The sequence below is a fragment of the Humulus lupulus genome, chromosome 4, assembly GCF_963169125.1.
Source record: "Humulus lupulus chromosome 4, drHumLupu1.1, whole genome shotgun sequence".
NCBI lineage: Eukaryota > Viridiplantae > Streptophyta > Magnoliopsida > Rosales > Cannabaceae > Humulus > Humulus lupulus.
This window is the reverse complement of record NC_084796.1, coordinates 41,115,766-41,187,854: the sequence shown is the minus strand read 5'-3', so window position 1 is coordinate 41,187,854 and position 72,089 is coordinate 41,115,766. Positions and strand designations below refer to the sequence as shown.

General features: G+C 38.2%; 1 pseudogene; it reads right to left on the bottom strand.

The window, feature by feature from the left end:
* Positions 1-38,472: 38,472 nt before the first annotated feature.
* Positions 38,473-62,305, bottom strand: LOC133832108 (synaptotagmin-1-like; annotated as a pseudogene).
* Positions 62,306-72,089: the final 9,784 nt, after the last annotated feature.

Sequence of the window (72,089 nt, the reverse complement as noted above, 5' to 3'; positions counted from 1 at the left end):
TTAGCTGTGGAATAAAAGAGACATTGGTAACTATGCTCTCTCTGATATATTTTACTTGGAATTTCTGAAATAAGAATAATGTTGTTGCAGGTATTGAGACATAAAAAGGGAAAGTACGGGGTTGGTGTCATATGCAACGGTGGCGGGGGAGCTTCTTCACTTGTTCTTGAGCTCATGTAAGACCTGTAATTGTTTTTGAGCTTATCTTGATTGAATTCTCCTGATCGGCTAGCCAGCTTACAAATAAAGCTAATTGGCTAACCCAATTGTACTCATCACTTGGTTCATTTTCAATAATTAGAATCAATTTCTCATCATGATTCATATCAATAGAATAGCAAAACTTGTTGCTTATTCTTGCATTGTTGAGAGGAAATGATATTATATTATCATGGGTTTAGCTTAGACTACATATATTCAATAGGACTCAGCTTTACCAAACTAGCAAATGCTAATCTATTTTGTGCGACTTCAGTTAATTGTTTCTTTTGCTCACCTGTCATAACTTGATGAAACCAAAAAAGAAAAAACTGCTAGTATTTCCTTTATATCTTATGTGGAGACTTGGAAATTATGGTTTTTGACACTCTTAAGTAAAATACTCATTTCCGAGTAGTTTCGAAGTAGAATGGTTTTTGTTTTCTTTGGTGTAGTTGTGAATCCATTATTTTGTATGTGGTGTCCTTTCTTGGATATAATTTCCATAGCATTTTTCTTGAAGTAATTTGTGATGCTAGATAATAACAATAAAATATTTTTTTGTTTATTTTGCAGATGTGACAAGCGAAGTATAAAAGGATACTTAAGACTCCTTGAAAGTAGTAACTTTGTTTATTTATTTGTGTTGAAAGTAGTAACTTTTAGACTCCGTGAATACTTAAAAAATATTTTGTTGTTGATGACAGTGTTGAATGTTTTAAACTAAATTGTGGATTGTTAATTCAATGTAGAATGTTCTTACTTTTTGTTATTTGAAAGTCAAGTTAATTTGATGATGCTAGTATATATTAGAAAGTTAATTTTAATTATATAAAAAAAATTAAAATATAATAGAATAAATTAGTGTAATATAAATAAATATATAATGAGAATTTAAATATATCTAAATATAACAATAATACGAAAATTGAGATATAATATATATTACAATAACACTTTTTATGCAAAGAATTATGTTATGGAAACTTCATTATATAACACAAATAATGTGTTATACTAAAGTGTAGTATAACACAAAAAAAGTGTTATACTAAAGTGTAGTATAACACAAAAAAAGTGTTATACTAAAGTGTAGTATAACACAAAAAAAGTGTTATAGTATCGACTATAAATAACATAATTCAACACTTATCTATATATTAAAATAACACAGAAATTGTGTTATCGTTGACAGTACAATAACACATTTGTATAACACTGATAAAGTGTTATGGTAAGTACCCTGACCTACGATAACACAGTCTATCTTAACACATCAGAAAGTGTTATCGTAGGTTTTGATAACACATTTTTGGTGTTATTAAAAGCATTTTTTCTTGTAGTGAAAGACCGTGTAAAAACTGTGCAATCCCATATCACCTGGGGAAGGTCAAGTGTGATGATTCTAAGACTGTGTCGGTATGAGACTACACAGTTGAAGAGGGCTTAAATGGATTGATGGGTACTACCTATGCCAACGAGATGCATCTTCTTTTCGGTAGCCCATCACTTGAGAACTCCAAAGTTAAGTGTGCTTGACCTGTAGTAGCCTCATGATGGGTGACCTCCTGGGAAGTTTTCCCAAGAAGTGTGTCAGTGAGGACAAAGCATGCTGGAAAGACTCGTGTTGGTTTGCAGGGACAATCGTCATTCTAGGAAGCAACCATAGTGACGTGGGGCGTTACAACATGAATGGTGGCACAAGTGTCATACCACAACAAACTCACCTTTCCATGAATGGCATTAACTTAACTTACTATTGCCACTAGATCATCTTGGATTGAATTGACTTTTGCCTCATTGTTTTGGTGCCTCTTTAACCTACAATCTCTAGCAAAGTGGCCATTCTTGCCACACACAAAGCAAGGTCCCTTGGAACTTTTTAATTGTCTCTCATTCTTCTTGGGCCCTAATGGATTTTGACCCTTGCCCTTGTTCTTACCAATTCCTTTGCTTTTGTTAGGAGGGTTAGCCACCACATTTGCCTTGGTAATCTCTCCATTAGACTCATCCTCATTCTTATCTCTAGAATGAGAGTCCTCCTCAATTCTCAAGTGTTTGAGAATTTCCTCAAATGAAATCTCCTCATTCCTATGGAGAATTTTCGTCCTATAGCCTCTCCAAGAAGGAGGTAACTTGGCTATAATGGCGCCAATAAGAAATTTTTCTGGCAATACAATATTGAGTGTAGAAAATTTATTCACAATAATTTGCAACTCATGAATTTTAGGGAGAAGGGGTTTATTATCATGAAACTTAAATTCCATATTTTGAGTAATAAGGAATTTCTTCGTACCTTCTTCTTCTTCTTCTTCTTCCACTTTTTACTTCTGCTCCAAGGCTTCCCAAATTTCCTTGGCGGTCTTGGTGTTGGTGTAGAGATCATAGAGCCTATCTGAAAGAGCATTGAGGATGTAACCCCTACATATCAATTTATCTTCTTCGCGCTTCTTCCTTTCTTGGACAACTTCTTGAGTATCATCTTCCTTGGTGTCTTCCAATGGTTTTAGGTCTTTATCAAAGACATAGAAGACCTTAAGAGTGGTTAGTGAGAATCTAATCTTGTCTGTCCAATGAACAAAGTTAGTCTCATCAAACCTATTGAATCTTACAAAGTCTTGAGTCATGAACTTCAAAGCCAAAAAAGAGTTAGATTCTTCCATGATGTTCTATCTCAGATTATAAAGTATTTGAATATTGGAGGAGAGTGAGATAACACTACCTTTAAGTTTATAATCTACACAAAAATGGATTGACAGAGACTAATAAAGATTGAGAAAGATTATGCAAACCCAAGTTGGTGAATGATCTTCTTCAATCTTTAAAACCCTTGTAGAACCACCACTTTGAGCAAATCCTTGGAAAAAATTCAAAACACAATTCCAAGGCTTGTACACATTTCTTAACGCTGTCATAATACTCTATTTCCCAACCACCATTGATGCTTGAGGCCTTTTATAAGAGGAAGTGAGGATTGAGATTGAACAAGCCTTAAGCTTACAAAATCAAGCACATTTTTTATGAGTTCTTGGAGAAAACTTGAGATTCTTGGAGCAAGAGATAGACTGGAGAGAATGATCAAGTCTTCCAAAACTAAATTTTGACCCTTATATAGAATAGGCACCGTCATTAGGTCTAACAAATAGGATTAGACTTTTAAAACACATCATTAGAGAAATTTATGTAACTTGTACGAACTTCTGTAGGTGACGCGTTGCTTGCTAGGGTTTTTGAAACCCTAAGCATCAGGCGATGCTATGCCACTTGGGTGGCAACACATCTCCACCCTCTCTGTTTTTTGGACCCCTCCAAAGGTCCTAAAATGCTCCAAATGCTACCAAACTTTTTGGGCATCCTTAGATATCTCCATGCATCACTTTGGACCCCAAAATACATTTTAAAGTGCTTACTATTGAAATTCAAATTTCACATCTTCACTATGCGAAATTCACTAAGTGTTTATACCTTGCTTGTATTTTAACACTTATCAATTTGTATTTAATCAATCATAATATGTAGGTCACCCATTTCGAGTTCCCTCAAAGGCCCAACCTTTGTTATATTACCTTCTTCCCATTTGACTTAACTATGGTATTCTATTGCTTATATTATTGTCAAATTTTATATCACCAAATTTAATTTATAGGAGGATTAATATACACCTTGTTCCATTGTGTTGCAGGCCTCATCCTACCATGATGGATGACTTAGAAGGGAAGATCAAAAAGGAAATGGCAATAGAAATTGTGGATAGTGTTACAAAAGAAATTTTGCACTTATGACCCGATAAAAGATAAAATCCCAACACACATTCTTAAATACATTTCACTTACAAAAAAGGGAGCGTGTCATTTTCTATTCCCTAGTGGAAGATATTCATAATTTACAGATGTCGAAGGAGATCATGCAATCTTGTTATTGGATGAGGGACAATGTTGCCAATACCGAATTCAATCAAATTGTGTAAGAATAAAGCTTCGCAAACAATCACTAAAGTCTCCAATATTTTTCATTTCAAGGTACTTCTATATTATCATGTACATCATATCATGGTTGACAAAAGTATTATCCATCGATAAATCTTCCTTCTAGCATTTGGAATAAAGTGAAGTTGACAAACCATGGTTTTGAAGGGGCTGATGACCATGCAATTCTCACAATGTACACAAATGGTTATAATGTTGTTGGTGGATTTTCAAGTTGGGACTATAAATATTTTTCATGCCTATCATCATTTTTGCACATTGGTACATTGAATAAGAGAGTAGAAAATGAACAAATATATCATTATCACGTCCCGAGTGGATCGCTAATAATTTATGGAAACAACAATGATAGTCTCACTGATAGGCGATAGGTGCTCTCTGGTTTCTCCATGGCGAGACGCAAGAAGAACAACCCAAAGCCTGCTACAAGAGCTAAGGTGACTGAATCTCCATTTCTCCATGCGACGTATGAGGGTCAGAGGTCTGAGGTCGATGAAGCTATTCTGGAGGAGATGGAAGAAGTGTTAACAGATTCGATGGTGGATTTTCCAGAAATTGGAATTCAAGGAACAACTGAATTTGATGGAGCATTGTCTGGAGGTAGGAAGATAGGCGAGTTAGAGGAGGAGCTGGCTGCGGATGTAGGTGATTTTCAGAGCCAGGCGATGGATAAATGGTCTCAGTTCCGAGCCATGCTTCCAAATCAAGGAGGGGCAAAACTCAGCTTTGAGGAACCAATTGTTTCTAGAAGGCCAACGAATAGCTTAAGTCGACTTGGAGGAGATCCAAGTTGAAATCTCCTTCTGGAATTCAGCGGTGGTATGTCAGGTTCTTGGGGCTAACCCTCCATTTGCTGTTTTTGAAGGATTTATTAAGAGGATATGGGGTAAACTTGGCATTGAGAGAATTGCTAGGTTGAATAATGGTTTTACACTTGTGAAATTTCGTGATGCAGTCACTAAAGATCTGGTTTTGGAAGCTGGGGTGCTACATTTTGATAGAAAACCAGTGATAGTGAAGCCTTGGTCTGCTGACTTAGACACACTTAAGGCAGTGAAATCTGTTCCTGTTTAGGTTAGATTACCAGGACTTGGGCTGCAATAGTGGGGCACTAAGTGTTTGAGTGCTCTTATGAGCACGATTGGGGTACCGATTTTGGTAGATAAAGTTACTAAGGACAGGTCTATGATGCAATTTGCTAGAGTTTTAGTGGAGATAGAACTCTCGGAGGATCTCCCTAAATTTGTTCAGTTTCTCAATGAGAAAGGGCAACTAATGGAACATCTTCTTGAATTTGAGTGGCTTCCCACTCAATGTAGAGGGTGTAAAGTGTATGGCCATACTGAAAGTATGTGTAATAAGAAGCAAACTGAGATTTGGAGGCAGAAAAGCCGGAATGGAGAGGAAGAGGCTAGACAAGGTCCAGTGGATCAGACGCTATTATCAGAGGATAAAGATGCTTTGAATGGGAGTATAGATGCTGGTTCTCAGAAATTGGTTACTAAGAAGTTGGCTAAGCCCCAGGAGATGTCAAAGCATCTAGAGCCTGTGTCATCTGTAGTAAAGCATGATGTTACACCAGATACAAATTCCAGTGACAAAGGTACTTCGGATTAGGTTACCCCAAAACGGGTTGGAGGAAATAAGAAGGCTACTCATAGGGCAAAGAACACTTTGACGAATTCCTATAGTGCTTTGCAAGATAAGGTATTGGAGGTTACAAACTTGGGACTAACAACAACAAGTTTATTTCATGGAGAGTTACAACATTCTTAGCTGGAATGTTAGAAGTATTAATAAAAGAGAGAAACAGAAATCTCTGAGTTCTTTTTGTTTTGTGAATAAAATTGGTTTAGGTGCCTTGTTGGAGACTAAACTTCGTGGTGCTAAAATTGAGAAAATGATGCAATCCTTTTTCATTGGCTGGAACTATTTCACTGGTGTAGCTTCAGAAGGTCGCTTGCTTCTTATTTGGCAGCAAAATTTGGTGTCTGTTGAAGTTCTTAAGTAGACTGATCAGTTACTTCATGTTTGTGTTAAAGTTCTAAGGACTAATAAGTTGTTTTGTGTTATATTTTTGTATGGTAGAAATTCGATTGAGGAAAGAGTGCCTCTTTGGAGTGATCTGTCCGGTCTTTGTTTCGCAGCCACACCTTGGCTGTTGGCTGGGGACTTTAATGCAGTCTTTGAGGGTACTGACAGAATTGGTGGATGTGCTATTTCTTCCCTTGAGTTAACTGATGCTCAAAATTGGAGGGCCTTGGGTTTAGTTGATGAGTTGCGAGCTAGAGGGTCTCATTTTACTTGGACTAATAAACAGGCCAATGAAGATAGAATTTACTCAAAATTGGACAGAGTTTTTAAAAATGAAGATTGGTTGGACCTTTATCCTCAAGCTGAGGCTGTTTTCAACTGGGAGTTGATATCTGACCACTGTTACTGCATTATCAAACCAGAAGCTTCTGTGAACTGTGGTATTAAGCTGTTTAGGTTCTTCAATATGTGGACCGAACATGAAAATTTTAATCTTACTGTCTTGCAAAGCTGGTGCAAGCCTATCAAAGGGTTTGGGCTGGATCGAATTTGTAGAAAGTTGAGCAGACTTCAGATAGTTCTTCACAAATTCAATAAGCATGTTATGGGAGATGTTGCTCAGAATTATGTTTTGGCTAAGGAGAAGTTTCAGGCTGCCCAATTGTCTCTTCAGAGTAATCCTCACTCAGTAGAACTTCAAAGAGTAGAAGCTGCAGCTGGTCATAATTTTGAGTATCATGCTAGAACTTATGAGAGCTTCCTGAGACAGAAAAGCAAAGTGGACAGGCTTCGTTATGGTGATGACAACACGACATATTTTCATGCTTGTTTAAAACAAAGAAGAGCCACTAACTGTATCACTTCAGTAATGACAGAATCTGGTCAGATAATTGAAAATTTTGATGATGTTGTAGATCACTTTGTGACTCATTTCCAGAAAATTATGGGAAGCAAAAGCAATGCCTCGAGGCCCATTCAGAGGTCCTGTTTTAATCTTGGTCATAAACTGACTTTGGCCCAGCAGATCAGCTTAGTGAGGCCTTTCACTACTAAGGAAGTTAAAGACGCTTTGTTTAGCATTAATTCTATTAAAAGTCCGGGGCCGGATGGGTACGACTCAGGTTTTTTCAAAGTATTGTGGAGTGATTTAGAAGCTGAAATCTCAAAAGCCATAATTGAGTTCTTTGAGAGCAGTAATCTGCCAGAGGAAGTAAATAAGGCTACTATTTCCTTGATTCCTAAGATTGATACTCCTACTCGGGTAGCGTATTATAGGCCTATTGCGTGTTGCAATTCTATCTACAAGTGCATATCTAAAATGCTTTGTGGTAGATTGGTGATGGTGCTTCCTAGTCTTGTTCATCAAAATCAAGGAGCTTTTGTTAAAAATAGATTATTGGCACATAATATTCTTATTCTTCAGGATATTATTAAAGGGTATAAGAGGAAAAACATTTCCCCTAGATGTGTGATGAAAATTGACCTGAGCAAAGCCTACGATATGCTTGATTGGAATTTTTTGGAGGACATTCTCACTGAATTCTATTTTTCAGATAAATTCATCAAATGGGTTATGGCCTGCTTGAAGGATCCTACTTATTTAATACTAATGAATGGGAGGGTTCAAGGGGATTTTAGAGGTCGGAAGGGTCTTAGGCAAGGGGACCCGATTTCTCATTTGTTGTTTGTACTAGCAATGGAGTATTGTACCCGACTGTTATGTCAAGCTTCCTTGGATAAGGGGTTCCGCTTTCATCCTAAGTGTAAGCATCTTAAGATTGTCAATCTCTGTTTTGCAGACGACTTGGTCATATTTTGCAAGGGTGTCAATAGCTCTGTTCAGATAATGAGGGACAGTTTTAATGAGTTCTGCTTGGCTTCTGGTATGTCTGCAAATATGGACAAATCTCAGGTCTATTTTGGAGGTGTGGCTGAAAAAGAAACTCATCAAACGCTAGAGAGGCTCCGATTCTCAGTAGGAAACTTTCCTCTAAAGTATTTGGGAGTTCCTCTTCGAACAACAAGATGGAGGGTTGGAGATTGTGCTATGATTATCAAAAAGATCCAGCTGAAATTACATACTTGGGCGAGTCGTCACCTATCTTTTGCTGGGAGGGCGAAATTAATTAACTCTGTGCTTCTGAGTATAAGAACTTTTTGGATGAGCATTTTCTTTCTCCCTAAGAGTGTCACCAAGGAAGTGGATCGGTTATGCAGGAACTTCCTTTGGGGAGTTAAGGACAACAATAATCAGCGTAGTAAGTTGCATCTTACTGCCTGGGATCAGGTTTGCCTGCCTAAATGCATGGGTGGTCTTGGTTTCAAGGAAAGTTGTATCTGGAATAGAGTGCTTCTTGCTAAGTTTGTTTGGGCTGTTTCAACTAAGCAAGATATTCTTTGGGAGAAGTGGGTGGATTCTATCTATCTGAAGGGCCAAGACTTCTGGAATTATAGAGTTCCCCAGGATGTGAGTTGGTATTGGAGGAGATTGGTAAAGCTGAGAGCTATTTTCCCTGCGCATAGTCTTGATGAGGCAGTCAAGCATAACAAACTATGTTTGAAAGTGTTGTATCACAGGTTGCTTAACAAGGACAGAGTTGATTTTGCTAATGTGGTCTGGAACTCTTTGGCTGTGCCTAAGCACAGATTCATTCTTTGGCAAGCTACTCTGGGCCATCTGCTCACGCGTGATAATATAAGTTTATGTCATATGGATCTGCCCACAATGCTTTGCCCGGTTTGTGAAGAGGAGCAAGAGTCTCACTCTCATCTTTTTTTTTTTTATTGTTCTTTCTCTTGGTAGGTTAGATCTCAGTTGGAGAATTGGCTGGGTAGAAGTATTTGGCCGAGTCTGTATGTTGAGTGGTGTTCTTGGATGGCTGGTAAGCCGAAGGGGCTGAAGCAGCTTGTTATTGCTGCTGCTTTAGCAGCAACTGTCTACATGATATGGAGGAATAGGAACAATTGTATCCTTGAGTTTAGTTCATTTTCTGTTGGCTTTGTTTTTCAATTGATCAAGTACTTTGTGAGGGGTAGGCTGACTAGACTTCCTAAGAAGAAAATTAGGAAAAATGAATTAGTCTTTTTTGAGAAAGTTGTTCAGTTATAAGGCTGTGTAATTGGGTGTGGACTTGTGTGGTTGTACTTGTTTTGTTTGTTCTCAATATAATTTCCATTTCATCAAAAAAAAACAAAAACAATGATAGTCTCATAAATTTTTTTGACCTTAGAGATGGTGTACTTAAGAATCTCTTTGATGTGGGAATGCCCATTTAACCACTTCCATTTACCACCCCAGTAAGTTAGACTTCCAATAATGAAGTAATTATACACACTACGAACCAATTATCACATTGAAGTGTAGGAAGGAGAGACATTATTCAGATGAATACCCTCTCATCCATGGGTGGTATGGTTAAAGCCTTCACCACAATCAAAGATTTCAATGAGAGTCGGTTTTCAAGTGAAAACAGGTATCAAAATGACTTATACTATTAATATTTTTATTAGTCCAATCTTTAATTGGAGCAAAGCCAATATTGTGACTAATTATGATTACCTTGCACAAATATTTTCTTTATTTTGACATAGGGTTAGCATAATGGTGTTGGAGTGGTGTACTGCACCAAAGAGAAATTGTACTTGTGTCGATTGTCAAACTGCATCTACCAAAGCTATTTCTCTACCATTACAAATTGAAGATGTCTTCACCATAAGCCTAAACATAAATTCAATCTTGCTAGGAGTTCGAGCATCATCGAAATCAAATATTTCAATTATCAAGACAATGTGGTTGATATAGACTTGAGGGGAGGTGGTTATATGACAACTTACATACTACTAGGCCTCTCTGGAGAGTTAAAATTTGATACCATAATCAAATAAGTATTGCGTCATGGTCATACAATATTAACATTGACCCAGAGGGGTGTCTATGTTTTTTATAATGCCATGGAAGAATACACTACATAATTGGGGATTATTTACTACCGCCAATAAGACACATATTTAGAGTTGATACGAGCATGTTAGTTGAACTAGTATTTCATGCTACCAAAAATCAAATCTTGGTTTCTTCCTCAAGTAACCCCAAGTGTGGTGTAAATTTTAGATTACTATGAGTTCCACCTTTTAAGGATATTTTAATCAAATTTGTCAATTTGCTCACTAACTCGAAAAAGTCGAATATTAAAGAGTGTTACCTAAGACCAAATCTTCAAAAATGGGGAATAAAATGTAATAATTGCACATTTAAATGAAAACTAAATAAATTTAAAAAATCAAAAACATTAAATACTTAATAATATAACAAGCTTAAGGTTAAAACTTGGCCAATCAAATTTAAACATGTGGTGCTCAATCAAAGTGAAGAAACAAGATGTTCAATCAATGCTGGTAAAACAATCCACCTATAATGGTGACCGCCCACTCTTGGGAATTTCGTGAACATAAGTGAACTTAACCAGATCAGGAGGTCTTTTGCCAATAATAGCATAAGTTCATCGAGTATACTCCATATATATTACAATGACAGACGTAATTGATTAAAAAAATTGAACCAATACCATAATAAACAGACTAGTGCAACAAAATTAGGTTTGCATGAACATAGTTGTGAAGCTCATCAGTCTGACAGGAATTGGTTTCTATCAAAACCATACTAAAAAAATCAAGGTGACAAAAGTTGGTTTCTATCAAAACCATACTAAAAAAAATAAAGGTGACAGAATTTAGTTTTCATCAAAACCATACTCAAAAGATCATTCTGACCAAAGTAGGTTTGTATGAAAACCATACCCAAATGTTCAGTCTAACAAAAGTAGCTTTATAAGAAAACCATACTCAAATGATCAATCTAACAAAAGTAGGACATACCTAAACGAACCCAGGAAAGTATCATTCCGTCCAGTACAACCATGACGAACCTTTGACCTTATGTAGCTTGATGCGACAACCTTGAAAAAATCTCTAAACTTGTTTCATGTTGAGATAAATATATTAACTGCTATACGCCCTCTCTCATTCTCCAAGTGAAACTAGAAGAAGTAGGTACAACCAGAATGCAAGTATTATATTGAGAATGAAGGATTAAAAAAACTTACTTCTGAATCATCATAACAAGAAATATCATGATGCTCTAACCAATTTATGAAAAATATACCAAAGTCATATGAATTCGATTGTTGACGGGTAGAAGTAACTTTCTTATATTTGAAGCTCGAAAATGACCAATCAGGCTTCATGGTTGCTGAAATCTCATTCGCCAACAAAGAACCCAACTACTTCTGCTAAAAAAGAATACAACAATTAAAGCATTCAAAACACCATAATCATAGTTTAACTATCACCAAATATCATATAAAAAAATTTAAACAAAGAAGCAATCAGAAACTAATACTTTTTGGGCAATTGAAAAAATCTATGTTTTGGAGACATAAGAGATAAAGACTATGTTGTAAAAAAAAAAAGGGATTTCAAACTCTATCTAGCATCAAACATGTACAAATTTTCTAAAATAGTGATTTAAAATTTTCAAAATTAAATCAAAAGAACTTACCACTGGCATAACTAACATCTCCCCACTAGATTTACCATTATAAAAAAGAGAATCCCAATTTCAACAACTTTAATGTCTACTTGAAGAATAAACAATATAAAGTGACGATTATTTTCCATGTGGAAGGGAATATGTTTCTACAAGGTGCTGGAAATATTAATATACATTGTGTACAAGCACTGATCTTGAACAGTAACTAGTTGTCAAAATAAAACCTTTTTACAGATAACAAGATTACCAATGAATTTTTTCGTCCAGACACTCTTTCACCAACATCCTTCCCATGAACACTATCCACAAATAATCTTCTGAATAGTATTCCAGAGGACTATACGAAACAAAAACAAAATAGGTTAATCAATTCAAAATGATAGCTAAGTACATCAACAAATCATTAAAAACAAAATGAAAGCCAAACTTACAGTCAGCCGGGTATTTAAATACCACGTAGTTTGGGCGCCCCTTAGTTACCAAGGATTTTGTACGTGTAAGCATTTTACAAACCACATTCAAAACCAATAATTTCAAATTTTAATAAAAAAACATTTAACACCACTTCAACTCAAATTTTAAAAAATTATTAAAAGTACACGCATAATTTATCAAAATAACGCATTCCATTCACCTCATCATATACCATAGCCCCTGGAGACAAGGATGTAATTTTTTTTTATTTAGTTGATAGAACTCACTCTCCGCAATCGGCATGTTGCATACAAAATGAAAACACCACGAATTTGTAAAGAAAATAGCCATAATAAATTAATTTAGTAAATCTAATGATTGGTGGTGTGGAAAAGTAGTATCAATTAACTGTCATTGAAAATTTATTAACAAACCACATCAGCCACTAAAGAAAAATTACTTACTTTGCATCCAATTTTTCATCATAAATGTATTCCATAAGTGGCCCATAATTCCCATCAAGAAGCGGCACAAACTTGCGGAATGGACCTAACTTATGGACCTTGACAACAACCCTCTTTGAACCTCTAACACCAATCTCAAACATTGAATGAAATTTCCTCTGAATCCAATAAAACAAAATAAAAATTTACATTCGTAAAACCTTTTAACAAAATATTTCCATTGTCACATATGTTGGTAACTGGTTTACCACGTGCACAACGGAATGCACGGGGTGGCGGGCCCAAGGATTTCAAAATAATTTATTTAAACAATCTTTAAATAACCGGATCTATTTGTCAAAAAAATAAAAATAACCAGATCCATTAACATGCGTAGATTAATCAATGACACAGAAAATATAATGAATTTTACCAATTGTATCTCTTCACCTCAAGACATGAGTGGACATGTAGAATAATGGTAGGAATTAGTGAGTCTCAATATATTCTTAACATATGAGATCTTGGAATTTTCAAGTCTGATATGATTTTCAAGTTTAGAGAAAAATGATACGATATCTTTTTCTCTCTCCGGGAAAATGTAAAAAATTAGGAAATCTCTAGAAACTCTTTTCTACCCGATAGTTTTATAAATGAATAATAAACTCAAAATTTAAAATTTCAATTATAAAACAATTATTTAATATTAACTAAATAAAAGAAAGGGGACTTTACAATAATATACCACTATAACAAAATAACTACAAGTTTGTTATAAGAAAAATAATATACCCAAATGGACTATAATATTATTAAATATAACAAATTTTATATTCACGACAAATATCTCCCATAACTAATTCATTATTAATAACATATTCCAAAACATTTAACACTCATTAAAACTGTAATGCCCCGAATTCTCCGTTGTGTTTAACGGTGTGAATAGTAGGCCGGGAGGGCCATACCTGCTTAATTATGATATTAATTGATAAATGCACGTATATGTTGATTATATTATGATATGATGTGAAATGCATGCATGTGAGTCCATATCTTTAATTACAGGGGTGTGATGGTAATTTTGCCCGACGAGGGTAAACTGTTTATTTGGATGCATGTTGGTGATATATTTTGAGACCACATTATGATGTGGGTTTGTTCGAGCCATTTGGCATGAGACGATCAAGGAATGTTAATTATCGGTTTGGTCATAACAGGCTTAAGCTCGGGGTGAGTCTCGGGGTGAGTCTCGGGGTGTTTTAATGATTAGAGTGTTACCGGGCATTAAAGGGTAACGGGATGTGAAATATTGGTGTTTGAGGATATTGAGATTAGCGGGAATTGGGAAGCGTTAATTATGATTAACGGTGTAGGTGAAAAGTGCCAAAATTACCCTTGAGTTGGTTTTAGAAGCCTTAAATGACCTAGGGGCATTTAGGTCATTTGGCTAGGATATATGTGAGGTTTGGATGGCTATAGAAACAGAACCAAAAACAGAGTAAGAGCTTCTCCTTCCCGTACGTTCTTATCCCTCACTTTCTTCTTTGGAGTTTTGAGCTCAAAGGGTGGAATTAAGCTAGGAGATCAAGGGGCTAAGGTTGTAGACTTAGTTCAACCATTGAAGAGGGTTTGGTTTCGAATTTGAGGTGAGTTTTATCCATCAATTTTCTGGTTATACTCTGTTTTCGTTTTAAGTTTTCAGCTCTAGATTTTGGTGTGGAAATTTGGAATCAAGGGGAGTTTTTGTAGTGTTTTACTTGGGTTATGATGAGGGAGAGTTATGGGTGATGTATAGGGGTTTAAATGGGTGTTTGGAGGAGGTTTTGAATTGATTTGAAGGGCTGAGTTGAGAGGAAAAATGCAGGAGGAGGTTGCTGGTGCGTGCTGATTTCTGGGCTGTTAGGCATAATGCGCCGCGGCCTGGCATAGGTGAGTCGCGGCCCATGGTGCCTGTCAGGAGGGTGGCCGCCTCTGTTTGGAGGCGCGCCGCGGCGCGGCTAGGGCAGGCCGCGGCCCAACATGGCATTTTGGCCAGAAAAGTGTTTTTAACATGGGGATTCAAACCTAAGGCCTCGGGGTTGAACCTACTACCCGGTTGAGTAGTGTTTGATGTCCCGGAGGTTAGGTTTTGGTTTGGGAACCTTTTATTGTTCATTTTATTGATGGAATCCCATACTTGGTTATGACCAAGTAACCGCTAAAGGACCAAAAGGTCGATCGTTCTCAGGGTTGTTCTTTTATTCATTCTTGCTCGAACTAGAGGTAAGAAAACTGCACCCCCAAGTGTGACATGCATGGATATTCGTGAGGCATGTTGGTTGTGTAATATGGACATGGATTGAATATAGAATGCTTAGCATATGTTGCTCACTTGTGCATGGTACTGACTAATTAGTCAGGTTTGGCAAAGGTGCTAGTATCAACTATGAAGTTGTGACTCATTAGTTAGGTTCGGCAGTGGTACTGGGCACTGGTCACGTTGCACTGACTCATCAGTCAGAATTGGCAAAGGTGTTAGTATCAACTGTGAAGCTGTGACTTATTAGTCAGGTTCGGCAGTGGTACTGGGCACTGGTCACATAGCGCTGACTCATTAGTCCGAATGGCCTTAGCATGTATCACGCAAGCCAACAAAGATTAGATCTAATCGACTATTAGCATTGAATGACTCAAAGAGCATTAATGCCAGACCGACTCCGAGGGTCGATGAAAGAAATAAGCGCTTGGAGGCTAGTGGCTTACCTAGCAGCCACTCTCCCACTTGAATCATGTGATGTTCACTCATTTGTTTGAAAGCTTTATACTCAGTGTGATTATAATGATAATCATTTGATAATGTTTATATAAAGTGTTATGTTTTCTTGCTGGGCTTTGGCTCATGGGTGCTATGTGGTGCAGGTAAAGGGAAAGAAAAGCTCACCTAGCCTTGAGTGGAGAGCTGATGTGGTGATGTGTATATATGCGGCCACTTGACCACCACGGCCAAGGAGTTCTCAGAGGAACTTGGGTGGGGGGGGGGGGGGGGGGGGGGGCTTACCCTATTTTTGCCGCTTAGGTCGGCGAGGTTGTAAATTTAAAACTGTAATGACCATTTTGAACTGAGAACCACTTGTAAATATTTTGTTTAGCTCTGCAGAGCAGTTTGTAATGAAAATCTCCATTTCCTTTTTATTAGTTTTATACCTTAACCTGTTAATTACACTTAGAGCACGTTTTTGACCAAAGGACTCAAGTAGTGAATCAAATTTCCAGTCCATCGTTCATCGTAACTGTTCTGGGGTAGCCAGGGCGTTACAACTTAGTATCAGAGCAATGCCAAGGTTAAGGTTACTGTAGACTAGCTGGGCATGTACACACATCACTAAAGTCAAGCTCTACTCATGGTTTGGTAACTCTTTATGTAGTTATGTGCATAACTGCCTAAATGTGGTGCAAATGCTTTACCTGTGTGCATGAGACACTGTGTTGGCCTTGTGCCCCTGAAATACTATGAACTGTTATGTGATACATGTTGAGTGCTGAGTGCCATAAACATGTATCTGTTTGTGAATATTGAATGACTGTGGAATATGATAACTGTCTGCTTGTTCTTGGACCGTGAGGCGGCAAGAGGTTTAGTTATTACTACCTGACTGGCCGTATTGATTGTTGAACCCAAAACAGACAGACACTACAGCTGGCCAGAGTGGTCAGGGTCAGAATAATGACAACAGCCAGGGTCAAGAGAATGACCAATCCCAGATTCCACAGCCAGCACCTGCAAACTGGCAGCATTTTTTTAATGATTTGCAGGCTATAGTATTGAAACAGGGAGAGGAGCTTCGTCTCCTGAGGCAGCAACAAGTGCATGCAGTGGTTAATGTGTCAGAGGCACCTTCTGTGTCAGTGCCAGTTATTGGGCAGCTGCCTGGGGTTGAAAACAGATTGGAACCTCTTTATGAGCGGTTCAGGAAGCAACAACCTCCAGTTTTTGAAGGCAGCGCTGATCTTGTCAACGCTGAACAATGGATGAGCATGATTACCACTATTCTTGACTTTATGAGGGTAGTTGGTAGTGAGAGGGTGGCCTGTGTTGCCTATATGTTTCGGGATGATGCCCGGATTTGGTGGGAGGTGGTTGGCCAGACCAAGGATGTTAAACTCCTGAGCTGGGAGGAGTTTCAGAACTTGTTTAATGAGAAGTACTATAATGATGCTATTAGTGCGGTGAAGGCCGATGAATTTATGAGGCTATTTCAGGGAAGCTTATCAGTAACTGAATATGCCTTAAAGTTTGACCGTTTGGCAAAGTTTGCCAAAGAGTTGGTGCCCACTGATGGGACTAGGAGAGAGAGATTCCTCCAGGGGCTACAACCCAGGTTAGCCCGTAACGTTCGCATCACCACTGTGGCAGGAGTCACTACTTATGCACAGGTGGTGGAGAAGGCACTCACAGCTGAGAGTGCAGAGACTAAGATCTGGCGTGACAGTGCAACCAGAAGAGATTTCAGGAGGAAAGTTCCTCCATTTGTTGGTTCTGGTAGGGGTGTTGGTCCCAGTGATCAGAAGAGGAAGGTTCCTGATACCTTCCCAGTTCCAGGTTCTGACAAGAGACCTCGTGGTGTTACAATAGGTTGTCCTGGGAACAGTGAAGCCTGGAAGGCTCGTCCTGAGTGCCCTAGTTGCAAGAGGTGCCATTTAGGGGAGTGTAGGGCAAAGGCCTGCTATTTGTGTGGACTAGTGGGTCACCTTAAGAAAGATTTCCCTCAGATAGGGAAAGAAGAACCCAGAAAGGTGGACAGCTCGGCCCCAGCTCGAGTGTTCACATTGACTCAAGCAGAAGCTGAGGCTTCCCCCTCAGTCGTTACAGGTCAGCTTCTTAGTGCAGGAACCCCTTATCATGTGTTAATTGATTCTGGTGCTACATGTTCCTTTGTTGCTAGTAGCATTATTGATAGGTTGTGTAAACCTTGTGATTTCTATGCTGTGGGGTTTGGTACTTTGTTACCCACTGGAGAGATAGTGGTGTCCAGAAGATGGGTCAGATCTTTGCCAGTGACAGTAGAGGGCAGAGAGTTGTCAGTGGACCTGATAGAGTTAGTTATGACTGACTTCGATATGATACTGGGTATGGATTGGTTGGCAAATTATGGGGTAACCATTGACTGCAGAAGGAAGATGGTCACCTTTGAGCCTGAAGGTGAGAATCCTTTTGTGTTTGTTGGTACTGTGCATGGACCCCGTGTTCCCATGATTTCTGTGTTGAGGGCCAGGGATCTACTGCAAAGAGGTTGCATTGGATTCTTAGCCAGTGTGGTTGACACCACTCAGGTCATGCCAATGAGACTAGAGGATACTAGACTTGTATGTGAGTTTCTGGATGTGTTTCCAGAAGATTTGCCAGGGTTGCCACCACACAGGGAGATTGAGTTCGTTATAGAACTGGCACCAGGGACAGAGCTAGTGTCTAGAGCACCATACAGAATGGCCCCAGCTGAGTTGAAAGAATTGAAAGTGTAGTTGCAAGAGCTGCTGGATATGGGTTTCATTAGACCTAGTTTCTCACCCTGGGGTGCGCCAGTTCTGTTTGTAAAGAAGAAAGATGGTTCTCTGAGAATGTGTATAGATTACAGGGAACTGAATAAGTTGACAATTAAGAACCGATATCCTTTGCCAAGGATAGATGATCTGTTCGATCAGCTACAAGGTAAGAAGGTATTCTCTAAGATCGACCTTCGTTCTGGTTATCATCAGTTGAGGGTCAAGGAGGGAGACATACCCAAGACTGCCTTTCGTTCCAGGTATGGGCATTATGAGTTTCTAGTTATGTCATTTGGATTGACTAATGCTCCTGCTGCATTCATGGATATGATGAACAGAGTGTTCAAGGATTACTTAGACCAGTTTGTGATCGTCTTCATTGATGATATTTTGGTATATTCTCAGACTGAGTTAGAACATGAGCAGCATTTGATGTTGGTTCTACAGAGACTGAGAGAACACAAATTGTTTGCTAAGTTCAAGAAGTGTGAGTTCTGGTTGTCTCATGTATCCTTTCTTGGACACATTGTTAGTAAGGAGGGGATTAAGGTAGATCCAGCAAAGATCGAAGCGGTCAGAGCTTGGCCAAGGCCAAAGAATGCTTCTGAGGTTAGAAGTTTCCTTGGATTGGCAGGTTATTACAGGCGGTTCGTGGAAGGGTTCTCGAAGATTGCTGGTGCTTTGACTGAGCTGACACGCAAGAGCCAGAAATTTGTGTGGTCAGATAAGTGTGAGAACAGCTTCCAGGACTGAAGCAGAGATTGATTACAGCTCCGATTCTGAGTCTTCCGACAGATCAGGAGAAGTTTGTGATTTACTGTGATGCTTCTCATCAGGGTTTGGGCTGTGTTTTGATGCAATCGGAGAAGGTTATTGCCTATGCTTCTCGTCAGTTGAAGGAGTATGAGAAGAGGTATCCTACTCATGATCTGGAGTTGGCGGCGATGGTTTTTGCTCTGAAAATATGGAGGCATTATCTTTATGGAGAGAAGTGTGAGATCTATACAGACCACAAGAGCCTGAAGTACTTCTTCACCCAGAACGACCTGAATATGAGGCAAAGGCGTTGGCTGGAGTTAGTGAAAGACTATGATTGTGAGATTTTGTATCACCCAGGAAAAGCCAACGTGGTAGCTGATGCTTTGAGCCAGAAGGGTCCGGGGCAGATTCATGGTATGAGGCTGATAGCCAGAGAGTTAGCAGATGATATGACCAGAGCTGGTATAGAGTTGCTGGTGGGCCAGTTAGCTAACATTACTCTACAGTCTACACTGTTAGAGAGAATCAAGGAGGGTTAGTTGAGTGATCCATAGCTGATCAAGATTAGAGAGGATGTTCTGGCTGGAGCATCCAGAGATTATACAGTGTCTGAGGTAGGCTGGTTGAGATACAAGGGGCGGATATGTGTTCCGTTAGACACTGCATTAAGGCGAGAGATTCTGGATGAATCTCATACTACACCTTACTCTTTGCATCCAGGCACCACGAAGATGTACCAGGATGTGAGATCGCTTTATTGGTGGCCGGGGATGAAGAGAGATGTAGTAGAGTATGTGGCTAAGTGCTTGACATGTCAACAGGTCAAGGCTGAGCATCAGAGGCCGGCAGGGTCACTGCAGCCTCTGGATATTCCAGAGTGGAAGTGGGAAGACATCACGATGAACTTTGTGGTGGGCTTACCCAGGACTACTGGTCAGCATGACTCCATTTGGGTGATAGTGGATCGCTATACCAAGTTAGCTCACTTTCTGCCGGTGAGGACTACATATACAGTTGATCAGTATGCAGATCTCTATGTGAGAGAGATCGTGCGGCTCCATGGTGCACCTAGGTCGATCGTGTCAGATCGGGACCCCACTTTTACTTCCAAGTTCTGGGGGAGTTTGCAGAAAGCCATGGGGACAAAGTTGAAGTTCAGTACAACTTATCATCCTCAGAAAAATGGGCAATCTGAGAGGACGATCCAGATTTTGGAGGACATGATGAGAGCATGTGTACTGGATTTCGGTGGGTCTTGGAGTAAGCATCTACCTTTGATAGAATTCTCCTACAACAACAGTTACCAATCTACCATTGGAGTAGCACCTTATGAGATGCTATATGGTAGGAAGTGCAGATCTCCCATCCATTTGGATGAGACAGGAGAAAGGAGATACTTAGGTCCTGATGCAGTTCAGAGGACCAGTGAAGCTATTGAGAAGATTAGAGCTAGAATGCTTGCTTCTCAGAGTAGACAGAAGAGCTATGCAGATCCCAAGCGCAGGAACATGGAGTTCCAGGTAGGGGACTATGTTTTCCTCAGAGTTTCGCCATGGAAAGGGGTGAGAAGGTTTGGGAAGAAAGGCAAACTGAGTCCTAGATTTGTAGGTCCATTTGAGATCCTGGAGAGGATTGGTCAGGTGGCTTACAGATTGGCTTTGCTCCGGCGTTGTCTGCCGTGCATAATGTGTTCCATGTATCAGCTCTTCGGAGGTATGTGTCTGATGTGGGCCATATCTTGAGTTATGAAGATCTGGAGCTTGAGCCAGATCTCTCTTTTGAGGAGCAGCCAGTTCAGATACTTGATAGAAAGGATAAGGTCCTCAAGAATAAGAAAATACCTTTGGTTAAGGTATTGTGGAGGAACAACAAGGTCGAGGAGGCGACCTGGGAGCTGGAGTCAGTTATGCAGAGTCAGCATCCCGAGCTATTCAGGTAATTTCGAGGATGAAATTTCAGTAAGGAGGGGATAGTTGTAATGCCCCGAATTCTCCGTTGTGTTTAACGATGTGAATAGTAGGTCGGGAGGGCCATACCTGCTTAATTATGATATTAATTGATAAATGCATGTATATGTTGATTATATTATGATATTATGTGAAATGCATGCATGTGAGTCCATATCTTTAATTATAGGGGTGTGATGGTAATTTGGCCCGATGAGGGTAAATTGTTTATTTGGATGCATGTTGGTGATATATTTTGAGACCACATTATGATGTGGGTTTGTTCGAGCCATTCGGCATAAGACGATCAAGGAATGTTAATTATCGGTTTGGTCATAACAGGCTTAAGCTCGGGGTGAGTCTCGGGGTGTTTTAATGATTAGAGTGTCACCGGGCATTAAAGGGTAACGAGATGTGAAATATTGGTGTTTGAGGATATTGAGATTAGCAGGAATTGGGAAGCGTTAATTATGATTAACGGTGTAGGTGTAAAGTGCCAAAATTACCCTTGAGTTGGTTTTAGAAGCCTGAAATGACCTAGGGGCATTTAGGTCATTTGGCTAGGATATATGTGAGGTTTGGATGGCTGTAGAAACAGAACCAAAAACAGAGTAAGAGCTTCTCCTTCCCGTACATTCTTATCCCTCACTTTCTTCTTTGGAGTTTTGAGTTCAAAGGGTGGAATTAAGCTAGGAGATCAAGGGGCTAAGGTTGTAGACTTAGTTCAACCATTGAAGAGGGTTTGGTTTCGAATTTGAGGTGAGTTTTATCCATCAATTTTCTGGTTATACTCTGTTTTCGTTTTAAGTTTTCAGCTCTAGATTTTGGTGTGGAAAGTTGGAATCAAGGGGAGTTTTGTAGTGTTTTACTTGGGTTATGATGAGGGAGAGTTATGGGTGATGTCTATGGGTTTAAATGGGTGTTTGGAGGAGGTTTTGAATTGATTTGAAGGGCTGAGTTGAGAGGAAAAACGCAGGAGGAGGTTGTTGGTGTGTGCTGATTTATGGGTTGTTAGGCATAATGAGCCGCGGCCTGGCATAGGTGAGCCACGGCCCATGGTGCCTGTCAGGAGGGTGGCCGCCTCTGTTTGGAGGCGCGCCGCGGCGCGGCTAGGGCAGGCCGCGGCCCAACATGGCATTTTGGCCAGAAAAGTGTTTTTAACATGGGGATTCAAACCTAAGGCCTCGGGGTTGAACCTACTACCCGGTTGAGTAGTGTTTGATGTCCCGGAGGTTAGGTTTTGGTTTGGGAACCTTTTATTGTTCATTTTATTGATGGAATCCCATAATTGGTTATGACCAGGTAACCGCTAAAGGACCAAAAGGTCAATCGTTCTCAGGGTTGTTCTTTTATTCATTCTTGCTCGAACCAGAGGTAAGAAAACTGCACCCCAAGTGTGACATGCATGGATATTCGTGAGGCATGTTGGTTGTGTAATATGGACATGGGTTGAATATAGAATGCTTAGCATATGTTGCTCACTTGTGCATGGTACTGACTCATTAGTCAGGTTTGGGAAATGTGCTAGTATCAACTGTGAAGTTGTTACTCATTAGTCAGGTTCGGCAGTGGTACTGGGCACTGGTCACGTTGCACTGACTCATCAGTCAGAATTGGAAAAGGTGTTAGTATCAACTGTGAAGCTGTGACTTATTAGTCAGGTTCGGCAGTGGTACTGGGCACTGGTCACATAGCGCTGACTCATTAGTCAGAACGGCCTTAGCGTGTATCACGCAAGCCAACAAAGATTAGATCTAATCGACTATTAGCATTGAATGACTCAAAGAGCATTAATGCCAGACCGACCCTGAGGGTCGATGAAAGAAATAAGCGCTTGGAGGCTAGTGGCTTACCTAGCAGCCACTCTCCCACTTGAATCATGTGATGTTCACTCATTTGTTTGAAAGCTTTATGCTCAGTGTGATTATAATGATAATCATTTGATAATGTTTATATAAAGTGTTATGTTTTCTTGCTGGGCTTTGGCTCATGGGTGCTATGTGGTGTAGGTAAAGGGAAAGAAAAGCTCACCTAGCCTTGAGTGGAGAGCTGATGTGGTGATGTGTACATATGCGGCCGCTTGACCACCACGCCCAAGGAGTTCTCGGAGGAACTAGGGGGGGGCTTACCCTATTTTTACCGCTCAGGTCGGCGGGGTTGTAAATTTAAAACTGTAATGACCATTTTGAACTGAGAACCACTTGTAAATATTTTGATTAGCTCTGCAGAGCAGTTTGTAATGAAAATCTCCATTTCCTTTTTATTAGTTTTATACCTTAACATGTTAATTACACTTAGAGCACGTTTTTGACCAAATGACTCAGGTAGTGAGTCAAATTTCCGGTCCACCATTCACCGTAACTGTTCTGGGGTAGCCAGGGCGTTACAAAAACAATTATTAAATATAATAAAATATTCCTTATTAATCGTTTTAAAGTGGAAATACGTTTTCACATTATAAAATATATCATGTAATTATATATTATAGGATGATATTATGTAGTTTTTGATTGCATATTATACATAATAACAATTTATTGAAGAGATTCCAATTAGTTCCAAATTGCATATGACACCAATGGATATCATACAAATATTGTATGCCAACTCATAACAAATTATTTTGGATACCAATTAGTACCGAATGGCATAAGATATCAATAAATATCATATTGTATACTAGCTGATCATAATAAGTTATTTTGGATACCAACTAGTATATATACCAAAGTGCATAACAATTAATATACAATTATATATGATACCAATAAGTATCAGATTGCATATTAGCTCATAACAAGTTATTTTGGATACCAATTAGTACCAAATTACATATGATATCAACAAATATATGATTGTATATACTAGCTTGTATAGGATATATCCAACAAGTAGTTAAGTATGGTAACATATATTATTAGATAAGATATTAAATAGTAAATGTTTTATAAGATACAAACAAACAGATTCTATAGGATACTAAATAGTATTGTTTTATTAATTATGTAGTAGTATACTTCAATACAAAGTGAATGGATAAATGGAATAATAATAATTATAAAGTAACTATTATTTTGATACTATTTAGTGGTTTATGTAATTTTTTAGGAGCTAAACTAATAAATGATAACAAAATAAAATATAGAATACCAAATAGTATCCAAATAAATTAATTCTCAATATTGAAGTAACATAGAACATTCTTCATTCAAAATAAAAATTTACTACTTATAAATTGTTTAAAAAAAACATTGAACTCAAAAATTAGGGATTGAAAACTCAGCCGTAAAAAGCAAAGGAAATAAGGAAAAAATTGATTTAGTCATAATTAGCAAAGCAATTAATTAAGGAAATGTAATAAATTAATATTTCCAATTGGGTATATTATACACATAATTGAATTAATAAATTAGTTTATATTAAAAAAGTAGTAGGTATACTAAATAAGTAAATAAAACTTGAATATTTGTTATTTAAGTTAATAAATATTATAATATGGGTATATTAAAATATCAACAACAAATTAGTAATTATTTACAATATAAAGTGTGTGAGTGTAAATCTTCCTAAAAGGAATATCCAAGATTGAGTCAATACACAGTAACACGCCAATCACAGTGCAAGCATTGTGATTGGCGTGTGGCACATGCTTTTTCAGGACATGTGTGTTAACCAATTTTATTTAATTATTATCCAATAATTATTTATTCAAAAATTATAAAAAATATCTAAAATCTGATAACTAATCTTATCATACAAATATTTTAATTATTGAATAAATTTTAAACTAATTCAAATCCAATATGAATTATCTTATTTATCTTCACAATATTTAAATGAATAAAACCAATTAATTCAAAATTAATTGTTCTAATCGTCTAAATATATATTTCAAAAATTAAAATTATAATTAAATAATTATTTTCAACAATTTCTAATTAGTTTTGAAAATTAATAAATTAATCAATTTATTTATCTCAATGACATATTTGCCCCTGTCGAACAAATTTCTTCCAAATATGTCTTTTCACTGACTTTTCATAGTTTCAACTCTTACCTTAAATAATGTTGATAAAGTCATCTCGGGGACCTATGGACCTATAATTTCAAGCTCTAATAAATTTAGATTATTAATTAAATCTCTTAATATAATAACCTTAATTTATTAATCTCAATATTATTCCACTAAAAATATGAGACTGCACTCTTGCAATTATAGACATTTATTTACATAGTACTTTTAAAGATAAATCATCCATCAATTTAATCATTACATACAATTCAATCATCCATTTATGGTTCATAATTAAAGCAGGGATAAGATCACCATTTTACCTCTTTAATGATTTCTTGTTTCCTTAAGTACAATTAACTTTACTAGTGAATGTCAATTCATAAACTTATTTATGAATTTGAGCTCAATAACCTTTCAGTTCCAAAAGATAACCCTTAAGAGAACCATTATTCAATTCCTCTCGGATATGTATAGATTTCATATATGTATATTTTGTCCCCATCCATTTACATCAATGAGTCTCCAAACTAAAAGATTTCAGCTTGATCATTTTGACAAACCATAACGAGTAAATCAAATGACATAAACATGAGTTCATAACAACTTCATAATTAAGATCAATTTGTATATGACCATCTTATGATATGTTTAATTAATACTTATAAAACAAAACAGTATTAATAACATATCGATTCTAGTTCTTATATAACCACATTATACAAAGTACCTCCACTAAGATGCCATACTACATTAGTAATCCGGATCTAGATTACATGTATGCATAATACTAGTGAACCGTACTTACAATATTTAATCCAAAGATTCCGTGTAACTTTGTTTTACTGTAAACTATTTAAATCTGTTCCCTACAATCTTAATCCTCTTGTACTAATACAAGATTGTACTCACAAAAACGAATTTGAGAATTTTCTAATATTCATATAATATTATTTAAATAATAATAAACAATCAATGTATGAAAAAACGCATCTTTATTATTTATTTCATACAACATAGTCCAACACATATGCTTTCAAGGGCACAATTCCGAACAACATATACCTTGCCTACTTAGAAAATCCTAACACAACCTGCTGCACGTGATCGACTAGATTCACCCTGCTTCATTTCAAAGGTAGAAGACATCGAACCCTTTATCATGCTTCCTACTGGCTTCTGCAAAAATGGAAGAACAACAATTTACTAATTCAAAATTTCATCATTATTTTCACACATCCTGAAAAGAAATTGACAAAATAAATTTTCTAAAACACTTACTGTTTTGATTTAATTTGATAAAAAAATGTGCCAGTGTACACAGTCAACAAGTAATATAATGATAAGTTGAGTATCGTCTCCACATAGATTGAATTAGCAAATAATTGTGCACAAATCAATTACCAAACAATTTAATAGTGATGCAAATTAAATTGAAAATGCTTCAAAATAAACTACGATGACAATCTAAAAGCAAGAGAAATTCAATTTAGTGAAATGAGCTTGAATTATTAAATTCCTCTATGTCAATTGACCTGTATGTGTTTTGTTGCAGCAAAATCTCAGCAAAATTACCCAGAGTTAACAAGAATTCCAAATTAATTCATAGAACTTTTCCAAATACTATGGTATTAATTCTTTCACCTAATATAACAGATTCTTATGCCAATCAAGTTTAAGAACCCATAATTTAAGCATCAATTCATAATGGTTACACAAGGTAAATAACACATTACTATGTTATTCATAAACATAACCTAACAATATTATTCACTTGTGTCATTCAAATCTATCTGAAATTTCATAATTTATGATTACGAACTTTTTATTTAATTAACCAAATTAATTAAATGCAGAACAAACAAGTTGGTACCGCAAACCAGTATTCTGTAGCTACAGATCAAGTTCCTGTCAATACAGAATAACAAACCATGTGATAAAATAGAAATGACTGAATAATGAAATGACATACAGAGTTTTTATGTGGTGTCAATATCCTTTTAGATATTACTAGTCTACAGGGCCACGCCCAGAGATAAGATTCATTAATCAAATTTCACAAGTACAAAGTAATTGACTTAAACAAAAATTAGACTCCCTCTAATGATTTTGTCACAAGCTTGATGTACTCTCTCTTTGCTAAATGAATCTCTTTAAGGCACCAAGGTTTGAACTCCCTTCAAAGTGCTTGATGAATGCCTGCCTCCTTCCGATGCAAGACTTGATGAACCTTCTCCCAAAGGTTGTTCTTCACGTTCTTCTCTATGAGATTTTGCTTAACGCATAAGAAATTACAAAGACACGGAATAACAGAGGTATAATTGAACCACTAACCTCTACACAAGAAACACTCTTTTTCTAAAGATGTAAAATAAGTTTAAAAATAGACAAAAGAGTTAACCTAGACAAAGCTGCTATGGTAAGTATTTTGTAAAACACCCTAGTCTAGAGCTTTTTAGAACATTCACATATTCATTGGTTTATAAGAGAAAATACACTTATTATGAAATCTCAGTGGGGTCTTGATAAAACATGCAAGTTGGGCTCAATAGTTTAAAAAGAAAATATCAGTTTTCATGCAAAGTTCTAAAACAACCAAAAGTTCAAGTCCCACTGATAAGTTTTAAAAAGTCCCATTTAACATAACATTATTAAAAGAAAATGGCGTTTTAAACTGATCGTTTCTCGTCCATAGGATGCCCCCACGCCATACACACCACGACGATAGAACTTCCCACATCACCATGCGTGCCATAGAGAAACCTATTTTCTACCTGGAAGGGAAAATAAGGGGGTGAGCTAAAAGCCCAGTAAGGAAGTACAAACAACATACAAGTAAGATACAACAAATCACAAACAACTTCATTCACTTTAAACATCATAGCATCATCGTCATAATGGCGTCAATATCATAAACATAAACATATTCACGTCAACATTAACATCATCATCATATCATAAACATCATAACATCACCATAACATAAACATTATAGCATCATCATAACAAAACATCATAACATCATCATAAACATAAACATCATAGCATCATCATAACAAAACATCATAACATCATCATAAACATTTCCTTGTGAACATGGCCCGCTAACTTGTCCATGTCACCCTTTGAGGTAAACAGGATCTCTGGTCCTTGAATAACCTCAGCGCGTCCGCCCTTGGAGTTACGTCTTCATATCCTTAGTAACTTGGGTTACGTCTTCATATCCTTAGCAACCCCTTTGTTGTGTCGCGTTCAACACGCTAACAACCATTACATATAACTCGGTTACGTCTTCATATCCTTAGTAACCTCTTTATTTGATGTGTCGCGTTCATCACGCTAACATCCATTCATATCATACAACATTCATACAAGCCAACATATCATCACATTATAGCATTTCATAATTCATAACATTTTCATTCATACAAACAGTCTGTAACGCCCTGGATAGCCAAGACCGTTACACTGTGTGTTTATAAAAGTGACTTATTAATCAAGTCATTTAATTAAAAACGTGTTATTGAAAACTATAATGGAACTAGGGTTAAAAGATTTCGGTCTCAAAAGCCGCATTTCTTATAAATAACATTTTATGTTTACATGGGATCCCAAAAATAATAAGATTAAAACCATTTACAAAGATTCAAGATTTAAATATAGTAATTAGCCATTCTAAGGCAAAACAGACTGTTAGGCACTCCTTGTCCTGATCCACTCCTCGGCCATGGCGACCGAACAGCTGATTATGTACATTCAGCCCCGCAGCTCTCCATCTCAGGATTGGTCCAACTTGCCTTTGCCTTTACCTGTACCACGTAGCACCCGTGAGCCAAGGCCCAGCAAGAAAACTCAATAACACAGCATAAACAATAAATAGACAATCCAATATCTCATATCACATGAACATGTTCTCAACAGTTTAAGCATTTATGATAACCAAGTATTCAGAATACCAAACATATCATCTCATACCAATAATCAATTCATAAATGATAACTAGGGTTAGCGCCCTTAGGTCGTACCCTCTGTTTATCCCACTGACTCCGGCCCGCTTAAACCAAGCTCAATGAATATTAAGCTGTCCTCGGCTACCAGTGGCCAAGCCGCGGCTTGTGCGCAAATATTGTATACGGAACCCTTAGACCGTTTATCACATGTCCCATGGCATAATACCATCTATGACATTATACATATATCGGGAGCACTTAGTCCCATCACAAACATATAACCGGGTGCAGTTTTCTTACCTTTAAATTTGCTAGCTTCGTTCACTTTGATCCTTGAGCACGATCCCTCTTGAGCCCTAGCGCACACCTAGTCACAACCATAGGTCAGAATCACCACCAAACCTCAAGTCCAAAACCTAACCACGGGACCAATCCTGAGCCCTCGGGAAGCCCCAATTCCACCAAACGGGGTGGTGGAATCGAACCCCGAACCCTTGGGCAAAACCCTTGAAAATAACTCTAAAACCCCTTTATGGAAATAGGGTAGCGCTACAGCGCTCTAAGGAGGGCGCTACAGCGCTACAAACAAAGCCCAAACTCGCCCAGAACACTTGGCCTAGCGCTACAGTGCCCAAAGGCTAGCGCTGTAGCGCTAGTCATAGAACAGCTTATGCTGTTTTTCCCTCCTTCGACTTTCCCCGAGCCAAATCTTACCAAAACTTCTCCAAACTTCCACTAAACCTAGAATCAAGCTTACTAACATGTCTAGCTTACCCCAAGCATCCCAACCATACAAAACTTAAACACATGCACCCATAATCTCAAAATTCACCATGGTTGAACCTCAAACTCAGAAACTTCAGCAAAACAACCAAAACCTCAGAATTAGAGCTAGAGTTTCATACCTTTAATGGAGACTCGACCTTAGGTTAGCCTCTACACTTCCTTGGCTCACACCTCCTCAAACCATTGGCTTGAATTCCCTAGAACTCCCATCAAATTCAGCTTAGACATCATAGTTCAATATGGAAACCAGAAACTGAAGAAAAATCTCAAAGTCTTACCTTAACTGAATGGTTTGTTCTTGCTAAACCCTTGCCAATTCTTCAAGCCAGACCAAGGACTCTAGCCTCAAGCTTTACTCTGGCTTCCCCTGAGTTTCTGCTCCAAAATACCTCAAGAATTGGTGGAGATATGCCTAAACCGACCTTGGAAATGGCCTGCTCTTCTTTCCCTTTTCTTTCCCTTCTTTTCTTTTCTATGCTTTTCTTTTCTTTTCCTTCAGACTCTAGACTTTTCTCACTAAGGCATAAAACCTGATAACACTTATCCTATAGAAGCCAAATGACCAATCTGCCCTCCCTTTAATTTTAAGCCTTTAAATACACCTAGGGGCATTTTGGTCCTTTCACCCAATTCCCGCTAATTCCTCGAATGTCTCTAATATTTACCACTTACCTCCCGATACCTAATTAATCACCAATTATATTCCTCAATATCAAAACTAACCCCAATATATTCTCTAAATTCCCATTTATACCCCCAGGCTCGCCCCGAGCCGGGTATAAATCCCCGCCGTGACTTTTTCGCTAACCCGCTCACTAGGATCGTCTCGAATCACAGATCACAAATATATCCACATAATAATGTGGTCTCAACAGTTATCGCATATATATAAATATATACAGTTATTCCCTCAACGGGACAAAATTACAATTATGCCCTTTCTAACCTAATCAAGGCCTACATGCATACTAGTACACATAGTCATGCATCTCAGATATTCAAATAGTCATATAGCATACTTTTAATCATTAAATCACATATATTCCAATTATGCCATCTCGGCACACTAATCAAGGCCCTTAAGCCTTATTAGTAAATTTGGGTCGTTACACAGTCTCACCATTCATAGCATAAACAATCATAAATTTTATCTAACTTCCTTACCTCAGGTCCAAGCTAAGTAAAACGACAACTTCTCAACGAGCCTATACCATAATCAAAATGACATTCCTTAGCTTCACTAGCTTCACATAATCACTATTTTGCCCACTCATATAACTCATGTGTGCATGGGCCATGCACACATGGTGAGAATTTCTCACAACAAATATGCATAGTTACACATAATGTCATAAATGAATAATGCACATTCTACTTATATTGCATGCATGAGTTTTCTATAAAAACTACATGGTTGCATAATAGACATAATTTTAGACTTAAAAGTGAATTTGCATGTAACATGCATACGTGGGAATGTTGCGTAATTGTGGCGTTTAAAACGATAATTCTATGTGTCTTACTTCTATCGTTTTAAAAATAATAGACTCGTAACATGCTTTGTTTACTATTAATTATCTTCTTAAAATTACTAGGTTGATTAAATCTCTCAAGACATTATTTTTATTTCATAAAAATAATTTTATTTAGCCATTTAAAAATATATGTGATAAATCCATTTATTATTTTCAAATTGCAAAGAAATAACAAAAGCTTGAAATTATTTAAAATAATTATAATTATCATGTTTCCTTAGAAAATAACAATTTAATTTAAATTAATAGAATTACATAATTGATGTGAGAAAAATATAGATTTTAAGTGTGGGAAATCTATATTTTTGCTTGAATTATTTTAAGACTAAATTTTATGTAATATAAATTCATATGTGATGATCAAATAATTATTTTAAACTTTTTAAACTAAACTTTCAGCCACCTTTTAATTTATTTTAAAAAAATCACAAGTAAATTAATCTCAACATTTTTCTTAATTGGAATAAAGAAAAATCACATCTATTAAGATGAACTCTCATGGTTGTATTAAAAACACCACTTTAATTAATTTCATAGTTTAGGGTATTGATTTATTTCAACATATACACAAAATTCCTTTATTTAAAAACACGACTTCACATTTTTATTAAAAATTCCAGCAACTAACTATATTATCAAAATCAAAATTTTTATGTTTAAAACTCAATATTTTCTCAAAAATAAAGGGAAAAACTGTAGGAAATTAATTGTGCAAAATTATCATTTCAATGCATCTTAAAATCTCCCATTAACTTCATAAATCATTAAAGCACTTACAAAACTTACTTAAACATTCAAAAACCTTTTTCTCATCATTTTGACATCTTTTATACACAAAATCAGCAAGTACAATCTTTTAATCATGAAATTAAATTCTTCTCATCATATTTCACAAAATTCTTACATATTTAATAACAATGTTCCAACTCAAACCCTAGCATGTTTCTACACCCTTGTTAATGATTTTAATATTTTCCATTAGCATACAATAATTCATCAACCACCTTGAAACATACTCACAAGTCATAAATAAATAATCATCTTTGATCTGGTCTAAATATACTCTTGTCATATTACGACCATGCAAATATTCTAAAAGAAACAAAAACAATATGTATCCTTTAAAAATCTTACAACAACCTATCATGTTTCTAAGATTTTCATTGACATAAAACATAATAAAAATAATCATCATGCTTTTGAATATCACCTTTAGGCCGAAATCCCCATAGCCAAAATAATAAAATCATTTTATGTTATTTTTAAAAGAGATATTCATCATCATTTTTATAGATCACAATTTAAAACCGTTGTATATTGTCACATAGAGTCTTTAAGCCAAAACATACCCATCATCAAATCATAGAAGATCTTTAAACAACATATCATCAACACTACATTTTAATAATACTAATCATCTAATAATCAAAGGAGAACAAAACAATGAATCACCATTCTCAAACAATATTCTCCAAACCACAAGAAACCAAAGATAAAAACAATAACCATAAGACAAAAAGGTTCCCATTACCTTTCTTGCTAGAACTCAAGGACAATAGTGACAATAACCCAAACTATGGCCACCACTTGTTCAAGCCTAGAGTTTCGAAACCCACATGAAGAAAAGAAAAGAAGTGATATTAGATTCAAGTAGAGGTTGAAATTAACATCACTATGAACCCAAATACTTACCCTAGGGATTTCGAACACTAGCCTCCAATCCTCTTGTAACAAAATTCAAACCTATCATCAACATGATTTTGCCTTGCTAAGAATCAAGATGTAGAGGAGACAAAATGTAATGCTATGAACCTTAACCCATACCTTAGGATCCCTAGCCTTGGCCTCTTCTTTCTTCTCCTTCTCTCCTCCTTCACGTTCTTCTTCTCCACCTCTCCCTCTAGAACTCACGAGCTCTCCCTCTCTCTTCTCTCTAAGCACACGATAACCACCAAGCCAAATGAGCCATCAAGCTCTTTCTTATTTTCCATTTAAATGCCCCAAATCATCAAAACCTAGCTAAGGAAAATGTAATTATCATTTTCCTTTATTTTCCATAAATCAAAATATAAATCAATTAAAAAAATTATACTCAGCCAATCAATCCATTTTATAGTTGACAGCACACTAATTCATCTCTTGTCTTCCTTTGCTGTCCATGGCTAATAGAGGAAATAATGCTATTCTCGTAACTCTAGGGTGCTGAGACTTGGGACTGGGTTTTGATTCGTTTATGTTGCGTTTTCGGAAAAATAATATTCACAAAAAATGTAGATAATTTCATTAGCTTTCTAACGGTACCATTGTGTCTAAATCGGATATCCACAGCCCAAGTGATACCCGTTTAACTGAGGCTGGGTCTAAGGTTACGACAATTATAAAAAAAATGACAACTCTATCATTTCTCACCATTTGTTTCCCAATATTTTTCTTGTGTGAACACAAGCCTATTTATTTCCCTTTCGTTTTTATTTTCTTTTTAAATCCCTTAATTAAATAAATAAACCAATAAAAGGAAATTCATGTGTAGAAAACTATTGCATGCACACCGTGCAACCATGCACATGCACACACTCAAATGCTAAGGTGCATCTCTACCTACCATGAACCTTAGTGCATTCAACCAAAACTCAATTAATCACATTTTAAAAATAAATAAATAACATTTAACAATTAAATTCACAAAATTCTACCAAACAATTCTAAAAATTAATTTAAACAAACAAACAATTAAATAAAATAATTCACAACACTTAACAAAATAAAATAAAACACAAAAATATAAAAAAAATAGTGCACTACATATTTATACAAAAACATACTCACATAAGATAACCTTTACTAGGTCTGAACAAACACAGCTCACAAGTAAATGTTTCCTTAAATAACCAATCAATTACATTGAATCATCTGTGGTCTAAGGAAACAGACAGACTGTCTGTAGCTACAGAGCAGTCTGTATCTAAGTTGTCATTGCAAGATCCTATCTTCAGTTTTAATGAGGATCCATCTGATCCTATCTATTTAAATCTGGTCATAAGAATCAGGTTCTCAAATAAAATCAACAAGATATAAAATAGACCAACATTTAGTATTTGATTCATATGTATAAGCTAAGTATGTTGTCAAACATTCTATAAATAGAATAGATTGATATAATCAACTTTTTATATAATCAGAACATAAAAGTGAATAGAATAAAATGGAATAAACTTCAATTGAATACCAATAACACAAGAAATAAATCAAAAAATATTTTGTCAAATATAATTTGCCAAAAATGGAATTTACACTATCAATTATATTCAAACTTCCCAACACAAATATAACTCAGTATCTTGCCATTGATGGCCAATCAGCAACAAGAAATCATCAATAAGCATATTTGAATGAACAATGAGTAAATTTTTAAAATAAAGTGCTATAAATTGAAAAAATAAGACATAAAGTTTATTAATAATTCAAGCCTCAAATGAATTAGTTCATGGCTGAATTCAAGAGCACAAATCCAAATAAAAAAATCCCATAGGTATTTAAATATAAAAAGTTAAAGAAATTACAAACCTAAATGAGATTAAAGAGAAGAAAACAAGCCAAAGATGATGAATCAACGATCTTATCTTCCTCCTCTTCCTTTTCTTCCTTGGATTCTTCTCTTCAAACTTTAAATTTCTTCTTCTTCTTCTTCTTCTTCTTCTTCTTCTTCTTCTTCTTCTTCTTCTTCTTCTTCTTCATTTCCCCTTTTCCTCTTTATCTAATGGCAGCTTTACGTGTATCTCCCTTAAAAAATGGCAGATCCCCCTTTTGTATGTGGCGGCTTTCCCTTTTTTTTTTTTTTTTTCCTCTAGGTTACCCAATTTAGTAGTCTAAGTACAAAATTGCCCCTCTTTGTATCCTGTTGAAAATGCTCCAACAAAATTTCTTTTGCTCCAGCAAAACCTAACATTTCAGCACAAATTAAACAACTTAGAGCCAATTCACTTTTAATTATTTTTCTTTGAACAATTCATTCATAAATTCCTTATTTTTCTACTTTCAGCTCTAAAACTCCAAAAAGGAGACAAGAACGCCAATGAACACAAAAAAAGAAATGAATTAACTAAAAATAACAATAATACACAAACATCACTCAATCTAATTCTATATTTATAAGCTTAAAAGTATAAAAATAACTCTTTATTCAAGAGTTAGCACTGACTGTTACTGCAAATTCACGCTGCATGAACATTTTCCCAAATTTAGTTGTGCTTTGAAACAAAATGTCATCAAAGCTTAAACATTTTTCCATGTACACCTTTTAATGTCTTGCTACCTACGCTGGTTAAAAGAATCAAACTTCTCAGAGGGTTTTAAAGTCATCCTAGACACAGGAGGCTCTTCAGATTCAGTGTCCAAGATCAACTCCTTCTGTGAAGAGAACACTTTATAGATCAAGTTAGGAAAAAGCAAATTTAACTTCCTATGATTTCCCTTGCGCAAGGCCACAATCTAGTCTAAAATCATGTCAGCCAGATAAATTGGAGCATCAGTTGTGAGCTTAAACAGTAAGAAGGCTAATTCTTGGGATACTGCAACCATGTTGCAAGATGGCAACCAATTAGAAAGAGCAAACCTCATTAGTGCAGCATTTTGATAGGTGAGATGAGAAAAATGGACAGTATCATGGGTATTCCGGGTAGCGATTTTTCCAATGATTTCAAACAAAACCACATCTTTGTCAAATGGCAGCTTAGTGGACTCAACATCTACAGGAAGACTGAGTGTAACAGTAATATCTTGTATAGTAAAAGAATACCAATGACCTCTAACATAGACTTTCCTAAACATGCAAGAATTTTCGTCAAGAAACTCATCATTTAGATTAGCATTAAATTCTTTGACCACCCTATCAACATAACTAGTCAAGCCATCTATAGTATTCATCCAACCCCTCTCTTGAACAATTTTTAGAACCCCATAAACTCTTTGAGAATCAATATCAAAAAAATTTCTAAACAATGAATTTTCAAGTATCATAAAGAATCATGTGCCTTTCATTATCATTGGAGCAGAAAAAATGAGAATGTGGAGAAAAATCTTCGAGTTTACCATACTTTCGAGCCTTTTTAGTAATAAGAGTATAGGGAGGAATTTCTAGAGGGCGTTTGCCTATAGACTTCTGCTTGTCCTGAACAGGAGGTTCTGGCACTACAAGAAAAAATACTTTCAATAAGACCGAAATAGTATTATCAAATATATACCATAACAATTTTTGATGTGTTAAGGAAAGCGGTGTTATAGTAGGTCGGAGCACTTTTCATAACACTTTTCTATAGTTATAGACATGTGTTATGGTATAGCCTACGATAACACTTTTGTTGTGTTATTTTAATAGTTAGATAAGTATGTAATTATGCTATCTATAAATAGATTATATAACACGTTTTTGTACTTATAAAGTAGTGTTATGATACACTTTATAATAACACACTTTCCGCATTATAGAAAATCATTTTCATAACATAATTTTATGCTTATAAACCAGTGTTATTGTAAGAGATACAATAACACATTTTTTGTATTATTCTAATATTTGGATAAGCTTGAATTATTATTATATAAACATGTACATTATAATTATTTTTTATTGCTTTAATTCAAACTCGCTTCATTTAATATACTTAAGACACCCTTAACATTGTACAAATATATTTTTGAGTACCAATTATATGGTTCATAACACATATAACCAAATAATTGTGTCAAAATACATTCAAGATTATCTAAAAAAACTATCCAAAAGTCTTAAGATATTCAACACTGTGTAATTAACATAAACAAAACATTCTCACAATAGTCAACAAAATAGTCTTAAACAGTTTCATATTCAAAAGTAAAGGTAGGAATTCATGATCTTCCAAATGTCAGCACACCAAAGCCTTCCAAATCAGATTTTCTTTTGCACTTCACTTGTTGAATCTGGTAAATAAAACATAAAAGAAAAACTAATGAGGTCATGAATTATCATATCATTCATCTAAAATAGTCAATAATATCATGACGCATAACCAAATTTACAATAATTGAGTTTGAATAATAAACAAGTTATTATATTACAAACATTACTACAACTATATATACTCAAGTGACCTTAGTCTTTTAATTAAATGGTGCATAATATTAATTCAAGTGACCATGGATGCAGGCACCAACTAAACCAGCCAAATAGTGAAACAGTGCTGCTGCTGCTGCTAGTTTTATTTCTTTCTCTTAGAGCTATACTAATAAAGTCTCTTTCTAAAAATTTGAACTAACGATTTATTTATATGTATATATAAACCGAAACTCTAAGCGTTAGAAGACTTACCATCCAAAGATCCGAAGCCTAAATTGTTTGGGGACTGATGAGGAGAAGTCGAGAGGTGTGAGTGCGTGATTGTGTGTCTCAGGAAAATAACTTCAGTGAGCTGTCTATGGAGTGGCGAGGAGAAACATCAATTTTAGAACTGAGGGACAATAAGGCTTTGGGGTGCTAAAGAGGGAAATGGAAAAATCATAAATAAGGTGTCACCAAAAATCTCAGCTTGTGAGATATATATTACAAGTGATGCATAATTGATCCCTCTAAGATAACTAATAAAACCAAACAATCATATATATGTACGTAGATTTAAGTAAACAGCAGCATTGACAGGGTTTAAAAGCACATAATTTTATCATTATTAGTACAGTAATTATTAATTTAAACAATTGAAATGATGGATTTTCCCACAGAAATAGAAGTCTAATATTTTATAGGGCATTCATTAATTGATCATGCAACATATCTAAATACAAGTTGGCACCAGACACAGATCCTTCTATAAGCACATAAACAGAAAGGAGAGCTCAGGCTACTTTGAAGGCAAGTTAATGATAGCAATAAAGTACCTGTGGAATATTGTTAAATCGCAGAACATGATCAGAAAGAGTGGAGCCTGGAAACACATCACCTCCAATAGCAATGCCTACAATGGTCCAACAATTCAAATTTTATTACATCCTCCATTCACGAGCGTAGATAACAATGTAGGGGAAGAAAAACTTTACAGAAAAGCAAGCACATATGTCTACCTTCATAGATTCCATCTGTTACACGGGCTATGGTATTGTACATCTCATTAGACATTCCACCCTGTAATGGAAAAGAGAGTTATTTTCCAGGACAATGTATACAAAACTTGTCACTTGAACTACATGGATTTCAAAACTTTCTTAGAAGAGCATATCTATAGAGAAAATCACGTGTAAACTTTATGGAAAAATTTGAGATGCTTTTTCAAAAAATTAGTTATCAGTTTGAAAATCAAGCTTCAAACTTCATCCAATAAACAACAAAAATGAAACATCAATCGCAACTTCAAGCACATCGATGTCCGAAACAACAAAACACGAAAATCGAATCTCTAAGCACAAAGAGCCAATAATCAGCTAGTTTTATATCCACAAACCCCATAACTCCCTAGTTGAAAAAAATATATATAATTTTAATATGTGACTTCTCAATGTATATTATATGAATAACAATGTATTTCTAATATTTAGTTCGAAGACCACAATATCGTAAAAACATGGAGGAGTATTTACCTTGGGATGCAGCAAGCTCATTCTTGAAGAAACACTAACAACTTCCACATGAAGCTTATCATTGGTAGGAGGTTCATCCGGCGTAAATGAAAATTCCTCATCCCATCTTGGATCTCGGTTCTTCTTCACATGCTACATTATCATAAAAACATGAAACTCAGTTCAAAACAATAGTAGTGCCACATTCGATTCAAGAAAACTTGTCACCATTGCATAAGCTTGTATATATATTTATAGAGAACAACTTCACAGTAGATTTCAAATATATATTGAACATGGCAAACTATCATTCTGAGCATCATCTTCGTTCATGTTTTTGAGTAGTTCTAGTGTGAGAACCTTAGACTCATCAGGTGTGAGGTCTTTCAAAGCAACGGTATTCAAACCCATCTTATCGTGCTTGCCAACCTTAAAATTAGAAAATATAAAGAGGTGAATTAGATACATAACATCAGTTAACACAACCAGTATTGCTAGCAAGTGTTATCTGAAAAGGCAAATTACATTTCTTGCCATACCGACATTCACATATCCAAACAATACAAACAAGAAAAATCTCACAAATAGTTTACCTATTCAAGTCATAAACCATTATATCTAATACTTGAGTTTGGGGGTCTTTGATAACCATGTTAAATTCCCCATTCCATTCAGAATTCAAATTTTTATGCTTCAGCATTGTTTTCTTTGAAGGAATCATGTCCTCAGTTAACTTAAGTTTAACATAAGGATCTGCTCCACCCATAAAATCTTTCTTTTTAAGTTTCAAGGCCCTCACCACTTTTACATTCAAAATTCCAACAGGTCTCCTCGAAGCTCTGCTAAAATTAAGCACCACCATCAAATTATAGCAATAGGCCTATGGTATGGAATTTTTATAATATAATCAGGGGGAAAAAATCTTACTTTGTTGGATCCATCATTTGTACTTCTAGAGATTTGGGCCATAAATACATGTTTGCAATTTGATCTTTAATCATTTCCTGAGGCAGAAAATAATAATAATAAAAGAAATAGTATCAAGGAACAAAATGAAACATCTCTGAATAATAAAAAAAAGATAAGTAAAAACTGCAAGCAATATTCATTTAGTTACTATATTAGGATTAATATGTACTCTCAGAAAATTATGTTTGTCTATAAGATGGATGAATGTATTTATGTGTTTATTCAACTAAGCCTCAATCAACGAAACTTAAATGAGTACTCTACCTGACAAACCCATATAGGCCAGGAATGGACATAGCATCTGCACCAAGTACTTTTAATCCAAAGTCAACATGTGGCTGCAAAAAACATTAGAGACAATAATGAAAGAAGGAAATAATTTTATTTTTTTTAAGACAAAACCTAAAAGAGTGCCACATAATATAAATAAATAAACAAATAAATAAGAGTGCCATCAAATTATAGAACTCAAAACTGATTTTGTATATCCAACCTCTCCTCGAATGATTAGTTGCAGTGAGAAATAACTAGACTCATAATAGAAAAAGGCCATATGAATCACAATACTGATATGAAAATTTACCAAGAAGAATTTTATACTTCAAGAATTCAACAACTGAGCCCCAAAATTTAATCTAATGTATCATCAGAGATAGCACAATTCTTAAGACTCTACAAAGTAAAAAAAAAATTCCCTTCTGTCCAATGATAACCTATATACCATTAGCAAGATATGTAGATCCATACCTTCTCCATAAGGGAAACAAGTATTTTTGCAAAACAAGGAAATTCTGGAACCAAAGGCTTCAAGGTAATACGTGGATGAACAAATACTTGCAGATCAATAACCTGGAACATTGAGAAGAATCGGTAATTTAGTATTCTAAAATGTTGAATCCAGAGCGACATTTGCTTGATCATAGTAAATAGGATATTTTTTTTCACTTTACCAATGTTTACCGAGTTTTTCGGAAACGAATACAAACAGAATAATAAAAAGATAAGAACTGTAGAAATACTAAAATGTAACCAAACAAACAGTGTTTTTACGTGGTTCAGGCGTTAACGAGCCCTAGTCCATGAGTCGATGTTATTATACTTGGAAAGGATTACAGTAAGATGGCTGGTGTACAAGAACTTCACACACTCACAATTTTTCTCTCGGGTTCTCTTGAAGAAGAAGAAGCTAGAGAGATTTTAGCAGAGTTCTTGCTATTTGATTTGTTGGCCGTCCCCCTTCTTGTAAAATGAAGGGGTCTTTATAGCTAGGGTTTCGGATTAGGGTTTTTCTCTACGTACATGAGTCTTAATTACACCACCCATAAATAGGGGTACAATTACTGTAGTAGCATGGCTACAAGACTCTATGTGGGTATATTTACGTGAAAGTATGGGGAACACACAAAGTCAGCCGTCTTCTCCAAGTTGTCAGCGGAACAGTAGGCGAAAAGGTACCCTTAGGCGTGCTGGGATGTGTGCGGCTTTGACCTGACGGGCGTGTCAGGCGGGATCCTGTGTCAGGCGGATATCATTCCAAATATGCCTCCTCCAGGACTCGACCGTTTGGCTTTGTTCCGTGCGAGGCACGGAACTGTTTCCGCGGAGACCACTCGAAGAGCTTCTCTTGGAAGGGGCTTCCCCGAAGGATACCCCTTCGGGAGTCCGGGAGAGTTGACGAGTTTCCGTGTTGTGTTTGCTTGGAAGAGTAATCCGGACACTAAACGGGAGAGGTGAAGCCTTTCTGTTCATCCGCGAGCTCTGGTCACCTACCGTGAAAGACATCGATAATTCTGCTTCCCCGAGGACATCAATCTAAACGCTATCCAGAAATCTGGATAACATTTACCCCCCAAGGTCATGGAGCTTTGAGAGATCCGGGAGCTTGTACAGTCCTCCGGGTATTTTGGTCTCTTAGATTAGGCGAGGGGGCACCTTCTGTGTTCCCAGAAGGGTTCCTTTTTCCCGCCTGAGTGCTAGTATGAAAAAGAAAGGGAATTTCTTCTGTTTGAACTCAAGTACTCAAGTGCGGCAAGGACCACGTGTCATTCTGGGAATGGTTCTGCGACCAAGACGTGTGCGTGAGGCGACTGGTTGAGTATGCGTGCGTCAGTCATCTGAATAATGATTTGACGGTTTTTAATGGTACTCCGGGCCCGAGGTGGTGTAATGATGGGAAATAAATACTTTATTCCCATCCGAGGAGTCATAAATAGGATCGTCGCTTCATCTCCAGCCGTTAGATCTGATGCACACGGAATGGGAAGATCGGGACCGTCCATTTGAGGAATTCGAAACGACTTCTTCCCTGCTATAAAAACGAGGGAAAGGACCTTTCTTCCTCTTTACGCTTTCAGATTCTCTATCTCTAGGATTTTCAGATTTCCAAACCTTCGAACTCTCAGGCTTCCCAGCTTACGTTCCCCCGATCTTGCCATTTCTTTTGGTAAGTATCTGGAAACTTTTCTTTTGATTTGGCAGTGGGTTTGTTCGCCGAAGTTCAGGGTTTGAATCGCCGTTCGTCTTTGCAGCTTTTACTTCTCGCGATCGTGCTGTGCAGTGAACCAGTTACTCCTTCAACCTCCAACTACCCGAATATCAGTAAGTATTTCTACTTGGTAGTTGTTAGAGTAGAGGTTTCTGCCATTATCGCTTACGTGCATGCGTGAATAGGGCTTTGGTAGGCATGTGATTGATGTGAGTCGATAAGTAGCCTTTTTTGCATGCTTGGGCGATCTGCGTTCGGAAAGTCGTTCCTTGTTTTGCTGTTTTAGGGCATAAGCATGAACGCCTTTAGGGTGTTTTTCTCTGGAAAAACACTTCTTTTGGTGGGCTTAGGCTCGGAGTCGGAGTGTGGTTCCTTGCTGCCCTTCGGGTGGCATGGTGCCAATCCCTCGGTAAGCTCGGTGGGAGCCTCTCCAAGCAGTTTTCGGGGAGGGTCTCCCCGACGCCTTTGATACCACTAGGGTATGACAAGGGTGCTGACTGCTTAGAGTGTTTTCTTCTTTCTTTCTTTTGTCCAGTGACGAACATCTCAAAGGAACACCTCCTTGCTGTGGGGGAGGCTGATTCTGCCCAAGAGAAGGGTTCCCCTGTCGTTGGTGCAAAGGGGAAAGGAAAGGCGAAAGTGGTCGCGGCTAGCCCACCGACTTCCAATAGTTCCATCTGGGAGATGGACCAAAAGCCGAACCTTTTCAGGAATTATGGCATGCTGGAGCTGTATTCCTCCGAGGCAGGCCTGAAGAACATCCCAGGTCTGATGTGGCATCGTCTGTCGGTGCTGGGCGAGTCGGCTAGCCAGAGTCACGTGGGCTTCGGTGCCTGGAGCTGGGCACACATAGTGTGTGGGGCGCACTTGCCCCTAAGGAGCTACTTTGCCAATTTCTGTGTGAAGGCGGGGATTTCCCCCTTCCAGTTGATTCCTCCCAGCTACAAGCTCCTAGCAGGGTGGTTCATCTTTTGCAAGTCCCGGAAACTGGAAGCTCCTACCCCGGAGGAGGTGCTGTACTTCTACGGGTTGAAGTCTCAGCCTATGAGGGGTCATTCAGACAAGGTGGGGTTTTACAGGCTGGAAAGGCACCCGGACGTGATGTGCCCCACCTGTCATACCGCGAGGGTTCCAGACCTCCGGGAATACTGGTTCCTGACGACTGGCTTTCCGCTGAAGAGGGTGCCAGCCCTATCTTTGGACTTCAAAATCCCTGGTAAGTGTTCCTTCCTCTCCTTTTCAACTTTGTTTCTTTGCGTTTGATTTGCCTTTTGGTAGGATCTCTAACGCTCGTATTTGAATTTTGCAGAAGTCGTTCCGCGGACACCTCGCTACGCAGAGATGATAAGGAGGTCCAAGTTCTACGAAGGGCTTTCTGAGGAAGAGTTGAAAGTGGAGGGACTTGTGACCTTCGAATCGTTGAGGGAGTATGGGTTACTTGCCTCCTTCCAAAACATCGAGCCAGTGAGTGGCAGGGGGCAAACTCAGGTGTCAGCTGACATCCGGGAGCAGATTGCCCTGGAGCTGTCTAAGGTGATCACCCAAGCAGCCCGGGACGAAAATACTTTATCTCCTAGTTGGGCGGAGAGGTTCCCCGACCCCCAGCCGGAGGTAGAGGAGATCGAAGCTCGCCACGCCGCGGCTTACCCTAACGAAGGGGCTCCGGGGGCTAGTACCTCCGGGAGAGGTAAGACTAGTTTTCGATTGATCCACACCCCCAGCCTGCCTGAGGTTTCCCGGACCTCTCAGATGGGGTTTGATCCCCGTTTCCTTAGGCTAGATCCGCATAGGATACCCTTCGACAGATACTGCGATAGGGTAGATGAGGTCCTCGGGTGTCTGAGTGACGGTAGTCTGCCAGAAGGTGTCATCATGGTTGACCCTTCTTCCCTCAGCATGTCATTCTCGGACTTCAAGGAGTACGAGAGCTTCCTGGAGCAGGAAGCGGTGTTTTGTTTTGCTCGGGGAAGGCCATCCACGTTTCTCGTGCATGGTCGTCCCTTTCAAACTTGTCTTTTTCTCGTTTCTTGTTCCCTGCTGGCGGGCTTGCTTGTGCTTTTATGTTGTTGATTGTCTTGTCTTCCGCTTATCTTCTTTCTCATTGCTTGTTGGTTCGTTAACCTCGCTTTGTACGTTTCTTGCAGAGTATCCAGAAGCCAAGATGTTGGGGAGGGTTACTTTACTCATTAAGAAGGCTGCCACCAGCCAAGACCCGTCCACGGGGAAAGGACGGAAGACCAAGGCTGGTAGGGGAGGTAAAGCTGCCTCCCCCAAGAAGACAAGTGGCGAGGCGCAAGCGTCTCCGAGGGTAGAGAAGTCTCCTGCTGACGGGCCTTCCGAGACTATGATGGTCTCGAGTAGCAGCAGCGACGGGGAAGGGCTTGTGTTCCCCGTGAGGACAACTGGAGTGAGCAAGCGTCCCGGAGAAGATGCTGAGGGCGCTAAGAACAAACGCCTTAGACACTCCTCTCCCGGTCGAAGGCAACAACAACAGCAACGATAGCAACCACAACTACAACAACAGTAGCAACAAGAACAACATAGACAATCACCAACGTCACAGCAGCAGCAACAACAACATCCAAACCAGCAGCAGCAACAAGGGCAATTACTTCTGCTGCCGCAGCAGCAAAAGCAACAGACCGGGGCCTTAATACCCCGTCTGCCTCCTCCCCCAGCCCAAAGGGGGTCCACCCTTCCGGGGTCTCCTTCTTCTCAGACAACCAACCTTCCTCTGCCTGGCCTGAAGTTCCACTTCCCGCGGAAGCCAACCAGTTTCCCCGCTGCTCTCCTGGAGGGTGTAAGACGGGCCGATAGTTTTTTGAAGAGGCGGTTAGAGGCGGAGAAGGCTGTCACTCAGGGAAGGGCAGATAACTTGTCTGCCGTGAAGAGAGCTGAGCTGGCCGAGGGGGTGAGATCCCTTCACCCGGCCGGAGCGGTTTTGGATGGTCCAGCCTTGGAGAAGAGGCTGGTGCCTAGGCTCGGACGTGCATTGGCGCCGTTCGGAGCTGAGATGATGGAGGACATGGCCCTGAGCTTGTGCGAGCTCAATTCTGAGAAATGGGCCATCAGTAGCAGTAAGGATCCGCTGTTGCTGACACACGCTGTGAAGCAGCAACTGTCCAGGGTAAGCCGTCAGTTGTTTTTTTTTTTTTTTGGGATCATCTGTCTTTTGATCCGGCTTTAGCTCATTCTTTTGTCTTTCCTTGCAGGCCTCTATGATCGCGGAACGCTCATTCCGGGAGGTTGGTGCAGTTCTGGTTCAACTGGAGGAGAGCCAGCTGGCTCGCCAGGCCTTGGAGGCGGAGAAGCAGAAACTGACCCAACAGGCCTTGGAGGCTTCGGAGAAGACTGATCAGGCCCGGCGCACGGCTGAGGAAGAGGCGGACAAGAAATATCTTGCGAAATACCAAGAGTACCGGGCCAAGGCAGAGAATGAGTTTAGACAGCGGTTGGATGGGATGAAGGCCGAAAACTCCAAGCTCCGGGAAGAGCTGTCCCAAGCCAAGGTGGAGAAGGATACCTTGGAAGCTCGCTTGCAATCAAAAAATGATCTCCTCCTTAAGCAGCAAGAGGAATATTCCACTCTTCAGAGTAAGCTGCACGAGGAGGAGCAACTCCATAAGAGGAGCAGGGATCTCGTGTCTATGCTGCAGTTGGGGCTCGCCGAGAAGGATAAAGAGATCGGGGCCTTGCAATTCACTGCCAGGGGGCATGTGACCGAGAAGCAATCCGTGCTAAGCCAAAATAGGGAGAAGCGCAAGGAGATTGATTCTCTTAAGGGGGAGCGTGATGCCTCCAAGGCCGAAATGGAAAAATTGAGGGCTCAACTAACTGTCGCGGAGGCACAGCTGGCAACCTCCGAGGCGGAGCGCTTGAAGGAGAAGGGGGATGCTGAGGTGATACTGAACAGGACGATTAATATATCGCATGTGGTCCTCATGCATCAACTCTGGAAAGTGAACCCGGAGGTATTAGGCTATCTGGGAGATGATGCCGAAGCCATGAGGGAGAAGCTACTCGTGTGGGATCAAGGCCCAGAGGCGTACGTCCAAACTTACAACATTGACGAACGTGCTGGAGCTCCTGAGGTGGGAGATCCCGGAGAGGCGGGGACCTCTGAACCTTCTCATGACAAAGTTCCGCCTTCCAATGAGCCGACTCCGCCAGCCTCAGTTGAAGCCAATGCCCCCGAAGCCGCGGTCGTGGAAGCAGCAGTTACCCCCAATGCTTGAAGGGGTTTTATCTTTAATTTATTTTTCATTTTGAGTTTTTTCATTGCGGACATATTTGCCATAATTATAGCATTCTCCTTTCTTTTCTGCCGAGTTCTTTATTTATCTTTGCACTTAGGGTAGACTTTTATACGGTAGAAACTGTTGTAGGGGCGTATGAGGTTTTGGTTGCAACGGCCAAAACCTATGCACTTCCCACTTGAAGCTCTAACGGATGATGTCTTTTCCCACGTAGTTTTTAGGTTACGAAGGTTTCCTGGTTCCAACGGCCAGGTTCCTTTCACCGTATTTTAGCTTTCCTAAGGCAAATAGCCAATCCCGGGACTTGTAGTTATACTGTTCACTGGGATTGCTAAGGTGAGCCGTTCCATGGTTTGGAACGGGAGTTCTTTTGGTGAGCGTCGCTAGACTTAAGGTTAGATCTTTGCGAAGCAAAACTAACTGTTGTTGCGAACCTCATGGTGGCTGACTTCAGGGACCTGGCATGGAGCCCTGCGAGGCAAGGCTCGTTGCTGTCGGGGAAATCGCCACGCCCACCAGGTGTGATCCTGGACCAGGGGCTTTGCGAAGCAAGGCCTCCTGTGAGTGGGGGATCGACCATGTCTGGTCCTGGAGCCGAGACTTGCAATGGTCGAGGAGCTTTCTATGCATTATTTTGTGAGATCCGGAGCTGGAGCCTGCGAAGCAAGGCTTACAACGGTCGCGGATCTTGTCATCTTTCGCCTTGCGGGACCCGGAGCTGGAGCTTGCGAAGCAAAGCTCTACAGTGATCACGGATCTTGCCATCTTTCGCCTTGCGGGATCCAGAGCTGGAGCTTGCGAAGCAAAGCTCTACAGCGATCGCGGATCTTGCCATCTTTCGCCTTGCGGGACCCGGAGCTGGAGCTTGCGAAGCAAAGCTCTACAGCGATCGCGGAGTATTCTGCAAAGGACTTGTCAGGGAGTTGGGGGTATTTTGGCGTAGCTCTATGAACGTGCCTCAACCCCCAGTCCTGTCCATCGCTGGGTTACACAGGAGATAATTTTCATGATACATACTGGCAGGCATTTCCATGGCAATTTTCACATAAGCACATAATGCACATATGACACGTAATGCAAGCATGTTCATGGCAACAAATAAACCTAAGCTTAACAATTTAAACATTTCAAACAATTTAAAATTTTCAAACATAATGCTAGCACATAAGTGGTGTTCTGGGTGCGTTTTGTTCAAGGGGCGTATGGCTATGCCTTAGCCATGTATATCCCCCCAAGTGAGCGTGGGGTCCGGACGTCTCCGGACCGCGTGGTCACTTGTTTAAACGCAGCTTTGAACACAGGGATAAAAAGTGCAGTAAAAGCGGAGTGAATCTCTCCGTGTTTCATTAAATTAGCCTGCTAGGCGTGAGTTTTACAACAGGGAGGATTATTTCCACATTTTTCACTTTTGCTAATTTCACCAAGGACTTCCGACTGGATGGTCCGGGGCCTACTGGTAGTAACGACGGAGGTGCTCCGCGTTCCAGGCGCGCGGGACTTTAGATCCGTCGAGTCTCTTTAAGTGATACGTCCCATGGCCCACTTTTTCTTGGACTTCGTAGGGGCCTTCCCAGTTGGGTCCGAGGACTCCTACTCCCGGATCCTGCGTAGCAGGAAATACTCTCCGCAGGACGAGATCCCCAACTTCGAATGTACGGCTCTTGACTCTCGTGTTAAAGTGTCGGGCTATCTTGCCTTGGTACATTTTTAGTTGGACCTGCGACTGCTCCCGGAGCTCTTCGATCATGTCCAAGGACTCCTGGAGAAGGGCATGGTTCCGGGTAGGGTCGTAGGTATCTCGTCTATGAGAGGGGATCATAGTTTCTACTGGGATGACGGCCTCGCAACCGAAGGTCATGGAATAAGGCGTGTGCCCTGTCGAAGTTCTATCTGTTGTGCGATAGGCCCAAAGTACTCGCGGAAGTTCTTCCGGCCAATGAGCCTTGCAGGCTTGGAGTTTTTTCTTCAACGTGGTCTTCAATATTTTGTTTACAGCTTCCACTTGCCCATTAGCTTGGGGTCTGGCGACTGCGGAAAAACTTTTGATAATTCCATGCGAAGCACAGAAGTTCGTGAAGTGTTCACTGTCAAATTGCTTTCCGTTGTCGGACACAATTTTTCGTGGAAGCCCAAAACGACACACTATATTCCTGATGACAAAGTCCAGTGCTTTTTTAGATGTGACCGTGTTCATAGGTTCAGCTTCAGCCCATTTGGTGAAGTAGTTTACCGCGACTATGGCATACTTCACTCCACCCTTTCCAGTTGGGAGGGAACCTGCTAGGTCAATGCCCCAAACGGCGAACGGCCAGGGGCTGGTCATTAGGGTAATTTCTGTAGGCGGCGCTCGCGGAACCTTGGCGTACCTCTGGCACTGCTCACATTTCCTGACATAATCCACACAATCCTTCTTCATGGTGGGCCAGAAGTATCCTTGTCGAAGGATCTTTTTGGAGAGGTTCAGCCCGGAGGTATGATCGCCACAGAAGCCTCCGTGAATCTCATGGATGATGGTGCTGACTTCGGTTCCGGCAACACACCTAAGGAAGGGTATGGACAACCCCCTGCGGTAAAGCTTTCCATCCATAACCACGTATCGGGGAGCTTGATATTGGAGCTTCCTTGCGTCAGCTTTATCAGTGGGGAGCTCTCCGGTGGTGAGAAATCTGAGGATGGGTCCTATCTAGGAGTGGGAATGGTCGATGATGGCGTTTATCCTTCGTGTCTCAGTACTGGGGGCTTCTAAGTGCCCGATGGGGACTAAGCCATACTGTTCAATCTCCGGGTCCGTTGCAAGCTTGGCCAGCGTGTCCGCGAGTGAGTTCTGGTCCCGGGGGACCTGGCGGATTTGGTAGCCTTTGAAATGCTGCAGTAGGTCGCGGGAGAGAGACACGTAGGCAGCCATCCTTTCGCCTTTCGTCTGGTATTCCTCGGATATTTGGTTTACCACAAGTAGGGAGTCGCTGTATACTTCGATTTTTTGGGCTCCGACTTCTCTGGCCAGTCGTAATCCAGCTAACATGGCTTCGTGTTCTGCCTCGTTGTTGGATGCTGGGAACGCGAAACGGATGGGGCTCTGGAGCTGATGCCCTTGGGGAGATATTAGGATGACCCCCGCTCTAGCTCCTTTTTCATTTGAGGCTCCGTCTACATAGACCTTCCATGTGGGAAGTTCCGGGACAGGATCTTCCGGGAGGTCATTCATTCTCGAGCATTCCACAATAAAGTCCGCGAGAGCTTGACCTTTTATGGAAACACGTGGTTGGTAGTGGACGTCGAACTGGCTCAGTTCCATGGCCCACTTAAGCAATCTGCCAGAAGACTCGGGCTTCTGCAAGACTTGTCGGAGAGGGTGGTTGGTGAGTACTTTGATGGTGTGCGCTTGGAAATATGGCCTCAGCTTCCGTGAAGCAATTAGCAAGCAGAGGGAGAGTTTCTCGATCATTGAATATCTGGACTCGGCGTCCAATAACCTCTTGCTTACGTAATACACAGGGAGCTGGATACGGCCATCTTCCCGGACGAGAGCGGCACTCACTACGTGCTCAGTCACAGCCAAGTATAAGAACAACGCCTCTCCTTCAACGGGTTTGGACAGAATGGGAGATCGGCTTAAATGTTCTTTGAGGTGTTGGAAGGCTGCTTCGCATTCGGGGGTCCACTCGAACTTCTTGTTTCCTCGCAACACATCGAAGAAGGGGATACACTTGTCAGTGGCCTTGGATACGAAGCGGCTGAGGGAAGCTATCCTTCCGGTAACGCTCTGGACATCCTTATGTTTCCAGGGGGAAGGCATATCTATGAACGCCTTTATTTTCTCAGGGTTGGCTTCCACTCCGCGGGAGCTGACAATGAAACCGAGGAACTTCCCAGACGAGACCCCGAAAGTACATTTCTTTGGATTCAGTTTCATCCCGTACTTTCAGATCACGGCGAAAGCTTCCTCAAGGTCATCACTGTGGTCCCCGGAGGTCTTGGACTTTACCAACATGTCGTCCACGTACACCTCCATGTTCCTCCCCAGTTGTTCCTTGAACATTCTGTTTACTAGACGCTGGTACGTCGCCCCAGCATTCTTCAAACCGAAAGGCATGACCACGTAACAGTAGACACCCTTGTCCGTGAGGAAGCTGGTGTGTTCCTGGTCCGCGACATGCATCTTGATCTGGTTGTATCCGGAGTACGCATCCATGAAGGATAAGAGTTCGTACCCGGAAGTAGCGTCTACCATCTGATCGATTCGCGGAAGAGGGAAACAATCTTTCGGGCAGGCCTTGTTTAGGTCTGTGAAGTCGATGCACATTCTCCAGGACCCATCGGGTTTCGGGACCAGAACTGGGTTGGCCAACCACATGGGATAGTGCGACTCCTGGAGAAAGCCTATGGACATCAACTTGTCCACTTCAGATTTGACGGCTTCGGCCCTCACTGGGTCTAACGGCCTCCTCTTTTGGCGAATTGGAGTTGCGGATGGGTCTATGTTGAGCGCATGGCACGCAACATTGGGATTAATCCCTGTCATATCAGCGTGGCACCATGCCAGGATATCCTGATTATCCTTCACAGTGGCCACGATCTTATCTCGGATGGCCGACGGCAGGTTTTTCCCCACCTGAATGACTTTGGTGGGTTCTCCCGGGTTGAGGATCACCTCTTCGACTTCCTCCATCGGCTCTATTGCTTTCTCGATTCCCACTCTGGGGTCGAGTTCGTCAAAGTATGCCCCTTGAGCACCCCTAGTTTCTGGTAATTCTTCCGCTAAAGGAACGGCAGCAACCGTCTCCTGGACCGTGTAGACGGATCGGACGGAGACGTTGTAACAGCTTCGTGCACTCCGTTGGTCTCCTCGGAGGGTGCCGATACGCCCATCGTCGCATGGGAACTTCAAGCATAAATGGCGTATCGAGGTTATGGCCCCACAATCTATTCGGACCGGTCGGCCTAGGATGGCATTGTACGCCGTGGGGCAGTCGACCACCACGAATGTGCTGTGCTTGAAGGCACAAGCGTCGCTCTCTCCTCTGAGGGTGACTGGAAGTTGAATTTTTCCTAATGGCATGAGTGCATCCCCATTGAACCCTTGAAGTTGTATGGGGCATGGGGCTAGGTCTGTCTCGGTCAATCCGATCGCATGGAAGGCCGCTTTGAAGAGGATGTTTACGGAGCTTCCGTTATCGACCAAGATCCGTGAGACCTTCTTATTGGCAATCTGGGCTTCCACCACGAGGGGATCGTTGTGGGGGAAGTGCACATGCCGAGCGTTGTCCTCCGTGAAGGTGATGGGAAGGTCCATCATTCGGGGACGTTGAGAAGGTGATTGAACCAAGGCGCACATCTCCCCGGTGTGTTCTAACTCCCTCATGTACCTCTTCTGGGAGTTGCGGGTGCTTCCGGCAAGGTGTGGTCCTCCGGAAATGGTGGCTACGTGTCCGTCAACGGGTGGCGGAGCAAGGCCGGGCAGATATGGGTTGCCCGGTCTTGGAGCCACCAAGGCATTGGGCGCCGGAGCGGGTGGAGCAGGAAGCGCTGGGAACTGCGACCCGGGAGCTTGGGGGTGACCGGCTCCAGGAGCGCTAGCGGTCCCCCTCTGTCTCGGGGAATATGCAGCTCCGTGAACTACCCCCTGTCCGGGATAGATAATGGGTATCCTCACCCACTGACCGAGGTGTCCCGCTCTTGCCAGGGACTCGATCTCATCCTTCAGCTGAAGGCACTCATTCGTGGTGTGCCCCACGTCTCCGTGGAACTCACACCTCTTATTGGAGTCTCGCGGACGCCTTCCTCCGTGAGACACTTTCGGGGGCTTCCTGTAGTTGACCATATTACAGGTCGCCCGATAGACATTCTCTCGCGAGTCTATCAAACTGGTATATTCCGTGAACTTGGGCTCATAGTCCTTCCGGGGCTTCTTTGCATGGTCTCCCCGGTTGGAGTTTCTTCCACTTCGTTTGCTCTGCGATTGGCTCAAATTTCGTTCTGGGGCTTCCGCTTGCGGCTGCGGCATGCCAGGAGCGATACTACATCCGGTTTGTACTGCTCCGTACCCAGAGAAATGGGTTTGACTCGGCGTCTGAGCAGACGCGGAAGGCCCATACACACTGGGAGTGAATTGGGCTCCTGGAAGCGTGAGGGCTGGTGTGGGAGCTTGCGAAGCAAAGCTCGGCGCAGTCACGGAAGGCGTTGGAGCTGGGGGAACTCCAAAGGCCTGCTGGTAGGCATCCTCAAGGTTGATGATTCCCTGAGCCTTTGACATGAATTCGGACAGCGTTTCTGCCCGTCTCCTCTGCATTTCCCCCCATAGCAGGGAGCCGACAGTAAGGCCCGATTGAAGGGCGATCAGCTTCATGTCATCGCTGACCTTGGTCTTTGCAGCAGCTTCCATCATTCTCTGAATGAAAGCTTTGAGGTTCTCATTGGGCTGCTGCTTGATGTTGGTTAAGGAACCAACCTCCATGTCGTGGTCGCGGGCAGCAATGAACTGCCTCCTAAACGCGGACTGTAGCTCCTTCCAACTGTGGATTGATCCGGGAGCTAATCTCTTCCACCAGTCCTCCGCGGACTTGGTAAGGGTGAGTGAGAAGCACATGCATTTGGCGTCCTCACTGACACGCGCCACTTGCATCATTTTGTTGTATTTAGCTAGGTGGGTACGCGGGTCTGTCCTCCCATCATATAATTCTATGTGAGGCATTTTGAAGTTATCCGGGAGGGACGTTTCCGCGATCCTCCGAATACATGGTTCCGGGTCTTCCTCCTCGGAGTCTGACAGGGCCCCACTTTGCTTCCGGACCAGCTTGGTCAAGGCGGCAATCTGTTCCTCGAGCCTCTTCGTATCACTCTCCGGGAGGTCACGTCCCCGGAGCTTGTCATTGATATGATTTCGGAGGTCAGCTCCGCGAGGCCGGGCCTTCTCTCCTTTGGCCTTTTCATACTTGGCCTCCAACTTTCTTCTTAGGTCCACCGTGGACCAGCTATCTTCGGAGTGCGAGTTCGCAGCCCGACCGTCCTGGTTGACGGAATCACTGGGGCGGTTGTTCCTTCCCCTAGGCCTGGGTGCCTTAGCACTAGGCCCTTTAGGCACAGAGTGCCCCCTTGGGGCTGAAGGACGTCTGGGCTTAGGAGCGCCAGAGACCTTCTGCGCGCGGGGGGAGGTAGTCGGCCTGGTGATTCACGCCTTTAGGAGGTGCAGGGGCGTCAGCGCGTACAGGCTCTCCAACTTTTTCTTTGCCCTTGTTAGGGGCGGCTTTGGATGGTCCAGCAGCGGCTGGATCCGGCATAGCGGCATCAGCACCACCCAAAACAGAGGCGTCCTCGTCCGAGTCGCCTAGGTCTCCGAACTTGCTTTGGAGGCGCTCCATCATGCGCTGCATTTTTTCGGAGAGGCGCTCCTGCTCAGCAAGCTTGGCTTTGGTGACCTCCAGTTCTTCGGCTACTTGGACCAGTTCTGGGTCCTTCTCATAGTAGCAACCGTCCTTGTAATAACCGTCTTGGACATACTCTTCTTCGTCTTCTAAGTATGTTGTATCTTCGGTACTGACCCGATCCTGGCGGGATGTCGGGTCTTCACCTTGGTAGTCCAAGGGTTCGCTTTGCACCACATCTTCCATCGCAACATCGGGGTTGACCGTAGCATTTTTGTCAACAGCGGATTTTCTCGTAGTCACCATCTCTTTAGCACGAAGTGAATACAAAAAACGTACACAGAAAAAGAGCTGACTAACAACTTCCTACAGCTCTCAATGAAAGCACCAAAATGTTTACCGAGTTTTTCGGAAACGAATACAAACAGAATAATAAAAAGATAAGAACTGTAGAAATACTAAAATGTAACCAAACAAACAGTGTTTTTACGTGGTTCAGGCGTTAACGAGCCCTAGTCCACGAGTCGATGTTATTATACTTGGAAAGGATTACAGTAAGATGGCTGGTGTACAAGAACTTCACACACTCACAATGTTTCTCTCGGGTTCTCTTGAAGAAGAAGAAGCTAGAGAGATTTTAGCAGAGTTCCTGCTATTTGATTTGTTGTCCGTCCCCCTTCTTGTAAAATGAAGGGGTCTTTATAGCTAGGGTTTCGGATTAGGGTTTTTCTCTACGTACATGAGTCTTAATTACACCACCCATAAATAGGGGATACAATTACTGTAGTAGCATGGCTACAAGACTCTATGTGGGTATATTTACGTGAAAGTATGGGGAACACACAAAGTCAGCCGTCTTCTCCAAGTTGTCAGCGGAACAGTAGGCGAAAAGGTACCCTTAGGCGTGCTGGGATGTGTGCGGCTTTGACCTGACGGGCGTGTCAGGCGGGATCCTGTGTCAGGCGGATATCATTCCAAATATGCCTCCTCCAGGACTCGACCGTTTGGCTTTGTTCCGTGCGAGGCACGGAACTGTTTCCGCGGAGACCACTCGAAGAGCTTCTCCTGGAAGGGGCTTCCCCGAAGGATACCCCTTCGGGAGTCCGGGAGAGTTGACGAGTTTCCGTGTTGTGTTTGCTTGGAAGAGTAATCCGGACACTAAACGGGAGAGGCGAAGCCTTTCTGTTCATCCGCGAGCTCTGGTCACCTACCGTGAAAGACATCGATAATTCTGCTTCCCCGAGGACATCAATCTAAACGCTATCCGGAAATCTAGATAACAACCAACTATCAAACAAATACTTTAACTGTGGCTCTCAAACCAAACGCTTTAACTGCAACCATAATGTTAGGATTTCCAGCCCATCTTAATGCTGGTTCCATTATCAACTCCTTTTCATCAGTTACATACACTTTCATTCCTGGTATAGGGAGACCAAGAATGAGCAGTGCCACAATCAGAAATATGAAATTAAAACAATGGAAACAGCAGAAAATACATAGTTATGTCTATAAAAAATCATCAGGAACAACAAGAAGATATATAATAAACCTGCAGGGCTCAAAAACAGGCTCCAAAGTTTATCACATTAGGCACCACTTGACTCTAGCTCAAGTGGTAAGGTGTGTGTTGTTTAAGAGGTCAGTAGTTCAAACCTCAGCAGGTAATTTAACAAATATTGGGATTGGGTAACTATTTATTGTTTCTTGTGTGTGTAAGTATAACACATACAGCAGAGCATAGAGTGGAGGCAAATTCACAAAAACATAAGTAGAAAGACGGCTATCTTTATAATTGTTTGGTATGAATGGAGATATTTGCCAACAAGAAATTTTCAGTTTTGGATCTGGTTCACCTAAAATACAAGCCAACATAATTTACAAAAAGGATTCGAGGGAAAAGAACTTCTATGAAAATAGAAAAAAAAGTATGTTAATACCATCATATATCGCCCATGCCCTTGGGAATAGAGCACGATATGTGGAATGCTGGCCATTACGATTCCAGTCTTAATTGCAGTGAGTCGGTGACAAATTTTAAAGTAACTAGATATTAAACGATTGGCTGAGAACAATATATAACGGAAAATCCGTCCACATAGATTCCACTAGTATCTATATATATATATATATATAAAAAGGAGAGCTTCAAGGATATTATGTGGCACTCTAAAATCTCTTCAAATCACTATTTCTATTTTCTCATTTAATCTAATTTTTTTTATTCATTTTCTATTTTCTAAAATATCTTAACAATTGAAAATAGAAAATGAATAAAAAAAATTAGATTAAATGAGAAAATAGAAAGAATGATTTGAAGAGATTTTAGAGTGCCACGTAATATTCTTGAAGCTCTCCTTTATATATATATATATATAGATTAAAAAAATATCTTAATTAAATATTTAAAAAAATAAAGTTTAAATAATTAATAATAAAAATGAATAAAAAAATTAGATTAAAGGAGAAAATAGAAAAAATAGTTTGGAGTAATTTTAGAGTGCCACATCATCTCCTTGAAGCTCTCCTTTATATATATATAGATATAGATTATGTTTTTTTATTCCAAAGTGAATAGTTTTACAAAATATTTATATCTATATCTATATATAAATGAGAAGGTGGCATTCTATATTTTTTACAATCTATTTTTACTATTTTGTGAGAATTTTATATTGTGTCCAAAACAAAATATACATATATATGTACATCAACCCTTCAACAAATATAACAGAATTAACCAAATTAATACACATACTTATAAATACATTGATTCTAATATAGTCATACGAAACAGTAGTTATCCAATAATAATAGCATGAAAGAGATATCAATGAGAATTGTCACATATGCTTTAACTAAACAGTTATCACAATTAGATTTTATTATATTATTATATCATTTTATAATTAACATTTTACAATCTAAAATATCTAATTTTTTATTTTCTTTAATATTTTATTCATTTTTTCAGTTTTAACCCATAAAAGTATGCCGTTACAAAATAATATGTTGCTTTTGCAGGCAGTTCTCTTCCTTAGAAAGAGAACTACCTTGATATTGGTAAGAATATATAATACCTGAATATTAATGAAAATTAAAATTTATTATCGGGTGTTGAATCGCTTGATGCTATCATTTTTATTTAAAATTCTAATTATTATTATTTTCACTAAAGAAAGTAAACTCTTAGTACATCGATTTACACTGTATATATGAATTTTAAAGAACCCACGTACCAAATTTTCCTATTTTTTAATTTTTGACATAACACAAGGTCCACAAATTAATTAAAAAAAATTAATGGTCAAAATGGGTAAACAACTAAAATACAAGGTTCAAAATGGTGTGAACCCTTATAGAAAACATAAATTATATATATTTATATAATTTACTTTTTATAAATAATTTTTAACCTTTTGAATAAATATATGATCCACAGGTTATTTTTTAAAAATAAACAATCAAAATGAGTAATCGGCCAAAATATAGTGTTCAAATAATAGATTTATCTATTTCTATATTAATATTTTAACAAAACTTGAGGTCTACAAGTTAATTTGTAAAAATAAAAGTTCTAATGGGTGATCGACTAAAATACAAGGTTCAAAATAGTGTGAACCCTTATAGAAAAAAAAATTATATAAATATATAATTTAATTTTCATAAGAAGTTTGAACATTTTAAATAAATACATGGTCCAAAGATTCATTTTAAAAAATATAGGGTCAAAACGGGTAATGAGCAAAAATACAGTGTTCAAATAATTAATCTATCAATTCCAATTTTTATTCTTTTGACAAAACACGAGATCTAAAAGTTAATTTTTAAAAATAAAGACTTCAAATAGGTAATTGGCCAAAATAAATCTTACACAAAATATAAATTTTCTTATACATAATTTAGACTTTTTATAAAAAGAACTACGCAAAGCGTATAATAATAATAAATAAAAGTAAATGTACAACAAGCTTTTTGAACTTTGTTTTCACTACTTTAAAATTTGTCAGAATTTTTCAAAAATCTACAGAAGGTTCGCTATACAATAACAGTGAACATCATCATGAAATAAAAAATTATGGTCAAGATGTCTTCACGTGTCTATATAAAGAACATGGTGTACGAGTATGGTCAAAATGAATCACCACCCTACAGTCTCCCAAAAAATATTTTAAAATATATATGTTTTAATAATTACAAAAGAATGCGCGAAACGCGGTTATATTTTCTAGTTATATATATATATATCCACGGTCATGTCAAATATTACATTAATTAAAAGTACATTTAGTGTAGAAAATTTTATGCATGAAAAATATATTATTCATATTATAATGCTGTATACTCTGAGCACGTAAATTTCGTCTTTCATGAGAAAAACAAATTATATTATATAATATATGATCAGAAGCAAACATATATAATAAAATCTAGTGCGAACAGATAAGATCAAGTTAATTATAAGTGACCTATAACCAGTATATATATAAATATTTCTCAAAATTAAACTCATCTACATATAGCTAGCTGGCCAACACCACAGATTTTGAAACACGTATGTAAGAAATATGTAAGTACTCACACCTTAAAGGAATACTAGGTTGACTTGAATCACATCAGCCAATCAAAGTTAAATAGATAATAAAAGAACCGTGTACGTATCCCTTTTATACATGTAGGCCATTCTTGAAGCAATACGGTCGCTTTTATTTATACACTCTCATGTGCATGTTTCTTACTATATACTTATACATATTACAATCCGATCAAGTTTCTTATTAGCATAATAATAAAATGAAATGAAATGAAATGTATTGAATACTATTTGGTCATATCTGGTTAAAAAGTAGCAGCGGGACCAAGCAAGACACCAAATATCAAAGGTGGGTCATGATTTTTTTTCTCAAGAAATGAAAAGTTGCATTTCTACATGTAGCTTTTCTTCTATTGAATTCAAACAAAGAAGTTGGACTAGAAAGTCCCCAAAGTGATCGACCTGGCTGAATCTCAAGTCTTCTTCAAGCAGCTGTATGGGAAAACGAGTCTAGTCTACCCTTACCTAGTCTTCCAATAGGAAAAGAAGCTCTATACCTAATAAACTTACAATAGAAACTTGAACAAAACTAAAAGAACAGCTCTCAACAACAAAGAAACAGAGCCAAATGACTCTGTTTATTTAGTTAGCAAACTATGGAATTTATTTTATTTTGTTTTTCTTTCTCATATCACGTAAACAAAGTTACAATTATGCCTAGCATCTCTGATTTAACAAATGAGTAAAGCAAGAAAGAAGGAAATAAAAAAGAAAAGAATAGCAAAAAAACCACAAGGTTAAAAAAAAATTGCCCAACATACACTACATCCAACCAATAAGAGAAAAAGAAAAATCTAAAACGCAACTATAAGGAAGGCTATCTAATTGCGAGAATAAAGAACTATACAAAAGGAGCACCCAGCAACATAAATAAAAAGTAATTAGCCAAAAAGGGTTGCAGATGGAGAACATGTGATAAAATAAGTAAACAATAATAAAAGAAATATAGAAAAACATAATTATAAATCCAATACCATAATTGTTTCTATTAACCAATACATGCAGGGATATGTTAAGGCAAGACACATTTTTTCCACTGAAAGAATAGTTTATATGGAAAAAATTTCAGCAAGGTAAAGGAGATTATTAAACAATGTGAAAACGCACAACAAGGCTATATGGCTACAGTCAATCTACTGACAACCTAACAACCCAACTAAAGGATACACCTGTTGCTCTTCTCCAGTGCATTGCATGAAACCCACTAAAATGCACAAGAGAAGGTCTATGAAATTGTAATGACCCACTACTCTAGACTATTTGGACCATTAACGAAACTATGCATAAAATCCTTAAAAGAACTTACATTTGCGAAAATACCATAATTTTATTAAGTAACTTATAAAAATAAGAGTTACTTACAAAGTAAATACCAAAACGGGTATGGGATCCCATTGTCTTTAAAACAAAAACATAATTTAAAATAATAAGACATTACATAATTAGTGCGGAAAATACATGTAAAAAGACATAAAACGAAACTACATCCTCGAATCGAATAACGCTCGGCCCCTTGACTCCATTCATCATCGATACACATCCTCCAAGCGTCACGAATCTTACCGCCTCTAAAGCTTATTTTCCTGCACATAAACAGAAAGGAGTGAGCCTAATGCCCAGCAAGGAAAATCTAACACAAAGTCATATACATAATTTCATAAGAAAACATAAAGACTTAACATAATACATATAACATACACTTATTATAATGGCCATTATTCTTGGGGTCCCATAGACTAAACAAGCATATGCCCATGGAGTTAGTGGGGTCCTACTAGCTAAGTAGGTCATATGCCCATAACCCATTTGGGGTCTTGTTAGCCATATGGGTCATATGCCCAAGCCTACAAACATTCATACATATCATAACACATTTAATAACATAAAACATATAGATAACATAAGCACATAACATATTGATTCTAGCCTATTTTCCTTACCAAAGTTACCGGGATATAATGGACTGAGTTGGGACTTTTGGAACACTCCTAAAACCATAATGAACAAGAGTGAGTTGAAAGAAGAAGAAGAAATGAAAGAGATGGAAAGACTAAACCATAAAAACATACTTACCAACTTCTATGCTTAAGAACTTGGATTCCCTAACCAAAATAAGAATGAGGTTAGGGGACTGAGTAGAAGGTTTTGAGAAAGGAAATAACATGAAATAAATGAAACAAAGTTTCGGGTTTACCTCAAAGATTTGCAAGATCAATCTAACCTCCACCGAAATACTATAGAACTCCCTTCCCAAAGTGTTTGATAAGCTTATGATGTTTAAGCTTATAGTTTTTCCCCAAACCAGGTGTTTACACTCTCACACTCACTTAACACTAGCAGCTTCTGAACTTAGAGCAAATGGTGAATAATGGCTGGGTACTAGGTCCTATTTATAGAGTTTGGGAATGAAAATATCTTGAATAAAAATAATGGCTTTTTAGGTGAAAATCATTTGAATAATCGTTCAGCAGAGGCTGAAGACTCGTTCAAAAGATGCTGGACTGTTGAAGGAGTTTGAATGGCTGAAAGGAAATGAATTCAAAAGAGTTTGAATCCATGCTGAAGGAGGCGATATATCGCCCCCTGTAGGCGATATATCGCCTGGGCCAGTATGCCCGAGGCGACCGTGCATCGTTTCGTGTTTTCCGTATCTACGTGCTGCGACATATCGCCCCCTATAGCTGCGATATATCGGCACACGCTGAATATTTAAACACGAAATTACACATTTTTAGCTAAGTTTGAATGGAGTAAACAGCCTTGACTAAGCCCTCAACGTACTCAAAGCTGCTGACTGACCCTATAACATTCAAACTTTACTCCTTATTAAATTTAATCCTCAAAAATACTTAATCCTTAATCACCATTCATAACATGTGCTTAAAATCCTATTGGTTGATGTCTAAACCTTATAATATAGTAAATATAATCCTTAATATCAGTCACATTAATCAAACCTTAGGTTATACTTAATATTCTTAAACTATAGGTTAAACTTAGAAAATCTATAAGTACTACTATGAGTGTCCAAATAATTCCTTGGTCTGAACCAAAAATCCATAGTAACAAAGATAACACTAAACATACTATAATACTACTAAACAATTAGCTAAGTAAAGTTCTTGGACTCTACAGAAATATACTGCAAAATCCACTGACAACAACACCAACAACCACAATATATAGGCACATACTATTCCATGCTCTAAAGATTGGTTTATAATATGCAACTGTAAAGAAAAATAACCTTTACAAATATGGTACTAACCTTTACAGATATTATATTCTTCATCACAGATGCACAATCAATCAAAAGAGTGAGCGAGAGGTCAGACAACTTGGCCATAAAAGGGTAAGTTGATAGCAATGCTATTGTAACAACCTTCACAAGAAACCAAGCAAAATTTCAAGTCGAAAGGTTTTCAACAATACTTGAGACATTTAAATAAATTCCATAGCAAAAGTGTGTTGAACATGTTGAAAGAGATTAAAAAAAATGCTAGACATACAGCTCCGATTCGAGTCAGAAAACCCACACTTTCTCTCTAATGGTGGGTACACAAATAACTGAAAGATAAGCATACCAATGCCTAGAACATCATGAAAGAAAGTCAGATAAGCATACCAATACCAATTACGTGAGTGACAAGTGTATGTATGTTTTCTAGTCATGAGTGCCTGAAAATGAAAGAACTTCACCAACATCAGAACTTGAGTAGCCTAATCCCCCAAACTTCTTTGGACTAATAGCCCATAAGGGAAAAATCTAGAACCAATATAAAAAAAATTCATTGAAATCGAAGAAAAAAAATGAGATGATTAAAAATAAATGTTCAATGAATTTAGTGGAAGAAGTTTTGCCTACCTCTGCATAAGCCTTGTCATGAAGTTGGAAAACACAAAATCCAATAATATATGACATTAGGGGCCAGTTCCTATAAAGACTTTGTTGAGGAGTTTGACAGCCTTCTTCACATTTTTGTGAATTTGAACGAAGATCAGATCCATTTGTGTTCACCTCTAATCGATCAAAAAGTTTCTCATTCTCTTCTTCATCAACTTTATTATGAAAGTGAAGTGTTTCCTGAGACCACATGCAAGTAGTTAAGTATGTTGATCAATAAATATTAAACATATCAAACGTGAAAGATATCATACTAAACACAGTATTGAATGTCAAATTAATTTCTTTTATTATTTCTACTTTTGAGTATGTGGGGGACCAACTTTTACTCAACTATCACTGTAGAAAAAAATATGTCCTTTTGTACAAGTCAGATTAAAGCCTGAGAAACTCCACCTATGACAAGGATTAGTGTGATTCTCCAACATTCTAACACCTATGAAAATTATTACCATCAAGCTTTTACTCATTACTACACTTTTTTACCTTTTCGACATTCCTTTACGAGGATTTCCTGTTCTCTATTATACTTATTCTACAGAAAAGTTATCATTTTGTCACAACATGTTAGTCACAACAAAAAGTTGCTTGTAACTAAAAAAATAACTTTAGTCATAAATTGTCACTAATATAGGTTTAATCACAATTTATTATTTATTGTGACTACTAAAGATACATTTAATCACAACAAATTGTAACTTTTGCAACTAATACTTTTAGCACAGAATTTTTTATGAAAACAATTATATATTGACACGTTTTTAGTCACATTTTTTTCATTGTTAGTTACAAATTTTGTTATGACTAAAAGTAAGAATTTTTATAGTGTTAATTTTTAACTATACAGATCAAACAATATCACTCTTATAGTTAGAGCTAAAACATCCCAATATGACATTGAGTACCTAATCTTTAGACCCTTCATTGCAAGTACGATTATGAGCTGAGTCTTTTACCAAAATAATCCAAACAAAAATATTCTTCCCTTTTCCGTTTACAGTATTATGCTACCGAATCTTTCTATGAAATTATCACAAATATAAGCAAGCAATATTTCATAACTACAAATGTGTAAGTAGAAAATCATTCTTAATGATCTAAAGTTATGGATCTTCTAATCTTTGAATTTTATTTGTGATTCTTTAACTGTGACGTCAGTAAAATAATTCAGCTTATGAGATGATCTTGAGTCGATCATTACAGGGAAGACTGGACATGGAAGTTGATTGAAAAACTAAATTGAGTCTTCTGTTCATATTGCCCCTTAAATTTCATATTGATGTTTCGAACACTATCATGTTGCAGTAGTTTTAGAGATTTTAAAGTGTTATAATGACAAAAAATAGTAAAATAGATACACGAACATACCGGAAGCCAAAAGCACAGAATAGTTATCACTAGTGCGATCATTGATATGAACAAGCAAGGTAAGAAGTAGGGAAACCTATCAAATCATTTTTTTTTTAAGTTTAAAGTTAGACACTTGAACAATTTTTAAGAAGGCCAATGAGACATTAACCAATAAATAAAAATCTAAAATAGATAAAATGATCATTCTTACCTCCCAAATAGTGATTCTTGAGAAAAAATATGTGGTAACTTCTCTGCAGGCTGTTGTACAAATTTATAAAAAGAAAATAATACATGATGTGTAAATGTGACAAAATTACCATATTCATTTCATACACCAAGAAACACTACCTGTGCAAGGAAACCTCCAAGAGTCGGACCAATGACTAATGCTATTCCCCAGAACAATAGAAGAAAAGCTTCAAACAAGACATAGTATGGAACTAAAGAACTTCTACATGTTAGCATTCAGAGTGAAGAAAAGAAAAAATCAAAGAGGGTATAAGTTAAAAGGATTGACTCACTCAAACCATTACTATCAGGAACTTAATAAATGCTTTCTCTCGCCAAACAACAAAATGAAGTGAGATGAGATTAAAAAAAAGTTTAATCTTTATGCAATGAAAAATAGAAGAATTTCATAGCCATTAGCAAGATACGAGAATCACAAAAGTAGCGCTAACAGACCTCAAGCCCCTCATCCTGCTCCCAAGCAATGCCAGGTCCACTATACATATTCTTGATAAGCAAAGTGTAAGATTTATCAGGTAGAAATGAACTCTACTACAACGCTGACCAAACCGACAAGCTCCAGATTTTAAGTGGAAAGGAAAATGAGCTTTATCCTGTGATACATACAAAAAAAATACTTAGAGACCATGTTCCTCTTAATCATACCAGCAAACACAAAATGAGTTGAACACATAGATAAACTCAAAAAATATAAGACAGACTAATAACAGATCCCACTCTGGAATTAATGTAATTGGAAGAGACTAACCCTTTTTTTATGGATCGTAATGGACGAGAACTTGATAACAAATAGTGTTGGAGAGACATGATACACAGTATAGGAGAAATACAAATTCAGTTCCAAAATTTGGTACTTGTTCAGAAACACTCTCAATCAATTGCTGTCCTGACATCAATGAGTTTCTATACTTAGCAAAAGTTTCAGATTATGGTGCAAGAGGATTAGACGTGGGCCTATCAACATCCTGTAAAACGAAAATAATAAGATTGAGTGTTTAAATCTTCACCGAACCACATTAGAAAGCACTTCACAGGGTGATATATACACAAATGAAACCCAAACTTGATATTCATATCCAGACCTCTTTTCTACTTAAGTCATCTAGCTGACTGTTTTTCTTCGAGACCCTGATCCTTTTCTTCTTGAAAATGACCTCATTTCCTTGCCAGATAATTTTAGCAGGCCCTTCTTCGTATTCCCCTTCATCACTCTCACGCCACCAAAGACGCTAAGAAGGGCTCCGTGAAGGTGGTGACCGAAGACTGTAATCAGTGAGAGACGAGAAGCGAGTGAGTCGAACCGGTGAAAGAGAATGACAGAGAGAGAGTCGAACAAGTTGGTCGAGGCTTCCAGACTAGCTGAGCGATGACGATGGAGGAAGAGAGTCATCGGGTCTTCCCCAATTTCTAACGACTTGAACCGTTTGATGGCGAATGCCAGAACAATCTAGGACCTAGAGTCGTCGGGTCTTCCCCAATTTCTTTTTTAATATACAGGCCGATGAGCATTTCATTTTTAAGCAGATTCAGGAGATGACCTAGTTGAGTTAATGGGAAGAGGTGAGAGAGATGGAAAGGGTTGACCTTGTAAAGTTAGAAATAAAAAATGAAAGGAAAAACAGTGTCTTTCCCATAAATAAATTAGCGCGCTTTTTTAGTGTGTGTTTGCCGCCCATATTTTTACCTCAATTATAATACTTTTTCATTAGTGTTGTGTTCATGTATTATAAAAAGGGGTTATTGGTGTAGTGTGGAGACACATCTTCAGGTTCTAAAGCTACAGAATGGTCATCTAAGGGTTCACTTTCATCAAGGGTCTCTTCTTCCTCAGGTTGATTTTCTGCATTCAAGCCCTCTCTAGGATCAGATTCAGCTTCTGTGTCAGGGAGACTTGTATCACTCTTATCCCCACCCTTGGATTCAGTGGTTGTCACTGACGATGGATTTTCTTTTAGATGAACGGCCAACGGAGTTGAGACATCCAAACCACGTTTAGAGTGTCATTCATATCAAAGAGCAAATTGCTTTTCAGAAGTAGATGGAGGCGGGGCGAATACTGGTAGGGAGATTTCAGTTCTGGGTTTTACTCCTCCAGAGCCGTCAGAACGAGATGCAGAAGCCTCCTTTGAAGATGAAGCCATGGGACTCGAGTGCGCAGATGAGGAAGTCTCTTGAGGGTCATCACCACCCAGACCTGAAGTAGCAGAAGAGATTAGAGATGCAAAATGAGATGGTTTCTCATTCAGATTGAGTACCTTTTTCCAAGCTTGACCCCTTGTTCTTCCTGAAGGTTTTGCATTTGCAAGAGAGTCGATTGCAGCTTTGATCGAGGGTTTTGCATGAGTAGGACGCCTTGAACCACCAGCATTTTTGGACTTAGCCATTCTTGTGATGATAAAAAAAAACAAGGAACTAGAGAAACCACAAGCACACAAGAAGAGAAAGAGAAACAGAGAAGAAGAAAAAGGAAGAGAGAGTGGTAGATGTGATCATGGGTTAAGGGTTTAAAAAGAGAAGAAGTGGGTAATTACCTAAAATGAAAAACCAATAAAAGGAAACTAAATATGTGCAATAAAGAGACACAAAACAGGTAACTGTCAATCAAGAATTTTTTTTCTTTTTTTTTATTTCCTAAATTTCACACAATCTGTACACCACAATTAGAGACACCAAAAAATGAAACAAACATTATTAAAAAAATAACCATAAAAAAAACCTGACCAGCCGAATCCTGCCATTTTTTTTTATTTTGCAAAAAAAAATTTTGAAATTTTCGACCACTTTTTTCATTTTTATTTTTATTAATTTTTTATTTTAAAAAAAAAACAACAATCAATCACACCACATTGTCTACATGGTGCAGAATTGGAGTTCAAGATTTAACATCGAAATAAGAACAAAATGCAAATAGTTTACCCAGTCTCTTAAAAAAAATCGGTTCAAAAAAAATTTTATTATTATTTTTTTATATGATTTATATATAAACATACCTTGTTATTTTGCCAAGAAACTTATCAAGTGTATCAACCAATCTTCTTGCTTTTTTCATTGATGAAAAAATCAAACTCGTGAGAAAAAACATAAATTATAGCAACAAGTTAATCATCTATTGTATTTCTATCATAAATGATATGCAGAAAAAGAATTAACTCAGTCATAGCCAAATATTTTAAGAAGATCAATGAGTATGTAAAAGCTTACCATTTTTTAAAAAAAAAATATTTCAAGCATTTGTGTGTGAAAGTGAAAGCATGGACATTGCCCAATTTGTCAAAAAAAAAAATTTTAGAATTGTACCCAATGAAGACGCTATCACACTACCTAATGGTAGCCCTTTTCAATGGTAGCGTATCTTATACATAAGTGCTAATTTCATCCTTCATTTGTTGGACAAACACCTGCACTTCAGAGTTAGAAGTAGATCTAAAAACAATGTCATCAACATATATTTTAGCAATGATTATATCATTTTTTATGTTTTTGATGAACAAGGTCATATCAACACTTCCCCTATGGTAACAATGAGTAACCAAAAATTGGGTTAGCCTTTCATACGAAGCTCGTGGAGCTTGTTTTAACCCAGACAATGCCTTTTTGAGCTTAAAAACATGATTAGGAAAATGAGGATCTTCAAACCTTTACATTGTTCAACATATGCTTCTTCATTTAAGATCCCATTTAAAAATGCAGATTTTACATCCATCTGATGTAACTTGAAACCAATAGTGCAAGCAACAGATAACAGCAATCTTATAGATTCAAGCCTAGCTGCAGGTGCAAAAGTTTCATCAAAATCAACACCTCCAATTTGCCTGTAACCTTGTGCAACAAGACATGCTTTATTTCTGATTATAGTTCCAAACTCATCAATTTTATTTTTGAAAATCCATTTAGTGCCAATTACATTAGTATGATTTGGTCTTTCCACAAGTGTCCAAACATCATTCCTAGAAAATTATTCTAATTCCTCTTGCATAACATTTATCCATGATTCTTTGGTCAAGGCCTTTTTCACATTCCTTGGCTCAATAGAAGAGGTAATACAATTAAATTGCACAAGATTGATATACCTTCTCCTTGTAACCATGCTTTCCTTGAGATCTCCAATAATCAGATCTACCGAGTGATTTTTCTTGACCCTGGTGGAGGGTTCCCTTTGAATGGAATCAGTAAGGATCTCTGCGTGCGTTTTCCTTTGACTGCTCATCTTCAACCTGAAGAGAATCTGATTTTGTTTCTTCATTCTCTGCTACTGTTTCTGCAGTTGTCGCTTCTGGTGTCATAACATCAGCGTTTGTAGCAACAGAATGTTCCTCCAGAAGGCTCCTGATTTCTTCTTCTGTTGAAAATTCTAAAAAATCTTTTGTATCATCAATTACAACATTATATGACTCTAAAACAATTTGAGTTCTCATGTTGTATTCACGATAGGCTCTACTATTAGTTGAGTAACCAAGAAACTCTCCAACATCACTCTTGGCATCGAATTTGCCAATGTTTCAACGATCCGTTAATATGTAGCACATGCAACCAAAAATGTGAAAATAAATTACATTTGGTTTCTTACCTTTCCAAATCTCATAGGTAGTATTGAAAGTACCTGGTCTAGGAAAAACACGATTAATGGTATAACTGTTAGATAATATATATTATTGCTCAATGGAATTATGGAAAAAACCAAATACAACTCTATGCAAAAATACAATGGACAAGATAATATTGATTAAATAAGTATTACAACTCAATTGCTCAAAATACAAGTAAATAAAAAGATGTAGAAGAAGAAGATTACAAACTCAATACTATAACAATACAAGTAAATAAGAATAACAAAAGAATGAAAACACAAACAAACTCTCGCACAACCAAAGTGTAGAGTAGTGGGGATCACCAACTTGAACAAGGTTCAAGACCTTTGTCCAAAAGCTTATTTCCCCCTATTCTCTAAGCACTAAGGGATCTCACTAGGAAATAACTCTCTGGAATTATCAAGCCTCAAGGTGTATTTTTTAGCCAAGTGCTTTGTGGATGAAAAATGGTGTGTCATACAAGTGAGCATTAGGCTCCTATTTATAGAGTTTGAGATACCCTTTGGATTTCAAATTCCACCAACCCCCATGGCTGTTACCAATGTTTAATTGGATTAATATGGAATTAAAATTGAGATTTGGGAGTTATTTGGGTTTTTAGAACCATTCAACACATTTGGAAAAAACTAAAAATTTGGCCTGAAATGCACCTGTGGCCGCGCCCAGGGACATCAGTGGCCACAGCCACTGCTCTCTGTCCCCCAGGCCGCGGCCACCATCATTCAGTGGCTGCGGCCACAACCCATTTTCAGCACTTAAAAATGTGTTGTTTTTCCAAACGGTTCCAAACCCTCCCAAATGATTTTGTAACTCCCAAAACACATTATTGGGGTTAAAATCATATCTCCAACAGTCATATTTCATAATGGCTTTATGAAATCTAATCTCAAATGTGTAACATATAATATACACATTATTGGGTAATATTTGGGAGTTACAAATTTGTAACTGATTTTGTAACTCCAAAATATGTCACATTTGGGCACACACATTAGTCCAATTTTGTGACTCTCAATAATATGTTACAAGGTGTGACAAATCACATTTTGTCACATTGTTTAATCTAATATTATATTATATGAAATAATATAACATTCCCCCACTAGATTAAATAATCACTTTTTGTAACACTTATATAATCAATCAAACATTATATTAAAGTATAATATTCCCCCACTTGATTAAATAATCACTCTCTATAGAAACCTTTGCATTGGTGCATAAAGTAAAATGTCGTTTGACTTGAATTTGACCTTAGTGTAATTATCACAAAGTTTGTTGAAATTTTGGTTGCCGAAGCATTGAACCACTATCCTTTAATAACAAACCGGTGATAACACACACACCTTTGCTGTGGTCACCTGAGACCTCAATGTTTCGCTTTTGCACCGTTAATGGCCATGTGCACATTCCATTCATAGACTTTTCTTGAGAATGACTCCCAATTCTCATGAGGGGCGGCACCACCCCTAGGTCTATATAGGTAGAACTCTTACAGTATTTTGTTACCCTAAAATACTTGTCTTTTCAAGACTGAGTTCTATCAAAAAACATTTCGGTTTTAACCCTCATTTTGGTAACACACTAGTACTCATATCTCAGATGGGACAAAATTTGAGTACTACTATCTATTCACTTGATTGACTTGTTATTACGTATTGAACCTAATACTAGTTTGGTTACTAGTATTAAGATAGGTTACCATCAACCGTGAATCTCTTTCGGGAGTCTAAGTCACATCTCTTGAGATGTAAAATTGATTCCATTTGAATAATTTCTTTTCTCATGTATGCATACTTAGACACTCTCATTATTTTATTCAAACTTTGTTGCTAGCCATAGTTTGATTAAAATAGTTACCCCTTTAAAATAGTTATTTTGACCATAGTCAACACCCCCACTATTTTATAGTTTAATATCCAAGATAAACATTTGAATATTAATTCTAGAAATCTCTTTGTTTCTAAAATTCTCCTTTATGTTTTAAATTGATTCCTTCTTGAATCAAAATATTACAAACAGTAACTTTAGACACCAAGTATGTCTAGATTTATCCATTCTATACACATATAGTCAATGTGATTTAAAATGTGGAATTCCAAATCACCTATTTGATAGGATGACCAAATTAATCAATTTATTAACAACAAAATAAATTGATTAACTTTGGAGCATCACCCCCACATTTCTCACATAATGATCATAAACTATCACTTTAAAATAAAAATCTCTTCATTTCTAATAAGTCATTTATCCTCCAAGATAAATCTAGACCTGTGATTCTCAAAGTTCATCATGAGTCCTCTATGCCACATGATAAACTCTCAAGATAAAACCTCAATGTTTATCTTGATTTATTTACTTGCTAAAACAAGGCACACTTCTTTCAAAGCAACTTTTACTTTTAGTTGTCTAAATAATCTCAAAAATCACTTAAACAACTTTTGTGTATTTTCTAAGAGTCTCTTTGAGATTCTTTTGAAAACATCAATTTCGCATCCATTGATTTTCTCATCAAAATCAAAATGAAAATGTCAATTTTTTTTAAACACTTTAAATCAAAGAAAATAAACCCTCATTGATTTATTTAAACACTTTGATTTCTTATGTTTTGTTTAAAATTATCTCCTCATCGAGATTAATCACCATCTTCAACCAAAATGAATAAAGTTCTCTTTTATTCACCATTGGTGTAAAGATTCAAAATTGCTTCTCCAATTTTGTAATGTCTCATCATTGAGATATTCAATAATTAATAATTATTGTCACTAAATAATTCTCAATTATATTTCATTTGACCACACTCTAGACTATAAGTCTATTGAGTCAATATGTCATCCCACAAATTTTTTTAAATCCACCTTGATCCATTTTTCTTGCAATGGCAAGACACAACCATTAAAAGATGTAACCCCCTTAGGTTCATCATTTCTTATCTCATAAAATGAGATGGTCAACACTTAAATGAGAAATTTAATTTCTCAAATAATTCTCTTTATTTACCAAATAAATGGTAACTCATCACATTTCAATAATATATGATAAATATATTTACATTATTATCACCTTAATAATCATATTATATGACATATCATAATAATCATGATAATTCTCATGTATAAATCAATATACATTTATATATTAACATAATTATGTCTCAAAGAAATTTCACACAATTTGTCAACATATATCCATCATATTAGCATGCATTGTTAATCTCATCATGATATTGTAAATATATCACAAATATCATACAATAATTCACATATCCACATATTGATATATTCTATTGATTCACAAAATCAATATATAGGCATGTCATATAAAACTCATAAATTGTCATCTCAATAATTTATCATTATCTCATAATAAGACAATTCTATAACATGCTTATCATATTACCCAATAATCTACTAGATTATTTACATATTAATCACATATAACAAAAACTCAAGATATTATATTATCTTCTAATCTAACCACTAAAAAACAAAGGAGATTAGAAAACAATGAATCTCATTTATAAACTTTTCTTCTTCTCATTTCTATCACTATAAGAAAACCATTAGATCTTCTAAGAAAACCAAAGAAGAACATTACCTTATCTTACC